A 72,089-nucleotide genomic window follows, 5' to 3' on the forward strand; every position below is an offset into this window, starting at 1 on the left:
CTGGCTTGGGTCTGAGGAATGATATGGTGATGGATTCCCTAGACGTCCCCCTTTCCTACCCTTACAGCTGGACTACATTTATTGCTGGAGGAACCAGCAACGCAGACATGGCTAGTGTCCACAGAAGGAAAAAAAAATCATGAAGTTAGACCCTTTCTAGTGAAAAGACCAAGAAAGGAAACCCTAGCAAGACAGAAGACTCAGCAAAGGCTGAGTGGGAAGACTAGATACCCACACTGTAAGATGGTCATGAAGCACCTCAGTGCTCCAACTGGGATGGTGTTAGAGAAGACTAAGAAGGGTGCTGAGACGCTCATCCATAATGGATGGTAATGAGATGGCTCCACCGTGGTGTCAATGTTGGCCTTATCTGGAGCCTAGACCTCCAACCCTACCTGGTGGTAAAGAGTACTCCTCCATATCCTTGCTGGGTAGCACCATTGGAGGACTAGCAGAAGGGTCAGGACCTTTATTACTACTCACTAGCAATAAGGCCATTCTCACAACAGCATTAATGGATGCTGTATGAGGTGCCAGAACTATCATACCTGCCAATGCAGACCAAGAGGAGAATCTGGACTTTCACCTATAACTGTATTGCTATTTATAATTGTTATTGCTCTAATCAGCAATAAGAAGCTGGTGTATACTTTATTCCTTCACCAGAGCTGAACCAGAGAGAGCCAGGCAAACAAAAGGCTTAAATGAGATCCATCCTCACACATAACGCAAATATGATCAGGTTTTAATTAAAAAATCACATAACATACTAACAACTGGGAAGTCAATAAATTCAAATTGAATAAAAAATCAACTAATATATGCCAATATCAAGATGACAGATAGGTTAAAATTATATCACCAAAGTGTTAAACATGCCAAAGGTGTTTTAATAAGCTAAGTACAAACCTGCTTGATATGAATGAAAATACAAGAAAATTTAACCAAATGCACAGAAAACCAAAATAAAGAAATAGAAGATATAAAGTAAAACCAAATGGAAACTTAAAATTAATAAAAATGTAATAACCAAAATAAAAATCTCAATGAATGGGTTCAACAGTATAGTGGAGGAGACAGAGTTAATGAACTTGAAGATATAACAATAAAGTACCCTGAATAACAGAAAGAAAGTAGTTTAAAAGGAAACAAAGGAAAGCTATAAATGGAGCCTCAGAGAGGTGTGGAACTTTATAACAAAAGATCTAAATCTCGTGTGTTTAGACTTTTGAAAAAGAAAGAGAAAATTACTCAACTGAAAAATGACTTTAATAAATAATGGCTGAAAACTTGGCAAGACATGTAAGCCTGCAAATTTGAGAAGCTTTGATTTTTTTGAGTTCATTGTCATATAGGATGAACCCAAAGAAATCTATGCCAAGACACATTGTAATTATAAAATCTTAAGAACTAAGTCATGGGATTTCTTTGTTGTTATTGTTTGTTTGTTTTTCTTTTTCTTTTTCTTTTTTTTTTTTTTTTTTTTTTTTTTTTTGAGTCAGGGTCTCACTGTGTTGCCAGGCTGAGCTGGAATTCCTGGGCTCAAGTGACCCACCAAACCAGCATCCCAAGTGCCAGAATAACAGGCAGGTGCCATGCTGCCCAGCTAAGTCAAAGAATCTAAAAATCTTGAGAACAGTCATAGAAAAATGAAAGTCTAGCTGTAAGAGAAAAACACTTTAGATCACAACAGATTTCTTCTCAGAAACTACATTGTTCACAAGGAAGTAGCACAGTGTTTTTCAAGTGATGAAACCAAAGAACTGTCTACCAACATCCTATTTTGAACAAAAATAACTTTCAGGAATGAATGGAAAAATCAACTAATTCTTAGATGAAGAAAAATTAAGAGAGTGTGTTAGTAGCATACCTATCCCCCAAAAATGTTGCCAAAGGAAGTTTTCTAAACAGAAATGAAATGACAGAAGAAGGAACCCCAAAACATCAGGAAGAAAGAAAGAAAAAAATGGTAAGCAAAAATATGAGCAAATATAATGTAATATATTTCCCTTCTAAAGTTTTCTAAATTATGTTTTATTAATGAAACATAAATTATAATATTGTTTGATGTGGTTTAAAGTTTAGAAATAGAAAAAATGTTTAAGACAATTATATCACCAATAAAGGAGGGTAAAGGGACATAAAATGAGTTAAGGTTTTCACAGTTTACTCAAAATGACAAGTAGATTGTGAAAAGTTATGCACACATCATGAAATATTTACAGAAACCTCTAGACAACCTAAATAAAGTGATATACTTAAAATGCCATAGATAAATGAAAATCAAATTCTCAAAACTGTTTATGTAACTTAAAGGAAAGTAGGAAAATGAAAACTGAGAAATTAAAAAACCAGAATCAACACAAAACAAAAACAAACTGGCAGATTTAAGCATTAGCATATTTAATTATATTAAATGTAAATGATCTAAATTCACAAATGGATAAAACAGAAATGGGTAGAATGAATTAGAAAAATTTGACCCAACCATCTGTTGTGTACAAGAAACTCTGATACTGTATGTAGGTTGAAAAGTAAATTGGCAAGAATAGATAAAACACACAAATATTAATCAAAAAAGGCAGAAGTGGATATACTAATATCAGATAGAGTAGACTGTAGGGCACAGAAAATCATCAGAGAGAAATATTATGTAATAACAATCCCAAGTACATATGCGCCAGCAAAAGAGCTGCAAAATATGATACAAACATGATAGAGGGATAAAAATTGATAAAACTAAAAGAAAAAAATGGATAAATCTACAGTTATAGCTGGAGACTATAAAACTTCTCTCAATAATTAATAGAACAGAAAATTATGATAATTATGATGTAGATGAATTCAACACTACCAACAACCAAGAGGATCTAATTAACTTTATAAAACAGCCAAGCCAACAACTGTAACTAAAAAGTTTTTTTATAAAACTTTCTATGGAACATATACCAAGATAGATAATATTCTAGCCATAAAACAAACCTAAAATAATTGTTTTTATACAGAGGATGTTCTTTGAACTAAATGTAATAAAAGTGGACATCAAAAGCAGAAAGGTAGCAGGAACATTTCTAAACACTAGGAGACTAAACAGCGTACTTCTAAATGATCCATGGGTCAAAGAAACCCTAAAGAGAAATAAAAGCAGACTTTGAACTGAATGAAGAGCAAAATACATCAAATTTTTGTAGGTCACATCTAAATTAGTGCAAAGGAAACTGAAAGTACTAACACCCTACATTAGAAGAAAGGGAAAGTACCAAATCAATTCTATAACTTTCCAACTGAAGAGGGTGGAAAGACAGGAAAATAGACCCTAAGTAAGAAGGAAGAAAAAATAATAAGGATGAGGAAACAACTAGCAAATTGAAATCAGAAAAACAATAGATAAAATCAGTAAAACAGTTCCTTTTAGTTTAAAAGAAATCCCCTCCCCTTCAAAGTGAGTTGACAAAGAGAAAAGACAATAACCAGTAGCAGTAAGGAAACAAAGAATCTCATTAAAGACCCTGTAGATATTAAAAGGGCAATAAGGAAATGATGCAAATAACAGTACATCTAAAAGTTTGACAGAACAAACTACTATAACTCACCCAAATATGAAATGGGTAATTTTAGTAGCTGTATAACTGTGAAGAAAATCAAGTTCATAATTTTAAAACTCCCAAATGCATGGGAAATCTCCAGGCTTATATTATTTCACTGGAGAATTCTTCCACACATTTAAAGAAAAATTAATATCTTTGTTATTAATTAACACCCTGTAACTCTTTGAAAGAATCGTATAATCTCCTTCAGAAAATAAAAGAGAAAGGAACATTTCAAATTCACTTCATGAATCTAGTATTAGCCTGATACAAAATAAGACCAATACAGCACCAAGAAACTACAGATTGTTATAGGTCATGAACACAGATTCAAAAATCTGTGACTATTCGAAAAAATAGTCAAAAATAAAATTAAGTCATAATTAAAAAGAATTGTATATTATAGATGAATGTTTGTATCCCTCCAAAATTTGCAAGTTGAAATGTAATCACCAGTATGATAGTGAGAGGTAGGGCTTATGACAGGTTATTAGCTCATGAGGGATATAGCCTCATAAATGGGAAGGAGCAATGAACAAGTTCCCAGAAAGCTGGCTTGTCTTTTTATCATGTGAGGATGCAATGAGGAAGGCACCATCTATGAACAAAGAAATAGACCTTTACCAATCCCAAACTTTCCAGTACCTTGATCTTGAAATTTCCAGGCTCCAAAACAGAGATAAACTTATATTGTTTATAAGTTACTTAGTTTATCGTATTTTATAGCAGTCTGAATACATAAGACACCATGGCTAGGTGTGATTTATTCCAGGGATGCAAGTTTGTTCGATATTTAAAAATTAATTGATACATTAATCATGTTCGTTGGTTTAAGAAGAAAAACAAATTACATGATAATTAGTTGATGTATGAAAAGTTGATAAAATTCAAGTTTCATTCATGATAAAATTCTCAGATAGGAATGGAGGGGAACTTCTTCAAATTTATAAGAGCATATACAAACAAAGGAAAACAAAACAAAAATATTATACTTACTCTTGAAAGATATTGCATTCTCTCTAAGATGAGAGCCAAGCACAGGGTTGGGGTTGTAGTTCAGTGATAGAGCACTTGCCTCACATTCAAGAGCCTGAATTCAATTCCCAGTACAAAAACAAAAAAACAAAACAAAAAAAAAAAAAAACAAAACAACAACAACAAAACAAAACAAACAGAAAAACAACAAGAAAAGGAAGAAAGCACAGATATTTTCTGTATATATTTTTATTTAATCTTGTCCTGGGCATCAAGCCAGTGAAATAAAACTAGAAAAGGAAATAAAAAGCATATGGATCAGAAAGAAAGAAATAAAACTTGTTCTATGTGCAGACAATATAATTGCCTATGTAGAAAGTTCCAAGGAATCTTAAAAACTCTCCTAAGACTATAAAAATTGATCAAAGATGGTATAAACAAATGGAGATAAACACTGTTTTCAAGCACTGGAAGACTCAACAGAGTGAAGATGTCAGCTCTCTTTGAATGGGCATACAGTTTTAATGAAATTCTTATCATAACTAGCAAGATTCGTTGTCAATATAGACAACAGTATTCTAAAATTTATATATAAAGGCAAAGGAACAATTCTGAAAAAAAAATAACTGATAAAAATAAACACATCGTTAAATATAAAAGCCAGTGTAATTGTCATTTTGTTTGTTGCCCCATCTTTTAAAAATTTCCTTCATGATTTGAAAGACAAATTCATAGAATAATTATGTATTTGTGTTTTGGAGTACCCATGTTTAAATTTGTAATTTGTGACATCAACATCATAAGAGAGAGATAGAGTTTTATAAGGGCAGAGTTGTCATAGGTTATGAGAGTAAAACTGCTATCAATTAAAAGTAAATAGAACTGTAAGATGCTATAGGTAAGTTCCACGGTAATCACAAATAGAATACATAGAATATGTACAAAATATATGCTATATGCAAAAATTAACTCAAAACAGATAAAAAATGTACAGATTGAAAACTGTAAAACAGAAGAAAGCACATTGTTATGACTTCATGATGTGGGATGTGGAGACTTATTGGATATGACACCACAGCATGGGCAACCAAAGAGAAGGACATGACTTAATCCTTTTTGCACTGAAGGACATTATTAGCAGGGTGAAAAGGCAAAAGAAATAGAACCTTGAGAACGTGATGATAAGTGAAATAAACAATGAGCAAAAGCACTAATATGTATGATTCTGGTTATTTGAGGTACCCAAGTAGCCAAATTCAAAGACAAAAAGTGTAATAGACACCAACAGCGGTGGGAGAATGGAATATATTTGAATAGGTACTGACTTTCTGTTTGGGATGATGAAAGAGTTCTGGAAATGGACATGGTGATAGCTGTAAAATAACACTGAATGTACTTAATGCCACTGAATTGTACACTCAGAATGGTTAAAATGATAAATACTATGTCATATAAATATTGTACAATAATAAAAAAAATCAAAAGATTGGTAACTCACATGGTTCTTTGTATGCTTTTGCACTCATTTTCTGTGATTGTATGGGTTATGCCCTCTTGCCACGCCCTTCAAGATCACCTTTTATGCCACCAGTAGAAATACTCTTTCTGAATATCCAGGGACTTAATCACCCATAATCATATTTTTTCTGGAACATTTTCTCTTATTTTTCATATTGTCTAGTGACACAAACAATTTCCTGTGGATAATGTACTCAGGAGCTAGGTCAGCTCAATACCAAAAGCAGGTATGTGTTTCCAAAACTCCCCACCCCCAAAACCAAAACCACCACCACCAAAACCCAGTTTCTAATGCCTTCTTTGTAACCTTTTTTTTTTTTTCCTATTTTGTACTTTACAGGGATATACAATGAAAACATAGCTAAGAATTTCAAAGAATTCTGTCCTGGGTCTTTGACGACAGGGAAAGAGACTTGAGAGGTGAAAATATTTGCCCTGTGAACACAGGTTGTAGCAGGGTGGGTAAGCTATTGGAAATGCTGCACCATCACCTCTGGTGCTGTTTGGGCTTGTTCCCAGCAGAGGGCGCTGTGTGTCTGTGTGAAGCTTCCTGGGTCCTCCCAGCATCCTTTGATCCTTGCAGTTTTGACTTCTTGTCATTACTTTTGAGATCCAGCTTTGGTGACCTTAGGAAGCATGGAGATCTGAGATTTGGGCAGTGGTTCAAGGTTTACTGGAAAAAATTGTATTCATCTTCTTAGGATAGAGGTAACTCTATCCAGTTTTAACCAAAGACCCTAGGACAGGGACCAAAACTAAAATTAACAAGAAAGCTTTCAAGGCAAACAGCTCCATCTATTCTCCCAGACCCAGCTTCCTGTTCTCTTTGAACACTTGGCTTTGAAATCAGACCTATTTTCTGCAGGTTGCAAATAAAATGTGGAAGCCTGCAAGCCCTGTTTAAGTATGACTTGTCCTGGAGAACTGTGCTTCTCAGACTAAATTAGCTGAGCATGTGAGGAGATGACAGCAGAGAAAGACAGGAGAGTAATATATTTTTCATTCTACAGAAAGCTAAGGGAGATTATTGTAGCTCACAGGAGAACCCTGGGAAATGCCGGGCAGTCATGAATGCTAAAGCCTTTGGGATTCCTGCCAAGGGGAGGTGACTTACATGCTCCAGGCCATAACAACTTCATAGCCAACACTGAAAGTGACAGGTTGGCTTACACTGGAGGTTTTACACTTTGTAAGCTTGAAGGCACTACTTAGCCACCATCTCTCCACTCTTGTAACCATCTCCAGCTCCACAAAGCTTTGAAGTGGTGATATTCAGTTACCTACGTGAGTGCAAACTGGGAGTTTGTGGAAAGAAGGTCTGTGGTTCCTATCATAGACAGCTGCTAGGGGGTATTAAATTTTGCATTTCTTGTTTAAAAAGGTCAAGTCTCTTATTAATAATAGATTGAATGGGAATCAGGCTTTATGGCTAAGAGCTAGGGGGTAAGAGAGAAAATGAATATTTGCTGACTCTGAATTGTGCCAGGTACTTTTCCTCCATTAGCAACTGTATTTGTCAGGGTTCTTTAGAGGAATAGAGCTAATAGAATATGTAGATATATATTCAATATATAATTCTTTTAAAATTATGAGAGTATTTATTAGATTGGTTTACTTGATCAGAGACCAGATAGTCCCACAATGTCTATCTGCAAGCTAGATAGCAAGAGAAACCAGTAGCTGCTCAGTCCAAAAAGCTGGAAGCCTCAGAACAAGAGGGATCAATGACCTAGCCCCAGTACAAGGCTGAAGGCCTAGGCATTCCATGGAGAGTCTTTGGTCAGAGTCTACATTGAAGCGTGGAGGGTACACTCTAATGTCTATCAGAAATGGCAGCAGCAAAAGTTGCACCCACTCAAGAAGAATCAAGTTCACATGTGCTGAGAGCCTTCCTCCTTCTCCTTCCACTTCTATTCCTGCTGGACCCACAGCCTATTGAATGGTGTGGCCCATGTTCAGAATGGGTCTTTCCCCCTTAGTTTGCTGTCCCACATGCCAGTCATCTCTGCAAACACTCTCACAGACACACCCAAAAGTATGCTTTACTACTTTCCTATGTGTCTCAATCCAGTCAAATTGACTATCAAGGTTAATCATTATAGCAAATGTATAGCTCTGTATCATAAGGACTATTATCTCACTTTTTACCATGTGGTCATCATTTTACTCAAGTCCCTAGGATGGAGAACAACTTAGGAACAATAAGAAATCTTTGGGTCGATAGAGCTAAATGTGTGGTATTCAGGAGTATCCAGCTGACCAGTTTTTTCAGCATGGATTCTGGAGACATGATTGTGATAATGGCAATGGTAATCACAGTGCCCTCTAAATGATGGACATACTCATGGAGGAGATTTGGATGTTGTCCACCAAGACCAGATGTTCTCCTGGAATGGAGTAAAGTGAGAACTAAAAAGTTGGACAGGTAAGATGCAGAAGGAAGAACCTGGGAGATAAGAGAACCACAGATGATAGGTGGGGCAGTGTGCCTCTGGGTAACAAGCTGCTTATTGTCCCTAAAGTCATTCACGGGGTAACAGCAGAACCCAGAACTCCTCAGTCATAGATTGGGTGCTTCTGTACAGGGAGAAAGTGAAAATGTTCCCTCACATAAGGTGCAGTTAAAGCCCCCTAACGGGACTGGCATCTTTTCAAGTCTGTCTTTCTTTGCTCAGCTATTCTCACCTCTTGGAACATTCTTCTCTGTTAAGGTTTGGATCTGGAATGTCCTCTAAAAACACTGACCTCATCAGTGGATTAGCCCATTGATAGGTGAATGGACTACTGGGAGTTTGTGGAAATGGCAAGCAAGTGGGGCATGGTTGGAGGAAGTAGGTCACAGGGTGTGTGCCCTTGAGAGTATTTCTTATCCCTGGTGTCTGTCTGTCTGTCTTTCTGATTCCCAGCTGCCATGAGCTGGGCAGCTTTTTTTTTTTACCGTGCCCTTCCACCATGATGTTCTGTCTTACTTCAGGCCTGAGGAGCCAGTTGACTATGGACTGAGAGCTGAAATAGAACTTTTCTCCTTTAAGTTGTTTGTGCAGGTATTTTGGTCACAGTGACACAGAGCTAACACATTCTATCTTCCATAGCTGGCCAAGTCCTCACGATATGCTTGTCACCGCCCCTCTCATTCTTCCTCCTCATTGTCAAACCCTAGCACTGAAATCACCTGTTGACAAGTTCAAGCTGAGTTTATTGCTACTGTGGAAAGGAAGAGAACTTTATTAGCTGCTATTGTCACTTGTTATGGTGACAGTTTTTGTACTGTTGTGGAAAGACTAGGGCAAAGTCAGCATACTTATGAGGTTGTGAAGTGGATTTTTAAATTCACAGATTGGATTAGGATTGGGTAAAGATCATAATTGGTAGACACAGGAAGATGAGGGCTTTGAAGAGGAGTTTAGAAGTGATTTGGAGCAGAAGCAATCAATTGAGGCTATCTATTGAAAAGTTGAGCAATTTTAGTGGATTTTTCAAGAATGTTCAGTTATTTGTAAATTTTGTCTTCCTGGGCAGGTTTCCTGAAATACTCAAGTTGTGTTAGTGAATATAGTAGATTAGCCAAACCATGTGGGTGAAAGCTGTGTGGGTGTAGATACTTTTAGTTCTCACCACTCATAGAGAAACTACTTCTCCCTCCATGGCAGACAAAGAAAGCTGTTTGTTTAAGTTCTATCACAGCACCATCCTAGGGGACTCTAATTATAAATCTCTCTGCCTGCCCCTGTGTGTGCATTCCTTGAGGGCTACAGCCGAGATTACGTATCTACAAACATATAGACATTGAAAATGTTCTAGAACAAATGAAAGAAAACTTTCTGAATGTGTTTGCTATACCTGTAATAGGTATGTTAACAATTACAGAGAAATCCTTCAATGCATATTCAATTATATTGCTCCCTCGTCTCCCTCCTTCTGCCTTCTGTCCTACCTCTTGCTCTCAAAAAAAGACAGGAGAAAAATGTGATCGATTTGGAGAGAAAGAGGAGAAACATATGGAATTATGACCCCTTGCATCTAGCCTCTAATCAGAAATGTGGTTATGTATTTCTGAGATGGGAAAAAGGTCAAAATCAGCATGTAAAAGAAAAAATTGATGTAACTTTTTATAAGTTAGATAACCTGGCATGAAATGCTGGCAGCATGGTTTTTTTCTTCTGAATCAGTGCATAAATTTAAAGTCAGGTTACTATTTGGCTACAATATCATGGTGGCTTCATTTTCTTGCTTCAGTCTTCCAGAATCCATTAGAATTCAGTGCTTGAGCTTTGCTACAGTAAATTGCCTGGGAGGAAGATCAGCCAAAATACTAACAGCATCTCATGGTTTTGCTTCTGGGTCCATGGCAGACACTAGAAAGGAAACATGGCTGCATTCTGCTTCATCTGCCATTTCTGTATTCAGACAACACAGTGCAAGCATCTGCCAGCTGTTTCGTACCTATCCAGGAATCTGTGTAGTAATCTGCAGTGTTTTTCCTAAAACAATCAGTGAAAGGAAAAGAGAAGGTGGGTGGGGGTGGGACCTGAGGCAGGACAGGATTGCTGCAGTTCCAGATAATAAGATTGTCAATAATGTACTCTGATAGATTCACACTTGCAAAACAGCCTTGTCAATAAAGCTCTTTCTATTCTCACTGAAAAAATTAAAAGGTGACAATAAATTCACTGTTCCCATCAGTACTTGTCTGGGTTGTCTCTTCTCTGCATATGGGATCCTGCTGACCAAACAGCAGGGGTATATTTCAGCATGCAGAGTCCTGAGAAAGGGGAGAGGGAAGTAAGCATGAGTTGCCTGCACTGATCCTTTGCTGGTGGGATGAGCAGTTCTAGATGGGAGGTGATGCCTACTGAATAAAGGGAGAGGTCATGGCTTAGGTTAGGCTGAGTGATACTTTGAAGAGGGCAGGAAGAGGTTGCTAGTATGGAGTTATAGCTGAAAAGAAGAGCTAACATTTACTTAAATAACCTGTTCCCTTGTCTCACAACAGAATATCACAGAGGTGCAAATGAGGGAATGTAGATCTACAAATAGGGATGAACCTACCTACCCAACACAGCTCGGAAAGGAATAAGCACATCACAGAAGACACATTGTCACATCATACCCTTTTTATAAAATTTTTAAAAAACCTAAAACTGAATAATAAATGATTAGGCACATATATTTTTATAAGAATAATATATATTTTATAAGAATAATCTGGAAGATGATTCATACATCATAGTATAGGGGTTATGTCTTTGGGAGAGGGAGGGAAATGAGATGGGTAGGAGCTTGAAGGTGGATGGGTATTGGATTTTTTATTATATTACAAAGAAGTACATAAAATAAAAAAGAGTGCTGCATAGACAAACGATGGAAGTGTGTCATGGACTAACAGTTATCATTAATTTCAATTCTATTTACCTGAGGCAAAAACAGACACATAGCATAGACAGATATAAAACAAACAGCTGAACAAAACAAATTTGATATTAAGCGCTTATCGTGGGTAGACACTAGGCTCAGCATTTTGCCTGTCTCATTTCATTTATCCTTATGACCACTTTATAAGGTAGGAAATGTCCTCAATCCCATTTTACGCATCAGGCGTTAAGGCACAGAGAGGTTAAATCACTTGCCTAAAGCTGTTCAGACATGAAGTGGTAGAGCCAGAATTTGAACTAAGTCCAGCAGCCAAGATCTATTGTTCAAAATTCCTAGCTCAGTGCCTTTCCGAACCTCGATCATAGTTGGAAGGGCACACTTCCGTCAGCACCCACTGCCCTAGAATCTCCTGTGCATATAGCATGGGTCAGTCTGCATAAACATGGCACCCAGTATCTCCTTTAGATACTGACTTCCGACTGCCCGTGGCCTTGCCCAGGTAGTAACAGGTAGTCCCTGACTAGATATGAACACCTGCCCACAGTAGTCTAGACACCGTCTGCTTGTTGCTGCCTGAAGTAGTCTATGGTGAAAAACTTGACCTAGGAGTGGATAGGGCTAAGTCCAAAATATCATTTGTTCTAGGAACATGTTAGAAAAATTAAGGAGGAGTAAATAAGGATGAGATACAATAAATTCATTTTTCTTTACAACGTGTGCCAAAAGTTGGTTGTAAACGCACTTGCTTTTTTGCAAATGAAAGACTTCCTTTTAGCCACCCTTTCTTGGGGCTGACTTAGAGGCCATAGACAAGAAGGGTCTCTGGAAAGCCCAAGGAAGAAAATAGGAGGAGGAATGAAATTAAGTTGAAAACCTCCTTTGACATTTAAGAAAAGTCAACAACCATCTAAGTGATGAGAGAGACCAGAAATATAACTGGCTGAATGTCAATTTTAAAACTAGAAAGATAGCTGCTACTTTATCTCGCTGAGCAGGTGTTTCTGAGCAGTAAATAACTCACGGTTGGTCTATTAAACTTTAATGCTTGTGATAACGGCAAAGAGCATGTTGACGCCCTCCTAAAAATACATATATATATAAAAACAAACAACAGTTTTCAACATTTATGCTTTGCACCATTTTCTTTTCACAGTTGTTTTACTGCATTATCTTTTGCTATTATCTTGGCCACAAGTCCCTGCTGTATGAAGCTGATTTGCAATCGTGGGCAGAACAACCTAATGTAATTAACTATCTGGCAAGTGTACAATGATCATTCCCACATAAAAAAGATTCTCTCCTTGAATGAACACCCTCCAAATAAGGCACTGATTTTACTGCTTGTAAAGCAGGGAATGAAATTTTAGCTTTTTTTTAGGGGGGTGAAGAGGGAGAAGGCATGCTTCCTCCCTGTTTTCTTCATTTAGTTAAAACTCATCATCTTTGTGAGATTTTTATTGGAATAGTAATTATGGCTCTTCAAAGTGACTTTAAAAAATATCCAGAAGAAAAAAAATGAAGCAACGTAATTGGAAAAAGGTTAGACACGAAGAGATGTGCAATTTGAATCAGCGAGATGAGAATTATTACCTAATAATGAGACTTTGCACTCCTATTACACTGGCTTTTGTATCTAAGCCTTTAAAAACCATGAGCTAATGAAGCTTTCTGCCTCCACTGTGACTGGGGTCGCTGTTGTCGCCCTCTGATGAATGGAGGAAATAAGACCAGGTGAACTTGCCTTGTCTTCAGTTCAAACCGTTTATTAATGCCATGGTTTGGGGGAAAAAAAAATTGGAAACTTCCCGTTCCCAGGTTCTGTTGTTTATTTACTTCCTTTCCCTAAAATTCCAAGATTCTTATTCCTTGCCTCATACAACGAGGACCCCAGGAATGGGAAGTGTGACACAGTGGTCATCAGATTGGGGAACTGGAATTAAGAGTCCATTCCCAATGAGGCTTAGTGGGCCTAGAGGTGGAGACTACATCCACATATGGGAATGAGAAGGAGGGAAGGAGAGGGGCCCAACCGTGTGTAAGAGCCAATTATTAAATATTCAGGAATTTGCTGGCCGGTTGTTAAACCTATGGTGGCTTGAAGTCAGTCATGGTGGAAGGGAATATTTACACCACAGATAACAGCAAACTCAGTGAATCAGGGCTCCCCCACTGCTAAGCTACTTCACCAGCACAGTGAGAGTGATATAGGAAACTGTGTTCTAAGGTGTCGCATGAGCCCTTGAAATCTGTTTTGTGTCCTGCATGGAAAGTAGTGTTTTACAGTCATATACCAGAAGGTGAAACGTAGAGAGAACTTCCCTGGGAGTATAGTAAGCTGAGATTCATTTCAGATTTGCCAATTAATGCTGAGTTAGTTGTGAGAAACTCAGTCATTGAAACAAAGAAGTGTCTTTCCTTTTGCTGAATATTTGAACTTTATTTTTATGCCCTTTCCCAGCTTCCTTCAATTCCAACTATCAATAGTCTATTCATTCTGCAAGGTAGTAATTCCTCCTCAAAGAAGTAATTATAATTAGGGATGCTGGGAAAAGAGGCCAAAATGATAAGCCAACATTCAATCTAACATGTCATGTAGACATTTTCCTATGCCCTTTATAATTATTATTTAATCCTCAAAAAACCCCATTAAGTGAATAGTGCTACCATCTCCGTTTTATAGATAAGGAAATCTAGGTTCAGCAAGTTTCATGAAATATGTGCCTGTTTTGGCAGTGCCTGATTAAGAGCTTGCTCAATTAGAATTTAGACAATAATCTTCACATAGGCATTAGGGCACTAGTGAAAGTCATTTAGAGATACCCCTTCAGATTCTACAGAGGAACAAACACAGAATTAGAATTCTGAAGATCTGCCATTCTACTATTCTTTCCCCACCTCCTGGAGACTATTTTCTTATGTAAATATCTGCTATGTTTTCTTTATATATTTTGGTGAGAACTGAAGAAACAAGGGATGGAAAAGCATTTTGTTCAGTGGTGAATTGTTTTACAACTGTAAAACCAATTCTATTTTCTTCCTACTTGAACCATGCCTTCATCTCCTTTTTTTTCTTACTGTCACCTTCTCTGTGTGGTCTCCATCAATCTCAGAGATGAATTTCTGTTCCAAAGAAGGTGATCTTTTAAGTCATTTCCTTAAAACTGGCTAAGATCCTTGAACTGACAAGCTGTATTTTGTGAAAATGCTGAGTTGTCATACCGATGTCCATATTTATGCCTAATTCCTGGGAGATGGGTATCAGATTCTTGGAGCAAGTACAGACTCCTTAATTCTGCAACTCTCCAGGCATACAGGCACATATTCCTATAGATGGAGTACATTCATTTAAACTGATACAGGAAAGCAGAGATAGTTGAGATCAGCCATATGGCAACTGACTCATGCAGCTCTGATGGCAAAACTGCAAGTCATCACCTCCTCTGCTTCTCTAGCTTACCGCAGAGAGCAAGGTCACCTCAGTACAGCATGATTCTGTGCCTTGTCTCCCTTACTTTCTTTTGCTCCACCTACACACCCCTATCTCTCTCTTCAGAGCATCCACAGTCCTTGCACCACACTTTTTCAAACCAGATTCTAAGTCTAATCATCCTCTCGTCCGAGGAGAAGAGCCACCTCCCCTCACCATGCTGCTCCTAATGCCACCTTGTCCATTAGCAGCTGCTCCAAAGGTAAAGTGTCTTCCCCAGAGGGCAGAGTGAGCAAGCAGGGGATAGATAGCTCGGGGTGGCAGGACCAGGCTCAGCAAGCACAATGGGTCACTGATGGTCTAAACTTGGCTCTTGGCTCTTGAGTTTTAGTCTTGACTTTGCCTCTAATTTGCTGAGTGATGTTGGTTTAAAGAACCCCGGCTCAGACTAGACATTTTTCCAAATCTGGCGAAGAGGAACATGTTAATTAGGTTAAGGTTTCCTGAGCATTCATCAAATGGCAGGCATTCTCTTAAATGTTTTAGAAACATGATCTTACTCAGTCTGCCCATCAATCCATGAAGTCATCATGGTTGTGATTCCCATTTTATAGTGGGAAAAACTGAAACTGAGGTTTAGAAACGTGCCCAAAGTCACAACCTTCATAAAATCGAAGAGCTGGGACTTGAATTCTGCATGTCTGACTGGAGTCCACATTCTTAAAAGTTCTTTTGCTTCCAAAAGTGATGCTGGATATTATTTTTGGTCCCAATTGTAATTATAGAACTATGGAAGGCCAAATTCCAAGATGGCCTCATGATGTCCTTCCCTGGTGTCATGCCCTATCTGCCTTAGTGTGGATAGGACCTGTGACTTACTTTTAGCCAATGCAGTATAACAATTCCATGATTCTGTTACATTATATAATAGATGTCTTTGCAGACTAGAAAGAGTGATCCTGCTGCTGACCTGGAGAAGCAATTAGCAGTGAACCATGTAGCACAGGACCATGTAGTAGGGGACTTCCATTGGATTCCACTAATCTTGGAATTTGATTCTTTCTCAGTCTTGCAGATAAGAACACATAGCTTGGTTGGCATCCTGAGCAGAGGATGTATTTAAGCAATGCTGATTTAAAGCCCATAGAAACTATAAGAAAGTACATATGAGTTGTTTTGGCCACTAGGTTTGTGGTAATTTATTGTGCAGCAACAGAAAACTAATAAGGGTTAGAGAGTTTGTCCAGGTTCACACCCTGATAAATTTAGAGCTGGGAATTAAACACAGGTATGTCTGACACAGGAGTCTGTCTTCTTAGGTACTTCTCTGTTCTACCTTGTGTTAGTCAACTTTTTGTTGCTGTGACAAATACCTGAGTAAAACAACTTGGAGGAGGAAAGATATAGTTTTTTGGTTTCAGATGTTTCAGGACATGGTCAGTTGCCTCCATTGCTTTGGGCTTGAAACAAGGCAGAATATCATGGTGGGAGGGTATGACAGAGGAAAACTGCTCAGTTCATGGTAGCTGGGAAGCAGGGGTGATGGGGGGAGAGAACAAGAGAGGGAGAGAGAGAGAGAAAGCAAGAGAGCAGGCATAGGACATGACCTTGTTGACCTATTTTCTTCAACCATGCCCCGTATCCTACAGTTTCTATCACCCCCAATAGTCCATCCAACTACTAATCAATTAATTTACTATTGAAGCCAGAGCCCTCATGATCCAACTATTTTCTCCAAAGCCCCAACTCTGGATATTGCTATGTTGAAGACTAACCTTTTAACACATGAGCCTTTGGGGAACATTACACATCCAAACCATAACATATCTCTTAAAAATGATTTTCTGTTCCAGTTTATAATTATCTCTTCTATTGTCTTTTTCTTGAACAACAGAAACCCATGTTATTCTCTACAGAATGGGTCTTGGAGGAGGCTTCTGATGTTCCTGAGAATTCATCTCCTCTTTGACTGTCTGTGTTGTTAATACTGCCAATTGCATACATCATAGTGCCTGGTAATGTTAGACCCACTAATGTTTTTATCACAATAGAATTTTCCAATTCCTGTATGTCTGTACAATATCCAGCATCCATACTTCACAAATCTTAAATTACTTAATTTTATAGCATGGGTAGGAAAATGAGATTTTAGGAGGAAGGCCATAAAGATTTTAGATATAACAAGGATGTTCAAAGCATTTAACTGGAGAAGAAGAATAAGCACATTAAAGAAAACTAACCAGTAGAAAGGATTCGGCCCTGGATTAGGATGCCAGATTCTTTGCAAAGACTGGATCTTATAACCCTTGCCCTTGAGTCCAGTATATACATTGCAGTTCTCCTAGCTTAAAAATGGAGGACTTCAAGGCAGTGACAGCAAAATATTAAGGACCTTCTGAGCGTGAGCTTGTGGATGACCACACTGGCTGCATACTGTGAAGCCAGCTCTGAGCACAGTCCACTTCTATTCTGGGGAGCTGGGGACCTTAGGATGCTTCTTGTTAGACATTTGTTATTATTACATGAACTCTTTTGCTCCCTCTCTTCTTACCTACCCACGTATTCAAATGAGCTTTCGAGCTAATGCCTAGAGAGTATTTTGTCTGCCATCCCATCCCTTCCGCCATTAGTCACACTGGAATATCTGAGCTGTGGGGTAGGGAGGTTTTAGAGATCAGGAAGTTAAGCAAACAGGGTAAATGCCTTGATCACAGTCACACAGGGAAGGAGTTCCCTTTTACTTGCATCTTGTTCTAATAGAGTCATAACGCTGGAGGAGGGCAGATCTCTTGCTCTTTCCTTAGTTTTATGCCCCCACACCAGCCCTGCCACTGCAGTGTTGTGCACAGTTGGTGGCTCAGGGCACACAAATTATGTTAAAGATGGGTTGGAAGAGACTTTTGTGGGGAAAGAAAGGAAACAGAGTCTTCAGTAAAATATGCTCTTTCTGGGAGGTGACTGATGTTAGAGGGGACCAAGATTTAGGACCTGACTGCCACCCCAGATTCTGGTCTTTTTCAAATGCATCCTTGGTTTCTGTCTTCTGTCTCAGGATCTAATGGGAAAGACTGCGTGTTTTCATCATAAGAGTTTATGTCCATAAATCTTGTGGCAGTTCCTTCTCTGAAAAATCTCCAGGGGAATTCGAGGATTTAAACTATGAGGTTGAGGGAGTCAGATTTTCACCATACCATCTGATCACCTATTGTCTAGGTACACCCTACCATACAACTGTCCAGGCAAATGTGAACTGGCCTTGAAAGAGCGAGCAATCCTTCTTAAGTGCGGGCTGCTTTTGTTTTTCTTTAGTCTTTCTAATTTCTCAACCCACTCTCAGCATGGTAATGTTTTTTCAACACTACTTGGGTATATATTTGATTTCTGTTCATATTTGCATGATTATGGTCACATGTGTGATAAAATCCAGTTATGAAGTTTTAGAGTTATGAGGAATATGGGACTAATTGAACTCAATATTCTCCCTTCCTTATGAGAAAGAGCAAGGTGGTGCAGTTTTTAGAATAATATCCAGAACCAGGCTTCTTATTTCCTAATTGTACATCCCCTGTTCTTTCCTGCAAACTAAGCAGCTCTTTTTCTCTGAGTCATCTGTTATGACTATGACCTCAGGAATCACCAAATGCTTTTTTTTTTTTTTCAAATTGTCCTTAGTCCTAGTATATAAATATCATTCCTTTATAGTTGTGCTAATGGACTCCAAACATCATTAGTACAATCTTCCATGTTGGGTTCTTTCTCTCTTTCTTCTTTCCTTATTAAACTCATTCTTTTCACAAGTGGGGATGGTTGACTCTGGTGGTATATGCTTACCACTTCCAATTCATTCATTCCTTCTCAATATATCATTTTCATTTACATTCAACCATTAATATTACCAACATTATTACTTGAACAGTTTCAAATACCAGTAACTCTAAAACAACCCAAATAAACTTTCTCTCCCCATATGCCCCCCCCCTCACCTCCTCTGTCCACTGATTTCAGGTGACCTTTTGATCTTGCTGGTTGAGCATCAGTAATGAATTCTATTGCCAGGTCTGCCTTGCTGTCCTCCGAGTTTACCTCAAAGTCATTCCCTTTTTTGGTAGAATTTCAAAAGTGTGAGACTCCCATTATCCACGTGTTAGAGACAACTATTGATATAAGTTAAAATTAAGTCTGCCAGCTCCTAGTGTATAAGTTTCTCCATTTTGTCCTCTGGTTTCGGTCAAAGTCAGGTCTTTGAGTGAGAAGGATGGAAGAAATTTGAAATTGGCACATCACATTTGATTTCCTGGAGTTCAGTGCACAGGGTACCACAGCCTGCAGACTGAGGGAGAGTCATATTTGGAAAGGAATATATTGAATGTCTCTTTTTTCTTCCTCCTAGCCCAGCTAGGACCCTTCTGGGTATTTAGCTCTGTAATTTTATTATCTCATAAGGTATAATAATATCCCAAGACAGACTTCCCTGGTCAAATGAGTAGCTGCCCTCAGCCAAGGCTGGTAATGTTTACCTATAAATATTGTGCATCAGCAATTAGAGAGGGAAGCAGAGATATCAGCACTGCCACCTAGCTGATGCCTGAAGGAGTAAGATTCTAGGGATCAAAAGAGTTGAAGTCAAGGCCCAATGACCAATGAAACAGCTTAGTAACTGCTAGAGATTTGTATGTCAAGGCATATACATGACAACTAAGTCCAATAACAAGGGACCATTTATTGGATGGTATATCAGGAAGCTGTTCAGAGATGGCTGATAGGCATTATGCAAACCTTAGTGTGTGATGTCTCCAAATGATATTGTCTTTAGATTCCCTATCTGTTGTGGTTTGGGCTTGAAATGGTCCCCGAAAGCTCATGTGTTGAAGGCTTGGTCCCAAGGCAGCAGTGTTCAAAAGTGTAGCAATTGGATCATGAGGGCTCTGAACTTCTCAGTGCATTAATGCATTGACAGATCCATAGCTAAATTAACAGGGAAATGGTGGAAACTTTAGTAGGTAGGGCCTAGTTGGAGGAAATAGGTCTCTGTGGGGGGTGGGGATGGGGGGTGGGGAGTGGTGTGTGTCCTTAAGAAGGATATGTTTCTTGATCCTCTCTCTCCTTTCCTTGCTTCCCAGTTGCCATGAGGTGAACAGATCTGCTCTACTGCACACTCCCCACCATGATGTCCTGCCTCACCACAGGTCCAAAAAACAATGGAGCCAAGTGATCATGGGATAAAACCTCTGAAACTCTTAACTAACATAAACCTTTCTTCCTTTAAGTTGATCAATCTCAGGTATTTTATCATAGTGAAGGAAAGTTGAATAATACACTATCATTTTGCATAATTAATCCAAGTTCCTAACTGATTCATCCATATTTTTATTTTCTACACTACTTCTTTTATTCCTTCTGTATGACTATTGGTCAATGAGTCAACTGAGTGTGTCTAGTCACCTTTGAAACTTGATTGGACTGAATATTGATGTGTCCATGGCTTTACTCTGTTTGAACCAAGTAGGCCAGAGCTTGATTCTATAGACCTGCATACACACACACACACACACACACACACACACACACATATGCTGCAGGATTGGCTGCAAACCTTTGATAACAAATAGAATAATACTGTTTATATTCACATGGGGAAAGACTTGACTATCAGAGCTGAGCTCTTCACAGCATAATTACAACTTGCTGAGTGCTGTGGCTCTGGTGAACAATGAAGATATAATCAGTGCACCTATTTGTCCTCCTGGATTCCAGCTGCTAAAGCAATTTCTTTTTCACAGAACCGACAATTTTGCGGCTCTTGTGAAAATCCACCGTTTCCCCCCTGAAATCCTGTGAAATGGAGCTCGCCGGTGGAAACACTGAGAAAGCAGCCTGGCTCTTGCATCATCTCCATGAAATTAGGCAGATCATATTTCCAGCACTGCTATCCTGATTGCATGTTTGTTTAAAATGACAGTTGATGTTGTGTATCTCTTTCATTAGGGAGGCTCAACGATCTTGACATTATTAACTAACTGCAGCACTTGCTGCATATAAACACTAATCCGCAGAGACAGCTCAGATAGTACTTGAAGAAAAATAAGGCTCTGTGAATGTGAGGAACCAACAGAAGGATCTCAGCCATAGGTGGAATTTGGCAGGTGTATTATCAGTCATTCATCAACAAGTCGTTTTCCATGAGGTTGCAACACTAAGATTCTGAGGGCAAACATTGATATCTAGTTTGAAGCACTTAGTAACTGTGCCCAGATCAGGTGGAGGGAAAACTGGGACCTACTGGTGGAAGAAGAAAGGCTGAGGAAGAATAATTGACTCTCTTTGCTCTTGTTCTTTGCTCCTGGGTTGCATTAGGCACCTAATGCCAGATAATGGATCAGATTAGGGAAGGAATTATCCCTTTGTTTTTGAGATGTTTTAATTGTATAGGTCTCGATTCTAAATGATCATCGATTGGTGGACTGGGAGACCTGGGTATGATTTTAGTGTTCTTTCATTATGCACCTATTGTTCCTTGAGGGTTTTCTGTCTTTAATGACCAGAAGTGATGGGTAGACCCCTCCTAGGATGCTTTCCATTGAAGGGCTTTCTGATGATGGAAGATTCTGTTGACATTTACTTCTCCTCAGTCAAACTCATCTGTGATTTTTTTGACCTGACCTCTTGCTTCGTCCCTCTTATTTGTTGATCCTCTAAAACCCTGCCTTGCTGCTGATGAGATTCCTGATTAGGTTCTGCTCTTGCTCAGCCCTACCTTGCCCTCTTCTGTCTCAGCTTCTTCCTAGATGAAGCCATTCAGTTCACACACTGCCCTGCCCCCCACCCCCAACTTCTAGCCATCTTTCTGACCTCTAGTGCTTCCCTGAGAAGCTCACAACCTTTCTGGGTCCTCAAAGAGTTGATCCAAAATGAACTCTTTGCCAACCCCACAGGGTCCATTGTGGTTCCATGCAGGTGTATGTCTGGCACATACCACAAATTCCCATTCCATTTCTTGTGTTGGTAATGAAACAACTGCAGGACAATAATGACTCTAGTGGCAAGAAAGGAATGGGGTACAGGAATAAAAATTACGTTTAGATCTACCAACAGGGGCAGTGATTATGGGATAGGAAGATCCTTGCTTTCACCTCCCATTCTTCATTTCCCTCTCTCCCACAGAGGTCATTAATTTCACATGGTTGATTCTTGTCCATAATGGGGAATGGGAGAATTTTCTTGCCCCCCAAAAAAGCTCTGGAAAAAGGTACATTGCTCGTGGGATGGTAAATTGGTAAAGCCACTCTGAAAAGCAGTATGGAGATTCCTCAAAAAACTAGGAATGGAAACACCATTGGGCCCCGCTATCTCACTCCTGGATATATATCCAAAGAACTTAAAATCAGTACACTATAGGGATGCAGCCACACCAATGTTTATAGCAGCTCAATTCACAAGAGCTAAGATACGGAGCCAACCTAGATGCTCTTCAATAGATGAATGGATAAAGAAAATGTGGTTTGTATACACAATGGAGTATTATTCAGTCACATAGAAGAATGAAATTATGGCATTTGCTGTTAAATGGATGGATATGGAAACTCTCATGTGAAATAAGCTAGTCTCAAAAAGTCAAAGGTTGAATGTTTTTGCTAATATGTTTTGAAGCTAACCTACAATGGGGGTGGAGAATAGATATTCACTAGATTAGACGAAGGGGAATGAAGAGAAGGAAGGGAGGATAGGAAAAGGAGACGGTGGAATGAATCTGAAATAATTTTCCTATGTACTTAAATAAATTACCATAGCGAATTCCACAGTTGTGGACATCCATAAAAATGGGGTCCTAATTAAAATAAAATACACTCCATGCTTGTATAATCATATCAGATACTATCTATTGTCATGTGTAACTAAAGGGAACTAATAAAATAAAAAAAGAAAATACCGTATACCACATGGGGGCAGCAGAGAGTTTACTATAGATGAAGGGACTAGAGATTGAAACACAATTACACTGACCACCTCTGAGGACTTGAAGGCACACTTTACTGAACTGCCTCAAATACTAATCCAAAGTCAGCATGGGACTAGGAGAACTCAATTGCAGAGAATTTGCACTATATTATCAGTTCATGCTGGAGATCGAAGTATCCATCTCCATAAAGGAGGGCTACAGTATTTTCTGGTTTGCACTGAGACATTGAAAGTCTCTCTTCACTTTCAAATGTATTCTGATTTGGGGGAGCTTTACCCACAGGTGCACCGGTGTCTTTAATTGTCTTAATTTCCTGATGAGCCCTGTTGTGGAGTGGACATGGATGAGCAACACTCAAGAGCTTGAGGAAAATAATTTTTGTGTCTAAATGAAAATGAATTTGGAAGGTGCATTTGGCCAGAAAACGGGCAAAAATCCCACATGCACCCCACTCCTGCAAAACAGCAGCAACAACCCCAAAAGTATGTAACTGAGGCAAAATAGTGCAGGTAGAGAAGTGAGACAAACCAGAATTTCTAGGAAAGGAAACTTGGAAAGATCTCCAGAGGAACCAGTAAGTGAGCAAAAGATATTTTTACAGGCTATTGGCCCTTGGATGGAAAGAGAGAGAGGGCACCGAGGAGGCGTTTGAACATTCAAGTATTCAGGAATCAGAAACCTTTGATCCTTCTTCCTAGAGCCTTGTGCCTTAGGCTGTCTTAGAGTCTTGAAGGTACAGAATCAACCAGGCTCCTTGCCAGAGGAGGTGAAAATACATTTTTTTCTTGTTTTCCAAAGTGCTCTTGTGGGAATTGTTAATTTCTGAAACCTAAGAGTTGAGCTGGTGTTCGGTCAGACAAGGGAAACCCGCCATCTGCCGGAGGCCCTTTGTCCTTCTAGAAAAATGACTGCACTGTGGTATATCAAAACTATACACAAACAAAAATCAATTGCTTGAGATTCCAGTTCTGACCACAGAGTCAATAAGAATGACAAGGATAAATTTGTTTTTCCCTTAAATGCTCTTGGAACATAAATGGAATGAAACTCAAACATGTAGATATGTGTAGAGGAACAGTTGAAGATGGAGGGATTAGGGGAAAAAAAGGAGGGCCCCAAACATGAAGGTATGGGCAGTGGAAGAAAAGACATAGGACTAACATAGATATAATGGAAATTACCAGAAAAAACTGCAAAATCCTCCTCTTCTCTGAAAATAGTATAAGCTCTTACTATTTTCTGTAACTTTTTGTGTATCCCAAAGGTAAAACAGGAAAGAGCAGTAACTGCTAATAACTCTGTGGTACTTGCCGGAGAGTGGAGAAAGGGGAGAGCATATCCTTATAGCAAATGGTGCAGTCAGCATGTCTAGGCAAAGTGACCACGATGGTAAAAATGTTAAAAAAAAAAAGAAATAATCCCTAATTTTTATTGAGCTCTTAAGAGATGACAAACATTTTCTAAAGTATAGTATGTTTATTTATTCATTTATTAACATGAAGTAGGTCCTATTCTTCTTTTGCCAATGAGAAAACTGAGGCCCAGAATGGCTAATTTAATTACCCAAGTCACATTCAGTGGCAGATTTTAGATTTCAGATAATTGACTATGAATGGAGATAAGAGAAAGTTCTTGGCTAGTCCTAAGTTCAAGTATTGAGTGAGGGATATTCCAGAAAATCTCCAGAAGTTGAATATAGAAACTAGGGCACCTTCATCTCAAAAGTTTGTTCAGGAAGGAAAATCAAATGCCCAGGATTGTGAGATAGATGGGAGTACAGATATCAGTCCTCCAAGTTGTGTTTGTGCTAATCCAATCTACTTTTTAAATGTTCATTACATATCAGTTTTAAAACTGAACTCATTATGTTATTATTCTGGATTTTTTAATGAGCATACTTGCCTAATATTTTAACATGGGAACTTGGGGCATGGGGGGCAGGTCAGACAGTAAATAATTTTTAGTGAAGCTAATATTTGGAGAAAGTTTGCAAAAGATGATATTGTGATGGGCTGACAGATCTGACTCCGTGAGAATGTTTTAGGCCAGACTCTAAGGGAAATAACTAAACAGACTCCATTTTGCTCTGAGACTCCATGTAGGAAATTATCTTCTCCCATGGGAACACCCCACCTCTGTGCCCATCATCAGTTACTTAGTGCAACATGTTTAACAATACAGAATGATAATTCCTATGTAAAGAAAAATTGCTCTCTTTTGATTCCTATTGCTCCTAAACAGTGTACCATGTGAACAGTGATTGTGTGGATGTTAGTAACCATTCTTTAGTTTGTACCTAGGTAAGGGTCATTTTGACCCACTTCCCCCTCTGTTGATGATCTCATGATGTTAATGTGTAATTTTGAATCATAGCAACAGACATTTATGATTAATGTAATTTGTGGTATAAGAACCCCTACAACCCTGTGGTCGGGGCTGTTCTCCCAATAACCATTTTTGGGGCATTGTGTGAGACAATCAGCCGGCTGGTTTAATAAAGACTCTAAAATTTGGACTTCTCAGTAGTGATCGGTCTGTTCTGAAGTTACACCCCATAACAATATGAATGATGGGGACCTATAAGGAGAAGAATCTGAATCTTACCCGAATGGGAGAAATTTATCTAAGTTTTGGCAGCAAAACTACAGATTGAAACTAGGGCAGATAATTACAGGGAAATTTGCTGAAGTTACACTCATCACTCTTATCCTGATTTTTTTTTTTCTGCCTTTGTTCATCATGTATAAAGCAACTCTCCTTAAGTGTCTCTTCCATCAAGGAGTTTATAATTTAACTGGGAAGCCTGGACTACATAAAAATGTGTATGCTAATATTTAATCCAGTCAGATTGCAAAGTCAAGAACTGTATCATTTTAAGTAAAAGGAAATACAGCTAAAAACAGTTTGACCAGTAAGACATTTATTGTCTCATAGAACAAGGAGTTCCAAGACAGGGTATGACCATGTTGATTAGTTGCTCCTGACTTTTCCCTCATGGTTGCAAGAAGGCTGCTGCAGTTCCAGGAATCACAGATGTTGTCAATGTCTAGAGCCACAAAGGAAGTATCTGTGTCTTTGTTTCTTTTTCATGTGAGACCTTCCAAGTAGTCTCTCAACATATCAATTATAGGACAAAGTCGCCTAATGAGCACAGGGCAGGACTAAACAAATAGCTTGCTAAAGCAATGGCAAATATAATTGCCAACTTCTTAGCATGAATCAAGGCAGTGGCACCCAGCTGTACTAGTGCTCACTATATTGTTCACTGCCACATGCCCACAGGGAAAAAGTGCCAGTTTCAGTTAGAAATGTCCTTGATAAAGCAATAAAAGTTACTAATTTGATTGTCTTGGCACTCAAGGACGTGTCTTTTTAGTATTCTCTGTGACACCTTGAGAAGTACACACGAAGCAGCAAATGACGATTGTCTGGTTGTCTTGAAGCAAAGTACTTGTGTGATTGTGAGTTGTAAGCTGAGGAATTCACTGTTTTCATAGTACACCATTTTTCCTGGAAAGAACAACAGACAAATGATGGTTATTCAGACTTGGGTATTTGGCAGGCATTTTCTCAAAAATGAATAGAGTGAGTCACTTCAAGGAAAACAGCTAACATTTGTTGCCAATGATAAAATTTGAGCTTTCAAATGAAAATTAGAATTTTGGAAAAAGTGTATCTGTGTCAGTTTGACATTTCTTAATACCTAAAAGATTGTTTTTTTCCTGAAGAAATTAGTGGTGATGTTCACCAGTGTGGTTTTTTGATATCGTATAGTGAAATAACTCAACATTTGGGAGATCTGCATAATTCAGCAAGCCAATATTTTCTAAATGACCAAGGCATGCTGTTACAAAATCATATAGGAGTAAATGATCCATTCAAAGAACAAGATAAATCAACATAAGTTCCAGATATGGAAAGTTCATTGACTTAGCTTAAGATTCTATACATCACCTAGGCTAAACTACCACTAGTCAAGTTTTGTTATATCAAATAAGAAAATCCATAATCACCTGCCTCAGAAATGCTCTTCTCTCTCTCTCTTCAGAATTACGTACCTGTGTAATTAAAGGCTCAGTTTTCTTTATATACTTCAACCAAAACAAATATCACAACAGATTGACTAGAGAAGCAATGAGGGGGATCCAGCTGTCTTCTATTAAGCCATACGTTAAAGAGATTTACAAAAGTGCAAACCAATGCCACTTATCTCACCAAATTGTTTTGGAACAATGTAGTTCTTTTTTTCATTAAAAATATGTTGTTTATGTTAATATACACTGAGTTTATCATTGTTCTCATAAAATGAATATACAAATATTTTTTAAATTTCTCAATTTTCAGTTCTAAAATGGTAAATATCATTAGGTGTGACTCACATAAACATCTTCTTGAGGTCCTCAGTTATTGTGAAGAGTGTTCAGAGAACCTGAGAACAAAAGTTTGGGAACTGCTGCTTATAGGAACAAGAGCCAGTACTGAGCCTGGGCGAGACCCAGTCTGCCTTGAAACAGATGGGCTACCTGAATCCTGGCGTGGGTAGGAATTCTGTTAGGAAGGAACAGGTGGAGGTTGGGTGGCCACACAGTGTTTGCTATGGAGACCATTATGTGGGGAATGAAAATGGGAGTATCAAGTACTCTTCAAGGAGAGAAGACCACAGCCCAATTGAGGAAACAAGGCCCATAGATGGGACTCCTTCTCCTCTTCCCTCATCTTATTTTAGAAAAGAGTAACTCAAAAATGCTCCATTGGAAAACACATGGAGCCAGCAAGGTTTTATCCATTGTAAGAAGGGCTATAGCAAAGATGTAAATTAAAAGATATGAGAGAAAGGAGATCATTAATTCTTCCTGGGAAACCCAGGAAAACTTTACAGAACATGAAACCTTGGAGCTGGATCTTGATGGATAGGTGTAATGGAACACAGCTTGGCAGTCAGGGTCCACAGGAGACTGAAGACCGTGTATTAGGCAAGGAGAGCAAGTGTCAGAACACTGTACAGCCATCCCTCAATATCCATCAGGGACTGGTTCCAGGATGTCCCACTGATACCAAAAATCTGGATGCACAAGTCCCTGAGACAAAATGTTGTGGTATTTGCATACAACCTATGCACATCCTTTCTTAGACTTCAAATCAACTCTAACTTACTTATAATGCTTAAAACAATACAAATGCTAAGTAAATAGCTGTTATACTGTATTGTTTAAGGAATAGTGACAAGAAAAATATCGGCACACATTCAGTGTGGATGCAATTTGTTTTAAAGTATCACCTCTGATACTGGTTGAATCCGGGAGGAGACTGACTATACAAAGGACAGAAACACTTGGAAAGATCATTAAAACCAGTTAGTCTCAAACTGTATTTCTTTTAACATTGAATATCTTTCCAGTTTTCCTTAATACATACTTAGACGCACTCACAGGCATATAAGAATTTTGAAATACATTCACCATACATTTCTAAAAGTTGCTTTCTAGTGAGGACAGAAGCATGCATCCTTTGGCTAAAACATACCATACACGGTCCACATAAATACATGCAGAAAACCTTTCAGGAAAAGGGTTATGTTTTAATATTTTGATTTTAGTTTTTCTTTTGGGGGTTGCTGAGAAGAGGAAGTGGAAAAAAAGTAAGATTAAATTGTGTTCTAAGTTATTAAGACAGATAAAGACAAGATTAATGATATTACAATTTTTTAAAAAGACATGAGTCTCCTGACTTGACCACCATAGGTCTCTTTATGGAACTAAAGGGATAGGATTTGGCTTAAGCAGGTACAAATCTCCACCCTAACAGCAATAAATAAGCAAGATGAGAATTTGAATTCCATAAAGCCACCTGCAGATTCTTGAGGCCGCCTTCCTATACTGTATACTCTAGATCATTTTCTTGACCTACCATAACCTCCACACTAAAAATAAATGGTTTTGCTTCTCTGTTTCTGGCCTAGATCCTAAGCAAGTAGTGATTCTTGTTAATTCTTTTTCTGTTTTCTTGAATTTTGCAGACTCAGGTGCACTGACTGCGTGGTATATATTGAGGACTTAGTAAATATTTGTTCCACAAACCTGCGTTTCTCAGGGCAGTCGTGACCTCAGCTATTTTGTGCTACTGGAGTAAGAGAGGTACACCCTGGTGTAATGGAACACAGCTTGGCAGTCAGGGTCCACAGGAGACTGAAGACCGGCTTTGTAAAGTCTCACCTAGCTGTCACTCAGGGTTCTTCAGCCACCTGTAAACATTTTGTTCCTGCCCTTGTTCTAACTCCTTGATATCCTCTGCTTTGCCTTTTGTTGCTGTTTCTCTCCATCTAAATGGGATTTTCTTTATTTTCTCTGGGCCTCTGGCTATGCCAGTCTAATTTCTCATCTTGCTTCTAGTTCTACCTAATGCACTCTTGTTATTGAATATTGTGTTCTCTCAATGGAACATCCTCTTCTGGTTTCCATCTGGCAAACACCTATCCATCAAGATCCAGTTCCAAGGTTTCATGTTCTGTGAAGTTTTCCTGGGTTTCCCAGGAAGAATTAATGATCTCCTTTCTCTCATATCTTTTAATTTGCATCTTTGCTATAGCCCTTCTTACAATGGATAAAACCTTGCTGGCTCCATGTGTTTTCCAAGCCATGCTGGGAGCTCCTGGGGCAGATGTTTTGCCCTACTTACCAATGGATATGCAGTACTTAGAGAAGGAATTGCCTATGGTATAAGTTTTACAAATACTATGGATTCTGTTAAAGAGTGCAGGCGGTCACTGAGGTCTAATCTCTGCACCACTTGTCTAACCAGACCTTCCCTTCTACACAGTCTACCCCACCTACTCATTCTCATTTCTTTTCTTACTCTTCTTTGCCTTCAACCAGAAGCTTGAGCTTTTCATCTGGTGTTCAGGGAGCCCACATCTCACCCAGGGCCCAGCTGCTGAATAATCAATACCAATTAGAATACACAGCTATTGTCATTTAACCTAAATTTTCACAAGGCAATCTTCTTTCCACACTAAATAGTTAACCATGTGAGTACACAGACTGTTTTCCAAATAGCACATATTAACTAGTATGCAATGTGCTTTAGCACTAGCAACATGGGGCGGGGTGTCTGTTAGCTAGATTTTTATGAAATTGCCTCTAATTTCCTATCAGATTTGTTGCCTAATGAAATTCTTTCTGAACTCAAGGAGCTTTTTGTATAGCTGCCATTGCTTCATGGCCATGCATTGAAAAAGCAGAGACCAGAAAAGGATGACTATAACCACCAGAGGATTTAGGAAGGAGAAATAATTGTGGCTAAGGTTGTTAGAAGGTTGGGGAGCAAGTACTGAAAGTATGCTGGAGACCCAAATGCTGGAAGGCAAAGTAAGCTGTATATTTGGAATAGACAGGCAAGGGAAGAATGGAGAACTTGCGCTGGGTCTGCAGTGAAAGGCCCAATAGAGGGATAGGGCCAAATCCTATGGGGAATGGAGGCATAGGGACAGATCCTGAGGGCACAGAGGGATAGGGCCATATCATGTAGGGTGTAGAGGCATAGGGACAAAGCATATAGGGCATAGAGGGACAGGGCCAGATCACATAAGGCGAAGATAGATAGGGACAGATGTTGTAGGGTCTAGAAAAAAAGAGCTAGGATCCTGCTGAGGCAACTCAGAATAAGCCTTGGAATAGTTTCTTGATTTGACTGTTGTAGGTTTAGGACAGGCTGGCAATTCCACAAAGTTGTGTTATGTAAGGATTAGACAAATGATGTTCTAGACACAAGTGGAAATCTCCTTTGCTCAGTAAGTTACCTTTTTAAGACTTTTTTTTTTTTTAAATCCAAGGATACTAATTAGCAATGAGGATATGTTAGATTTGCTAATTTCCTCTAAAGGATATTTCTTCTAAAGATTGTCAGACTTCATATTAAAAAGGAGTTGAGAATAAGTTCCTCACTGTGCTTAAAATTTTCATGGTATCTTCTGAAGCATCTTCCAGCTCTGCCCTTAGCACTCTCCTCTCAGGTGAGATGACTTGATGCTGGTCTTCAAAAGGTGAGAGGTCTCTGGAGTATGCTATTTCCCAGTTATAAGTCTGATCTGGAGGCTTGTCACAGCTCAGAAGTGCATCTCAGAAGTCTATATGCCTAACATCTCTAGAGATACAAGGAAGACTTTTACCTAAACACATATGCACACACCACAAACACACACACACACACACACACACACACACGCACACACAAACACACACACAGGCATGCACACAAGGATTTTACATTCTGCTCATTGACTGAAGCATCCATGGCCCTAGCAATTATCTGTAGTGGGTTATATGAGACCGTTGGGAGAAACTTTGAGTCTCTAAAACAAATAATGAACAAAGCATAAACAACACTGTTGCCTCATAGCAGAAGGTGACACTCTGTTGAAAATCCTTAGATAAACTCAGACCATGTTCTAAAGGGAAACATTGACTGCATGGTGCACCACAAACTTGCAATCAAACCACCACTTAGGTCATTGTTTTTACATGAAAACCCACGGTGAATTTCAAATCACTCAAGTTTTCTCTTGAGCAACTTTGGGAAAGGTATAAAGGAACTGTTCACCTTTTCACATTGAGGAAAAATCCTTAGGAGTGGGGCGTGGTGGGTAGTGTGATCAGGAGCAGTTGAGGTTTATGGCTGCTGTCCTTGTGTACCTATGCCTATAGCCTCCTATAATTCTCAGAAATGCCCAGTTGGACAATACCATGAAATACATGGTATATATAGTCACCTGAATGACCCTGCTCGGGAGTCCTTGGGAACCATAGCAGGGAAGCAAGGGCAGACAGGAGGGGAGAGAATCTGGGGATCCTAGGTGTCTTCCCTGGCTGGCAGGGGTGTGTGATCTGTGAATGCAAACCCCATAGCTGTCCTGAGACAACAGCAACTGGAAAATGTTTCTTAGGAAGGTCTCTGCCCACGAGAGATTATTTCTGCTTTAGGAAAAGTTTCCGAAGACAAAAAGAGGAAGAAAACAAATGGGGGAACCCTGAGAAGCTCAGGAGGAATGAAGATTAATCTGTGCCTATCTGGCCGCCAACTCTTCTCCCTCCTGGTCTGAGAGAACAGGCAGTAGGTTTTATTCACGGAAGATTCTGATGACCACGGAAGGGATCAAATGCAGCCAGGTTCACGGAGCTGTGTTTGGCAGGTGGCTGCCTTCTCATTCTGGGCTCAGGCTGTTTCCTGCTGAACAAAAAAATGGTTGTGAAATGTCAGCTTGGGAAGGGGTTGCTAGTTCTGGTCGGCCGGAGCTCCTCCTCCTGGGGGTCTAGCTCCTGGCAGAACAATCCTATCCGTTCTGCCAGTGATTCCTCCTGCTGTCAATAGGGGCTATCATATAAATAAACCCACAAATAATTGCCTCTACCAACTACTCCATTTCCCAGAGAGGCTAATCCCTAAGGAGGGAGGGAGGCAGTGAGAAAGAGAGGGAGGGAGAAGGAGAGGGAGAGACACTAATGAACCACATCAGAAGGGGAAGCACAAGAAAAACCTCTCCTAGGAAGGTGAGAGGCAGGGAATGTCTCTCCATGAGATGATAAGGCAACAGGGTATGTGAGTTGGAAAGAATCTTTAGCTGCAAACTAGACTGAGGAAGTGGGGGGGGGGGTGTGGAAAAGAAGGGAAGAACAGAATCGGCTTTTTACCCTGTGCGCCTCATAAAATGAATGATCAAAAGTAAATTACAGACTTGCAAATGGGTGGTTAACGACTGAGACAATATGAGTGCAGAGAGAAGCTCATCAAAACACACTGGGCAAGAGCGAGCGGAGGGAAGGGCTGAATACAAATGACATTCTATAAAGCAGGAGCATCAAAGCAAACGGCCCCCAGCGGAGGGAAGGGGTCATTCCCCACACCTGTCAGGGGCGAGGGCCGAACGTGCATGCAGAGGCTTCTTTCAAAGGAGGAGGAGATGAAGAGACTGTGCATGGAGGGAAAGAATGGTGGAGAGGAAGAACAACAATGGCACTGGAGCCCCCAGAACCCGGGAAGCTGATGAGAGCAACCCTCTCCTCCCTAGACGCTGGGCTGGGACGTCAGTAGACTGTGGGCCCTGATGTGTGTGAAGCTATTCTTAGCTGAGGCTGGGGGAGGGTAAGAAAGACTGAGGGGGAAGGTTTATTCTTTGTAGCAATTCACAGCCTCTGGGCCCACAAGCCCTATGAACTGTGGTGTCAGGGAGCCCCAGATTTACTTAGGATCCATTCAAAACCCTCTCAGCTACTGCTCACTCCCTAGGAACTGAAAAAAAGTGGAACACTCAAGTTTGGGGGGTCTTTAGTTGGAAGGAGGGTGCTGAGGCAGAACCATGTTTCCGCGGTGGTGCAGAGATCACTCATGTTTCCAGGAGGAGCATCGAACAGCAGCATCTCCTTGGGTTTGGGGCCGAATGCGGGATCTCAGCTAACTGATCTATGGAAGATGCTGCTGCACACTGCAAAACCATACGCCTTTGTTGGATCATGGTTAAATACAAAACGAATGAGTTTTAACCCCTGGGGAAGTACAAGGCACTGTACTACATGCTGGAAGGGCCCACACAGGGTTAAAATTGGTTCCTGCATTTAAGAAGTACAGTAGGGAAGATAAATAAATATTTGCAAGAATAATTACATTATAGTAGAAGAAACACAAATACAGTTCTCAGAGGAAAAGAGAAAAACTAATCCCTACTGAGCATCATGGTAGGTCCCACAGAAGAGTTGACATAAGATTTGGGTCTTAAAGTGCCATGCAGAGGACACAGGATGTACAAAGGTATAGAGGTAGGAAAATACAGTGTATTTAGAAAATGACAAGCAATGAAGTGTGGCCTGAAAGTAGGAGATGTGTGTGGGAGTTGAATCTGGAAAATTAGGCAGAAGATAGATTGGGGAGGGTCTTTATATCATGCTAAAGAGATTGGGTTTTATCCTCTAGGGCAGCCACCTGAGGTTCCTAAGTAGAAGAAGGGCATGATGCAATTTGCATTTGGAAAGCCCTCCCTGGCAGCTGTGTGGAGGACGAACTCACAGAGAGATGCCTGGGGACATCTGTACTATGGCCATTGGGTACATCTGCTGTGCCAGGTGCCTACCTGCACACGGACAGGGACAAAGCCCAGCAGGTCAGAGCAGGGGAGGAGCAGAATTGGCAGGGGTTAGCAAAGGGTATCAGGCTTCTGCGTCCCCCACAGGGGGAGAGCCACCTGCTCTGTGCAAATTCAAGCCAAGTCACACAGTAGGCTGCTTTGCTGCATGCCCTTCAGACTTAGGTGGTAAATGCCCAGTGCAAAGGACATACAAGTGCAGAGCCCAAGAGGGCTACAGACAACTCAAAGCACAGAATTGGCATCTGCCCAGAAATTGCTTTAAATGGTTGGGATATCACAAAGCTTTCCAATAGGTTTGAATTTCTGATAAATTAGCAAAGACAACCAAGATGGTCTCTTTGCTCCCCTTATCACTTAAGCATGGCATTTGCCCTGATTTAATTTTCATGTGTTGACATTTGCAAAGGATGCTGGGAGTGGAATCGTCTTGCTCTTCTTCTGCCCTGTTATTTAATTGAATCCCATCGATCCTGTAGGTCAAGGCTTGGTGTCTCTTCTTCAGAAGAATCTTTCTCAGCTCTGTAGAATGACTTTGGCTCTCTTGTTTTGTGTCTGTCCTATCTCCTTTGCAAGAGAGATTTCCACTTCAAAATATATCTGCCTCACGATATATACTCACAAGTTTGAGGACCCGTTTAAAGAACCCACAAACACACACATTAAAAATAAAACATTAGAAGTGAGTATGGCCAGGGGTATTGCATAAACTAAAGGGGATGGTTCAGTTTTTGAATTAGTTCTGGAATGGATAGCCTTTATCTTTCAATAGAAAGGACAACTTGATAGAAAGAGAAAAAATGTAGATATTTTTGACCTGGAAGAACTTCTTCATCATCTCTCAAACTTTGTCCTATTATTATTTAACTCTCTGGAGCCCCTCTTATCTCTGATACTTCTATTACTTCAAAAGCATTGGTTGGAACATGTGTCTCCATCCCAATGAATAGAGATTATGGGTTGCTGGGCAGCTCCATTCTCCTCTTCTTGCTTGCAAACTTGAGTGAGTTAGGAGCATGAATATATTCAACTACAAAGAGTTTATCTTCTGGTCTCCTTTGTACTTCTAGGTACAAAAGACCAGACAGATGACACTGTTATGGCCAATAAGGTGTCAGTGGGGAATTTATTGGGTGACATTTTCGAACTGTTTAACAAAACTGTTTAACAGGTCCACACTCCCCTGACGTGCGCTTTTTGTGCTTTCCTCATCCTGGAATCAAGATGTGGTGACTAGAGGTGAAGCAGCAGTCTTAGAACCATGAAGCAAAGACTGAGCGAATTCCACAGACTCTTGCTTTGACATCCTTTAGGAAGTGAACCAATGATAGGCAGCTGTCCACATCTGGATTTCTCATTAATGAAAAAAATAAACACTGATCTTGTTTAGGCTGCCATATTGAGGAGTGTTTTGTTCCATGCAGTAAAATTCCCTCCTGAACTGACAGGAGGAACACCCATGTGAATGAATCGGTGATTGTTAAGTGCCTGCTGTGTATGATTCTGTTTGGCACTAGGAGACATCTCTGCCCTCAAGACATATGAATGCCAATAAATAAGGGCATTTACCTCACTTGGTTCAGTAAAATCAAGTTTTTGCCTGCCTTTCTGATACTATACCATCAGAAAGTATACTATAATTTATACAATCTCTCTTTCTATACAAGGAACTCCAGTCCCACCAGTCAAATTTATGGAACACACCTTGCCTGGGGTAGGATCTTTTCATTATTATTATTCTTTGTGCTTGGATGCATCCAAAGAGGACTAGTTCACCCTAATTACTGTATTCATGGGTTTGCATTGGTGGATTAAAATTTATTTGTAACTCCCCAGTTGATATCCATAGTGCTTTTATAAGCTATTCATGAACATGGGCTGAGCTACAAAAATTTTTAGGGACTCAATGTGCACATTTCCAGCTGAGTGGAACAAAGTGATGTTCTGCCCATTTCATTTCTCATATTTAAATAAGAGTTCTTTGTGCAGTCTGTTTAGGACCATGTTTTTTCATATTTGTGTGCTTTTCTTGGTATCTTTCTGTTTAAAATGGTCCCCAGAATAATGCTGAAGTGTTCTCCTATACGCAAGAAGGTTTGATGTGCCTTATGGTCAAATACCTGTGTGAGAAAAGCTTCTTTCAGACATATGTTACAGCATTCTTGAGCAAGAGTTCCAGGTTAATGAATCAATGATATATATTAAGTAAAGTATATCTAATCAGAAGCATATGTGAAACAAGTAGCCAAAGCCTTGCCTGATCCTCTACTTCTCCCTCAACACAAGGTTTCTGTATTTGCTAGTTCAGTATTTGTGATGACTTCACAGAACAGCATTTATTGCAAAGAACAAGAATCAATCATATTTGTTGAATAGTACTGTTGTGCAGGGTATCACACGGACACACAGGAGAGAGTGGGGATCCTCAGCATCCCAGTCAATGCACAGAGAGTCTGAGTTAACTTCTCTGTTGGGTTGACAGTTTTTGGGTTGTTTATTGTGGGTAGAAGAAAGTGTCTCTAATTCTCTTGGCACCATCCTGCAGGACTGCAGTGAGATGCCTGGGAATCCACAAGGTGCCCTGAGGTGGTGATGTTTCTGGAAAGGGAATTAAGAACCAGCACCTCTCTGCGCCTGCCTGTGTCAGACGATTAAGGAGAAGAAGAATGACAAGAGAAAATGAAAAGGAAATGGGCTGACAGCCTGCAGAGTGGTTTTTCAACTCCAACACAAAACATTCAGTAGTAATTATAGAATAACCTTCATTTAAATGCAAATAAGCCTGTAATTAAGATAAGGGACCTATCATTTGCCAGCATTTTTGTTGTTTCTTTTTATTTTTTAAATTTTTGGGGGTGACAATCATGGTTTCTCAGACATTCCTCTGTTTTATTGATGAGTAGTCATTATGTTTATGGATTGTGTTGTGAGTGCAATATTTGGATAACTGCAGAATAGAAATTAGTGTCACTTACTTTTAGCTGCCCCCAGCAAAAGAAAAAAAAATGTGTGCAGCGCATAATGTTGACATAAGCAAAACTTCCTAAGTGGCATGGCCCTGGACGGCATCAGATAATGTGCTGTCCCAGATCACCAGGAGCCTGAGACAAATGCATTGAGTCCAGAATTATAGGAGGAAACGAACAGCTTTCTTGATGACTTCCAGCAGAGCTGCTGAGTCCTTACAAAGCATCTACACTAGCATCAAGTGCTTCTCATTGCTAGGAAATGAACAAAATCAAGGATACAATTTTTAGATGTCTTCTAATTTTTAGATGTCTCAAGAGAGGGAAGATGTTGACCTGGCCCTGGTCTGAACATTAGTTTGTGACACAGGGCCAGTCTCTTGACCTCTTTTGCTGGGTTAATATTGATAACCTCACGGTTACCTGCTATTGATTCTAGTTGACTTATACTTGGGATAAGGAAAAGTCAGACCCTCAAGGGAGACTAAAAACAAAAGGGTTGTTGGCTAGATAAGTGCTCATTCATTCAAAAAATATAATTACTTATGCATATAGGTATATGCTTCTCTCTCTCCATGTATATATCTGAGCATGTCCTAGGGCCAGAACTGTTTTACATTCTTGGAGATACAGCAGTGGGCAAATAAGTATCAACCTAAAACAAAGCATCCATCCAAGCATGCTGAAACAACCTGGCTGCTACTTCAGAATCCCCACCGTAGGGCCTGGTCCAGTCACCCCTACCGATCCTTCTGACACTTTAACTCTTTGACACAGCTTACGATGGAAACCTTTCAGTCATAAAGCATTTGAAACAGGGATTCAAATGAGCTGAAATATCCAGCAAGTTCAATTTAATCTTTTCATTAGTAAGGGACTTTTCTTAATAGCTGTCTCTTAATTAAAGAACCTCCTCCCAAATATGCAGAATTCAGAGAACTTCCCAATCCTTACTCTTTTCCAGTGTTTTTTTTTTTGTTTTGTTTTGTTTTGTTTTTAATAGCAGTCTGGGCACCATCTAATGTCCTTCAGGAAGTAATCAGCAACTGCCTTTTTTGGTTTTTCTGTTTCTTTAGTTACATTTTTTTTTTTTTTTAAATTTTAGAACCCAATGTATGTTTAGGCTCCTTTGCTGAATTGGAGTTTGGGATAATTAACTAGGTAAGGTGAGGAAAGATGTTCAGATCACAATCTAACGAGTTCTCACCCTACTTCTCTGCACCTTTCTTCCCAATACCTAGAGGATTCCCCACCCCCTCTCCCCAAAAATCTTGTGCTTTAAATGAACACACCTTGCCTGAAAGGTGATTCCATGGCTTTCCTTGGATTCTCTTTATCTCTATTAAGTGTTATCAGTTTGTCTTGTTATAGATGTTTCCTAGGGAACCTCAGATGCCCTTGATAGAGTTTACACACTGCTACCTAAGACTGAAATGTGTTTGATGGATTAACTGGGGAACTTACAAAACTTTAATGTCCTTTTTTTTTTTTTTAAGTGTGTAACTTTGTATCCTCTGGGGTGATTGTTAACTTCAAAAGCCATTTCAAGGTTCAATAAAACTAATGGAGGTGAGATGGGCCTAACAGGGCATTCTGATTCCTGTTCTTACCATTCTTTATAACCCACAGGAAGAGTTGACTAGCAGCTTTGTGGTTTCCAGAGAAAATGTAAACTCATCCCTCATTTTAGCTCAAATGACACCCCTTCCAAGGAGCCTTCTCTAATCTCCCTTAAGAATACTAACTACTTAGGAGTATCTTCTTTCATGTGCTCTATAAGGGAGATCTCCCCTCCCTCAGATGCTATTAGATTGCTCTATATTTCTCGAGGTAGAAAATGAATCTTAAAATTGTTGAAACTCAACATTTGGGGAATCATGTGCAGCTTCTACATTGTAAGGTAGAAGCTTGGGCTTGTTCTGTGAAGCTTCCTTGTACTGGAAGTGATCATCTTTTAAAGCATTATATTAATTCAACTTTGAAGATGATACCCCCCGATTTTCTTAAGAACTCTTTAACTGCAAGAAATTAACCTTATTTAGATACCTCAGATTTAGTTGTTGGATATTCCAATTAACAAATAAGCCTGTCTTCATAAATATCTTTGGAGAGAATATCATGAAGTGAGTGAGTTTTGATTCCTTTGATTGAAGCCAGAGTCAGGATGGGGTCATCTGAACTTGAGGGAGGATGGACACACTGAAGAGGTTCCTGTCCTGAGTGGTTAGTGAGCACTGAGCACATGGCAGAAAGGTTGAGCAAAGAGACCATTTGAGGCTCTAATGGCTCTCCAGTGGGTTCTGGGATACTTATTTATCATAATCTAATTTTAATTTGACCTTTTAGTTCTTTCAGTCTCTTTTTTCCTAAACTTTAGTCATGTATAAAAAATATTACACATCTGTGTTAGGCACGCCTAGAGCCATGAATGGAGGTATTTATGCCCACACTTTGGAAGAAAGGATGCAGAGGGGAGTGACAGCAGAATTGAGAAGTAGAAATCTGAAGTAATGGGCAGAGAAACTTGAAGTAATGACTTGTAGAAAAAGATGATGAATGACAGTGAAGATGGATTTGTGCAAGGTAGCCGTACTCCTACTTGGGGAAGGGACTAGATTTCTTATAGTTTTGCAGATGAGAGCTCAGTACCATAATTGGGCTCTATAGTTTGATATCCAGCATCCTAGGAGGTTTGGGGAATGAATTTGCCCATTCTTCCCTGTTCTCTGGATTTTAACCAGTTGAAGATTAATTTAAGGATCTTCAGGAAGGTAAAAATGCAGCATTTATTTTATTACTGGTAAAGCTAGATTGGAAAATATGGGAGAATTCTGTTATTTTAAACCCTGAGAGCTGCTCAATCCTAGCATGAACCAACAGTTTGCAGCAGGATGAAGTACAGAGGAACATAAAGGCCATTTTCAGATATACACAATGGATAATATTTCTGTAGTTTGTTGTTTGCATTTAAATTATTGGGAAGTTCTCAATTTCAACTAGAGAATGTGGTGTTTGTGTGTGTGTGTGCACGTGTGCATATGCGTGGGTGTATACCTGCAATCTGAGATACTGGCCTCCCCTGAATTTCACCCTTGGACTCCGTAAGGGCTGGTCAACTCCCAGATTCAGAAGTCCTTTATCAGGAAGAAACTTAATGAATGAGAAAAATAGCAACAAGCATTGTTTTAGCTACTGAGGAGAGTTGTGAAGCCCGTATGCCTGGACTACGTAGATCCCTGGGAGATTACAGTTTACCAGAGAGAAGGAAAGTGTCTCCCTGGCCCATGTGCTCTGCTCCTGGTATCCTGACTTGCGATCTTTCACTTCCTTCACTAGCTCAACCTGGGCTCTGTGGCCTTCTACAGCTCGCCATGTTCTGAATTTCACATTTTCCTAAGACAGAAAAGCTCATTGAGTTTCCCCTCACTCTCCTGAAGGCAAAGCAAAACAAACACAGGAGAAATGACGGATATCTTTAGAGACGCAGACAAATTCATCTCTTTCCAGGACATTTTATTTTCACTTTTGACAGCAGTCATAACACTTGGTCAGCACTCCCCCAAGGATGGTTCATTAGGGATGGGCAAAGGGACATTTGTGACAGTCACCCTCCTAACTGTCTGCTTCTGTGAAAGCCACAGGACAAGGAATGCAGCCAGAAAAGCACATAATTGTTAGCATGAACTTTTCATTGACCTTCTTGACAAATACACTAGGAATAAGGACACCCTCTGTGACTTTGTTGTTGTTTTTGTCAAATTAACTGTATCTGGACAGGTCAGAGACTGTGAGTGATATCATGAATCATTTAGCTGAGCACCTACTACACGCAGGGCACTATACAGGATGCTGTGTTGACTGCAAAGAAGAATTCAATGATAACAGCAAACAGCAGCCTGTAGAAACATCAGGGGATGAAGAAGTATAATGTGATGTTTACATGATGACTTGGGTAATGGTGCCCAGGTATGTGGTCAAACATTACTCTGGATGTTTCTGTGAGGGTGATTTTGGATGAGATTAACATTTAAATTGGGAGATATTAAAGTGGACTGCCCTCCATAATGTGGTTGGGTCTTATCCAGTTAGTTGAAGGCCTGAAGGGATCAAAAAAAACTGCCTTTTCTTGAGTAAGAAGGAATCTAGTCAGCAAATGTCTTTGGTCTTGAACTGTAGCATCAGCTCCTCCCTGGTTCTCCGGGCTTCTGGCCCACACAGCAGATTTTGGATTTTTCCAGCCTCCATATTACGTGAGCCAAATCCTTAAAATAAATCTTTCTCTATTTATAGGTACACATCCTAGTGGTTTGGTTTCTCTGGAGATCCCTGACTAATACAGACATCTTACATCTTCTCTTCCATCTGTTTTGCTGCTTTTAGGGCACTTTTCTCCTTAGGGAAGCTGTCATGACCAGGTTCTCCCATAACAACATTGTTCCTGTTTCCTTAGGGACTTGGTGGAGAAATTCATGTATATGTCTAACAACCGCCATGGGTTTCTGCAAAGAGAGTCCAAACTTGCAGTGCAGTTTTTAACTTAGCCAAATGAAAACGATTATAGAATATGGTAGTTTCCCCTTCTCCACAGTTTTTCTTCCAAAAATATTAAATGGAGAAACGTAGAAATAAATAATTTCTAAGTTTTAAATTGTGGATTTTTGTGAGTGCCACGATGAGTTCTCACACGCTCTTGTTTTAAACTGCCTGGGAAGTAACTCATCCCTTGATCTAGAACATCCACACTGTCTATGCTGCTTGTCCTTTAGTCACTTAGTTGCCACCTTGGTTATCAACTTGATGGGCACAGTGTGGGGTACTTGTGATCAAATTATCCTTTTTTTAACTTAACAACAGCCCTGAAGCAAAAGAGTAGTGATAAGATAATCTGGATATGCCAAGAGAATCCATAATGTGAAAAGGTGAAAGTTCTTGACTTAGGGAAGAAAAAACAATTCTATGCTGAGGTCTCCAAGATTTATGGTGAGAACTAATAAGAAAAATCATAGTCTATGTAGGGTTTTGTACTATCTGCAGTTTCAGGCATCCCCTGGAGGTCTTCGAATGGCTCCCCCACAGATGGGGAAGGAACTACTATAATCAAAGATTTTTTCTCCACACACATTTGCGGTAAAGAGTGATTTTCTCATATGACTGCAATTGTTAAAGTTCCTGGCTACAGAGAAGGGGCCAAATCCCTCATATTTTGTTTAGGGTTTGAAAGAAATGGGGAACAACTAGTAAGCAAGCTTTCACTCTGTTGGTTTCCTTTATTTCTACTGCATCCACTTCCCTCAGGGGTGTCATTCTGATATGTGGTTTCAATAACCAATGGAGTGAGGATGATTCTCCTGGGCCCACCAACTCTGAACCCCAGACCCATATATCCAGTGTCTCTTTGTATCTTCTCTTGGGTGTCTCACGGGCTCTTAAACTTAACATGTTCAAATCTAAGTATATCATCTGTGCTTTTCAAATCCTATTCTTTTCTGCTGCTCTTTTTCTCAGTAAATAGACCTCTGCTTTCCTCATCGTCTAAGCCAGGAACCTGGTCTCACTGACCTGGCTCAAATTTCCCCCTTCCATTTTTCCTTCCTTTCCCATTGTTTTAGTGCGGTTCCTTGCCTCTTCAGGACTAGATTATTTCAGTTTCCCTTTCTTTTCTTTACTTTACCCTCTACGCTGCTAATCCAATGACCTTTCCAGTGTGCAAATTGTTGTCTACCCATTTAAATCCCATAATGGCTTTCTATCAATTTCAGGATAATGTTCAAACTTCTCAGCATGGACTATTAGCCATCTACTGCTGCATAACAAATAACTTAACATTTAGCAGTTAAGGCACAAACATGGTTTCTGAGCATCAGGACTCTGGTAGTGGCTTGACTGGCTCAGAATTTCTCATGAAGTTATAATGAAGCTCTTGGCATGGGTGGCAGTCCCTGGGGGCTCGACTGGGGCTATGGGATGTATTTGTGAGCTCACTCACATGACTATTGGCAGGAGTATTAAATGTCTTACTCTGTATTAGATTATGCTTCTTCCAGAGTCAGTGATCCAAAAGAATGAGAAAGTGAAGCCTCAGACCTCCATGATCTAATCATGGACATGGCATGCCATCACTTCTGCCTTGTACTATTGGCATACAGACCAACCTTGGTAGAAAGGAGGAGAGGACTACACAAATGTCTGAATACCCAAACATAAGGTTCACTGTGGGGCCATCTTGGAGACTGACTGCAGATAGTACAAAACCCTGCATAGACTATGATTTTTCTTATTAGTTCTCACCATAAATCTTGGAGACCTCAGCATAGAATTGTTTTTTCTTCCCTAAGTCAAGAACTTTCACCTTTTCACATTATGGATTCTTTTGGCATATCCAGATTACCATATCATTACTCTTTTGCTTTTGTGACACATAGGTGATGTTTAGTAACTCTTAAAAATCTTACTCTTGCTTATCCAACTTTCATTTCAGTGCATAAACCTCCATTATCACTGTTAACTACTTCCTTCTACTCTGGACTTCAGTCTTATGAAACTTCAAATGCACTGTGTCTTTTAAAACTCTGTCATTGCATGCTATTCCCTTCTGAAAATCTTTATATCTTCTTTATTTTGGCCTAGTCAACTCTGTCTTGTTTTATGTGGCTCCTCACCATCAAAGGACCTCCCTGACATCCCTTTTCCCCAACTTTAGATTTTTCTCTGTGCTTTCACAGAACTAAAAATTCACCTGAATCTAATAGAAGAAAAAGTAGGCCCAAATCCTCACCACATTGGCCTAGGACCAATGGTACAGAGCAGAGGACACAGAGGCAAATCCACATACATACAGTTATCTCATACTAGACAAAGGTGCCAAAAACATACAATGGAGAAAAGATAGTTCTTCAACAAATGCTGCTGGGAAAACTGGAAATCCATATACAGCAGAATGAAATTAACCCCTACCTCTCACCCTATACAAACTCAACTCAAAATGGATCAAGGACCTAGGAATGAGACCAGAGACCCTGTACCAAATAGAAGAAAAATAGGCCCAAATCTTCATCATGTCAGCTAAGGAACATATTTCCTTAACAAGATTTCCAAAGTGCAAGAAATAAAAGCAGGAATCAATAAATGGGATAGAGTAAAACTAAAAAGCTTTTTCTCAGCAAAGGAAACAATCAACGATGTGAAGAAAGAGCCTGCAGAATGGGAGAAAATCTTTACCACATGCACTTCAGATAGAGCACTACTTTCTAGAATTATAAAGAACTCAAAAAACTTTATACCAAGAGTATAAATAACCCAATCAATAAATGGGCTAAGGAACTGAGCAGACACTTAACAGAAGATTTACAAGCGATCAACAGATATATGAAAAAATGTTCAACATCTCTAGTAATAAGAGAAATACAAATCAAAACTACCCTAAGATTTCATCTCACCCCAATTAGAATGACTATTATCGAGAATACAAGCAACAATAGGTGTTGGCAAGGATGTGGGGAAAAAGGTACACTCATACATTGCTGGTGGGATTGCAAATTGGTTCAGTCACTCCAGAAAACAGTATGGAGATTCCTTAGAAAACTTGGAATGGAATCACCATTTGACCCAGCTATCCCACTCCTTGGCCTATACCCAAAGAACTTAAAATGAACGTACTACAGGGATGCAGCCACATCAATGTTTATAGCAGCTCAGTTCACAACAGCTAGATTGTGGAACCAACCTAGATGCCCTTCAATAGATGAATGGATAAAGAAACTGTGGTATATATACACAATGGAATATTATTCAGTTATAAAGAAGAACAAAATTATGGCATTTGCAGGTCAGTAGAATGGAGCTGGAGAATATCATGCTAAGTGAAATAAGTCAATTGCCAAAAACCAAAGACCAAATGTTTTCTCTGATATAGGGATGCTAAGTCACATTTAGGGGGAGGCCTAGGGAAAAGTAGAGTTACTTTGGATTGGGTAGAGGGGAAAGAAGGGAGGGGAGGGTATGGGGATAGGAAGGATAGTAGAATGAATCTAACATTATTACCCTATGAACATATTTGACCACATGACCAGTGTGATTCTACATCATGTACAACCAGAAGAATGAGAAATTATACTCTATTTATGTATGATGTGTCAAAATGCATTCTATTGTCATGTGTAACTACTTAGAACAAATTAAAAAATCACCTGTATTATGTTACTTTGAATTTTATTATAATTATTGGCTTATGAATCTCCTACACTCTACTATGATCTTGCTGAGTTCAGAGATAAAGGATTATTTATCACCTATTTAATTTCCAATGTCAAAGTTCTAGAACACAATAGGGGTTTAATAAATGTGTGATGAATGAGTGAATAAATGAATCCAGAGTTTACTGCAGAATATACTTTAGAAATGTAGGAACACAAGCTCTTCTGTCAAGTCTTTTATTTCACAATTTTGTGGGTCAGAGACATGGGAAGGAATATGCCAATTCCTCCCAACAAATCTTTTGCTCTTTGTGGCATTGAGTGGGGTTACTCAATGGATTCAGCTTGTGAATAAGCTTGTCTGCAAAATTAAAGATGGCTGCACTTGTGATAGGCACCTTGTTAGCCATGACTGGAAGATGGGGCTCAACTGGGAGTGCCTATATTGGTACTCACCAGAAGAGCAGCTAAAGGGAGCCAGAACTGCTTATGGGTTTATGGTTCTCAGGGAGAGTGTTTCAAGAAAGCAAGACAGAGATTTAAGGTTTCTTCTGACCTCAACTTGGAAGCATCATTTAAATGGCATTTTATTGTTTTAAAGAAGTCACAGAGTCAGCTTTCATATACAATATCATGAATAAGAGGTAGCATGATTTGTTGGGGAACTAGCTCTGGAGATTAGCTCCACAATTGTTATCAACTATTATCATATTTGGACTATGCTACTTTCTCTAACATTTTGAATATGTGGTATTAATGCATTTTATTTTACTTTGTGAATTAAGGAGAAATGTGCATCTACTATTGCACATGTAAGTTATGTTCACTAAATAGATGTAAATCTTAAAGGAAGTCTATACTGGCATAATAGAGGGCTCTGTTCTTTTTACCGCAATGTGCCAGAGGTAATTTTATCGGAATTCTCAACTGCAGTGGACTGTCTTCCCTAAGGGTCTTTTGGAGGTGTATAGCTATTTTTATGGTCACAATGGCAATCATATGTTGTCACTAATATTAATTGTATACTGCAATATGTGAGAGAGTTCTATACAACAAAGAATTTTTTTTCTCCAAAGTTTTATGAGCAGTCCTGTTGAGAAACATTGAGTATATAAAGATTTGCTTTTCATATTTGCAAATGTCACTACCTAATATGATTATGATAGAAGAAAACTGGCTCAATAGCAGATTATGTGGAAAAATAGATATTTTAACTTGATGCAAGCCTAACAAAAGCCAACATCATGATGTGTCTGCCAAAAAATACAGTTATCTTAAGTTACATTAATAAGAAATTTCAGTCCAGATCACAGAAAACTTTATTTGTAGAAATTTCAGTCTCTTAAAATACTGGTCAGAATACTCTTGAAATTTCATGGTCACTCCTGGGCATTTGGTTTTAAAAATGGCAGAGAATAGCTACCAGGAGGACAAGGAGTCTATAAATCATGTCTTTTGGGTGAGAAACATGAAGACTACCTTCAAATGTTTGAAATATTTCATGGAAAAAGGATTAGGCATAGTCTTTGAAATTCTAGAGAGTGGAATTAGGATAAATGAGGGAAGACTTTTCTAACAATTAAAATAGTAACTGGAGTGTTCTGCCTTGTGTGATAATTAACCTTGCTTAGGAGAATCCCTATAGAGGGTGAATGGACATGGGCCAGCGGTGATTTTAAATGAGTTGAATATTATGGAGGGGCTCCTATCTGGAGTGGTACCTCTCAGTTACCTTCTGTTATTATTATTATTTTATGAGTCATGGACTCATAATCATGAGATACTTTTGAACACCACCTCTATTATAATGTCTTAGCTCTTAATAACTTCCACTAGCTTTGTCATCCAGCAAAGTCCCTTAAGCTAAGATTTTATTCCTTTAATCATAAAACAAGAAATCACAATGTTTGGCATAGACCTAACAGGTTATCTATGATAATCGAATTATGTAATAGTTTTAAACTGTGAAGTTCATGGAAATATGAGAAATTCTTTATCTTGTTTTCCTCAAAAGCTGTGGACAGTCAATATGCATTCCAATAACTGTCTTGTGTCTGAGAGAAATGTTTTACAATTCTTTTTAAAGGCCATTATAATGACTTGTAATTGTTTTCTGGCTTTTTGACAAGGGGTGAAGGTCTGTAATGGCTGTCAACAAAGTGTCATGTGGAGTGATTTAATTAGCACTTGCTGTTCTCTTATTGGTTAGCCAAAACAGAGTCCAACTTTTGAAGCAAGGAAGGAGATGAGAAAAGGTGAAGGAGATATGTGTTAGATCAGCTTTTACTTAAATGATGTTTATTTGGGGGGAAATGTCATCATCATTATCTTCAAAACACGGATTATTAAGTGTGCATTGGCTTTTCCTCTTTACTTTGAGGTGGCTCCAGTTTTTGAAGCAACCCAAACTTCTCTGCTTATTATAAAAATTTAGCGAAGAGAGAAGTAACACATCAACTTAAGCTGACTTTTGTTGTTGTTTATAAAAGATCCAAGGCAGGCAAATCATCCTCAATGAGCCCTTCTAAATTCAAAGAGGGGAAACTACATTACTGTTTGTTTAATGTTTAATTAAATTTATTATAGCCAGTACACTGATTTTAGGGTGAATTTATGGTACACTAATGTTAGAGTTTATGTAATCTATGTACACTTTATAGCACATTGGGGTTGCTTGTATAATCAACATGTACAATACACTAATGCCCATTTTATGTAAGTTGGAGCACAATTTTACTATTTTAAATGATTGTAGAAGTTTATAGTTATACCTTTCTTCTTATATCATGTTGTTAGTGATGTCTATGATTTAGTTGATGCCAAGCTCTTGATGTGGAATACAATTCCCAATTTCACAGTCTTTCTTTGGGGAAAAATGGTATTTGGTTCATAGCAATCCACTATTGCATGAGATCTCCAGGAATTTTCAAATTAAGGCAAGTGTGTACATTTTCAGTGGAGGTAAATGATGGGCCTTCACAATGTAACTATAAAAAAGACCCGTGAAAGCAAGAGTAGTTATTGATTTCCCAGTGGACCTGTGTTGGTCTTCAGTGGCAGTGTGTAGATTCACTTCTTCCCACCTCCAATAATAATAGAACAGAAAGGAATTTTGAGAGGCTCTTGCCCCAGTTCAACCTTCCATGTACAAAGAAGAACACTAGGATCAGAATGCTCCCTAGAGAGACTTCTTCTGGGCCATAGAACTTGGAAAGGTGGGGGTTGGACTTGAACTCACATCTGAATTTGAACCCAGAACTATTTTTGCTATTCACTTCCCCCCTTAATATTGTTATAAAATTGTTGCTGAAGCAAGTAGGAGGCACCAATATTTATCTGATACCAAGGGCCTGCTACAGAAATGCCTTATCCCTGTTGCTCCTTTCCAGGTATTCTGTTCATAATCGACAGTCTCCCAGTCATATCGAGTAAGGCCTGGGAAGTTCTAAACCTCTGTTGAGGAAAGAAACCTGCCATCCAAAGTGCCAGAGGAAAATAAATGTGACTCATTCCCTTACCTCTAAGATATGCCCCTGGTGATGATTATCCCTTATTCTCTCTGACCCTTCCGGGTCCAAGGCCTCCCATACCTAGATTAACTGGTTGCTGTATACTTATTTATGTTCCATCAGCCAATATCCTTCAGCAATAGTAGCAGCAACCTTGATTTGTTTTCCCCTTTTACAGCTATGTTGCTGGAAGAGGTAGATGGAACATTTAATTTGGCATTAAATTCTATTCTGGGGCATCATCCCCTGTGGCAAAGGTGATGTGGATGGTTTGCATTTATGATTTTGCTCAGTTCAACTCATTTTTATGCCCAGGGAAAGTTTCTGCTCAGGCTTTTCTTGCTTCTCTTGCAGTTTTATTTCTGATTTCATATAGAGGATTTCATAGAGTGAAACAGTCTGCTTTCCCTTTGTATTCAGACTCCCATTTTCCATTAGAAGTGTTGGCAACAACCTTGTTTCTGCATATATGTGCAAAAGAGGAGAGAGAGAGAGAGAGAGAGAGAGAGAGAGAGAGAGAGAGATAGAGAGCATTTGAATTTTGAGTGGAGTTCTATTCTTGAGGGATGTGGTCTGTGTCAGAGGCAGACATGATGGGGATACTCTGTGAATCTTTGCAGTCCAACGTGTCTGCCAGGGAGAGAGACTCATCTCAGCTCTTCCCTTCCTTTTTACATTTTTACCTCTGATTTCGTAGTGGATGTTGCAGTGGAGGATCTCCCTTTGCCCCTTCTTTGTCCTTGAATCACCTTTGGCAGGTTTAACAACCAACTTGCTCTGAGCATTAGTTTATCAGAGGCAGAATGCAATGGAAATTGTGATCGTCTCCTACAGGGAAGTCTTGCAAAGCTTTAAGGCTTTGCTGAAGTGTTGCCCGTCCCCATCTTCTCAAGACCCAGCAATTTGGAATATCATCTGCAAACAATAAAAAAGTTCACCTGTAATTTCTTTCCTCTGCCCAAGCACTGGTCACATTAGCCCTGGTCACATTTTTCTCTTGGCTTCTGTCTTGTCTCTTATTTCACAGTGTGTCCTTGCCAGGAGCAGCATGTGTGTGTGTGTGTGTGTGTGTGTGTGTGTGTGTGTGTGTATAAACAAACTGAAAGGAAAAAAAACAAAGACAAGGGATCCTGGAGAGAATGCAGAGGCAAGGGGACTTCTGCAAAGATCTGGGCCTCACTGCCTTCCTCTTGCTCCTTCCAGTGCTTCTTGATCACTGATTTTATTTTTTACAGGTTGATACTTGCAAACGAGGTACCTTATGCAATCCAGAACCCTTTGTTTCAGAAGAAGCCTTTTAAAATCAAGTTCCGGAGAGAAAATGGAATTAAAAAGGAGAGAAAAACCACAATTAAACTGCTAACCCCACAAAGAGCCTGAGGCTATGGAAGACAAAAGGGATGGTGCAAATTAAATTGCAAAAGAGAAGCAAGGGAAAAAAAAAAAAAAAAAAAACCCTGCAATTGTTCTCTGTGTCTGGTCTAATTCTACAATTCCACTGTTAATGAATATTCGATTTTTTTCCCACCAATAGCTCAAGACATGATTAAGCAGGAATCATCTCTCCACACAACTTTCCATGTTAGAACACCCTGGTTTTGTGCCACAGAGATAGAAGCCTTAAGATCCACAGGATGAGGCACTACGCGTGCTCCTGGCATCCACCACTAGATGGAGCCCGTGCTATGCACAAATCCAGCCCCTAGGGCCCTGGGGTAGCCAGTAAAGCCTTGAGTTGGAGGGCAGCATTTTTAAAGAGTGGGTACTTGGTTAAGAAAATCCATTTCTCCTCCAGTTAGGCCAGAAGCCCAGCTGCTATTGCAGGTGCTCAAAAATTCTCACTATGTGGATTCCTAGTATCCTTATACGTTATCCCTTTCTCTCTCTCCTTATCAACTATTTATCAGCGGTCTGGTTGTGTCCCATTGGCAGCCTTGGTTCCTTCAGGCATCTCTGCAATCGCTGGAAGCCCTACATTTTGGGGTGAGACTCTGGCTTCATGCACAAGCAGCTTCAGTATAATTAGCTGTCTAATTGCTCGCCCACACTGAGCCCATGTGTGTGTTACTAATTATGATTTATTTAAAAACCCTCTGTTTGCCATTCTTTGTTCTCCATTTTCTCTCTTTTGAAGGGCCAAGGGAGAAATTTGATTCCGAAACTGTTGTGAATGGTAGGTTTTATTTTTCTCAGAGTTATCTGGACTTCTCCTTTTAGTTTTAAAACCTAGGTAGCTTCTATATCTAATTCTCAGCATGCTCACCTGCTATTTTGCTACGTCTCCCACCTATGGCAAAAAGTATAAGGACAGGTGTAGCAGCAGCATCTGGAAGAACTCACACATTGAGTATCATGTCAACATATCTACTAACCCCCTAATTTTGTATTTCAGACACCAGTGTTACACAGTTTTAAACCCATAGTTCGATCCCCAGTACCGCAAAAAAAAAAAAAAAAAAAAAAAGCTTATGTGTTGAAAACATGGTCCACAAGGTACCCAGGTTCAAAGGTGGGACTGTTAGACAATGATTGGATCAGGGAGACTGTAACCTCATTGGTGGTTTAATTCATTTTATGCATCAAGAATTTGAAAGGATTACTGGAGGTGATCACAGCCAGGTGGGCATGGCTCAAGAAAGTAGGTCACTGGGAGCATGCTTGGGGAATATTTCTTGGCCCTATCTCCTCTCTCTCTCTTCCTCCTTCCCTGCAGCCATGAGAGGGGCAGCTATCCTCTGCCATGCTTTTCTGCCATGATTTTCCTGCCTTGAAGCTAGCAGACCATGGACTGAGACTTCTGAAACCCTGAGCCAGAATAAAACTTTTCTCCTCTAGTTGTTCTTGTTAGGTATTTTGGTCATAGTGGTGAAAAGCTGGCTAGCACACCATATATACAATTGCTTACTGAATATCTCTACCTAATTGTACATAGGCATTTCCAATTCAATATGTGCAAAGCTGAACCCCAAAACCTAGTTCTCCCTTTGTACCTCAGCTTGCTCAGGTCAGAAATCTGAGAATTCTCAAGTGCTCATTCTCCCTCATTGCCAATTTCTACCTTCAAGTTTGAACAACTTCACTTCCTCCTAACTCTCTTCCTATCATGCCCTTTCTGTTCCTGTCACTGCTGTTTAATCCAAACGCTGCCACTCTTACCTAATGTGTGGGAAAGGCTTCCTCTGTCCAGTGTGGAGACTCATACTCCATCAACTCTACGTGCTCATCTCCCTCACCTGTTTAAAAGTCTGCAAAGACCCCTAGCACACCTGATCAGACCTTTCCCCAGGTGTGTTCTTCCTCCTGCTCCCACCAGGATCATCTCCTGAAGCTTCGCCCACCCCTCTCAGTTGTGCAGCTCCTTCAGGCCATGCTGCCATGTGGTCCTTGCCTGATTGGACCCCACTTTTTTGCTCCTCAACTGAAGTCTTGCCTGATTCTCACAGGAGCATAACAACTGCCCTTACCATAGTACCTGGTAAGAGAGTCCTTATCACATGTCTTTGCAATTGCCTTTCCTTATATGTTTCCCCCTAGAAAGTACAAGCTCCATGGTACCAGGACTGGGCATTTAACCCTTCAGGTAACCCCAAGGGCTTGGTTGCACCTACTAGCAGCTGCCTAAATAATGAATGAGGGAAGCCACAGTAGTGTTAGCATTGTAGCACTTGATTGTGCCAATCAAGTGCCAGCTGGAGAGACTGGTGTGTGTGTGTGTGTGTGTGTGTGTGAGAGAGAGAGAGAGAGAGAGAGAGAGAGAGAGAGAGAGAGAGAGCGCTTGACTAACTCTGGGGCTCACAGCAGGTCTTCATTCTCTCCCTTTTAGTTGATTATTATCTAGATGGAGACCCGCGGGGCACATGGCATTTTGCTTTCAGCCTGGGGGAGGCTACCTACAAAGTGAAATATTCATAAAGTATACAGATGTCGTACACAAAAAATACATGCCCCTGAAGGTGAGAAGAACATTTGATAAGGAGGGACTGGAGCTAGCGCAGGACTGTTCATCAGAGAGTAGTAATCAGGAGTCCCGAATTCTAGATGTAACCTAACTATTCGCCATCCTGTGAGTTCCTGTCAGTGATGGATGAGGAGAGGGAAAAGGGGGGAGGGAGAAAATGGAGATGCTATGGTGGGCGACTTTCAGCTCTGAGACTGTCCACACAAGATTGGAATGTGGATACTGTGCTTTCCAAATATGGTGGACGTGGGAAAGCGCTGCCCAGGTCCCTAGACCTGGCTGTGCTGCTGGGGCGTGTGCCCTTGGCCTTCAGTTCCTGTGTTCTTGTCTGCAGAGCACTGCCTCACCATTGTCTCACTCTTCCTAGGATAGGTCACATTCGGCGACCAAGCCAAGAAGAGGTACTTAGGTCCAGCTACCCCAGCCTGAACAGTTACTCCAGAGCTCCTCCCAGGTTGGTGTGGCTTTATCAGGTGTACATCACAGTTCCTCTTCTCCTTTTCTTTCTGTCTTCTCAGTTATTGATCTCTGACTATATATTTTACCCCAGAACCCATGCATCTGCTTTAGAAAGCCCATCCTCTGATGATATTAACCTGTGATGGTACTGAGATGTGGTCTGAGATGATGTTTTAGACCTGGATCACTCATTTCCTGGCTGGCAAGAGGACCCCTTCATTGGAAGTGGGTGGACTGCAGAAAGCATCTGACACAAAGTAGGGGGTCCAGGGGTTAACGTTAACTGGTGGTGTACTGGCAGAAGGAAAGGCATTAAGGGCGCTGTATATCAGGCATTTGAAAGGTACAGAGAAAAAATTGACTGTAAGGATAACAGATTGGATGGCTGCTGTTAAGGGTTATTGACGCTCTACAGGATGAAAATAAACAGCTGAGAATTACAGGCCATGGAAAGCCAGGTGTGAAAGCCAGAGGGCATCTTTGGTTGGAAAATACAGAAACTCAAGTAGTTGGGCAAAGAAAGCTGAGGACTAAGCTCACAATGTACCAGGTGGAATAGGGAAGCTTTCATTACTCAGTTAACTACCAAAAGAGCAGATTTGTGTGCCAAAAATAGGAACTTGATTAGGAATTTCTGGGATCCTAGCTGACTGGTCAGGGATCTGAAAAGACAAAGATTGAGAGAGCAGGTCTCAGAGTTCTAGGGTAGGGGTATGTTAATGGACAGATAGAAGGAGCCATGAGTGAAAATGTTTTTTTGGGGTGGATATTGGTGATTGAACTCAGGGGCACTCAACCACTGAGCCACATCCCCAGCTCTATTTTGTATTTTATTTAAAGAGAGGGTCTCATTGAGTTGCTTAGTTAACTCACTGTTGCTGAATCTGGCTTTGAACTCGAGATTCTCCTGCCTCGGCCTCCCAAGATGCTGAGATTACAGTCACGGGCCATGGCACCCAACTGTGAATATCTTTATGTTGCATGTTGTTATGGTTTGGATGTGAGGTGTCCCCCAAAATCTCACGTGTGAGACAATGCTAGAGGGTTCAGAAGGGAAATGATTGTGTTGTGAGAATCTTAACCCAATCAGCAGTGAATTAATCATCTGATGGGATTAATTGAGTGATAATTAAAGGCAGGTGAGGTATGACTGGAGGAGGTAGGGCATTGGGGATGTGGCTTTGGAGTATATATTTGTACCTGGCAAGTGGAGTCTCTCTTTCTCTCTGCTTTCTGATCATCATGTGAGCTACTTCCCTCTGCCACACTCTTCTGCCATGAAGTTCTACCTCACCTGGAGCCCTGAGGAATGGAATAGACTGTCTATGGACTGAGACCTCTGAAACTGTGAGCCCCTCAATAAACATTTCCTCCTTTACAATTGCTCTCACATCAAGTCCTTTAGTCACAGCAGAAAGAAAAAAGCTGACTAAAACACATGTTAATGATCTCTGAAGACTATCTCCCAGGAAGAGGCATCTAAACAACCAGAAAGACAAAATGTCCTAGCAAGCTGACATTAGCCATGGTCATGGATGAAGTGACTATGGTGGCAAAGATCATGCCTGGATCCTACAACATGGACTCCTCATGGAGGCTGATTTCTGCTGCTGCTATTTTGAACCTGCCAGCAACAGGGATCAGTGCTGAGACTCGGAAATGGCGTGATTTCTCAAGGAGTCCAACTGGACAACTGATGGCAAGTTGACTACCCTGAAAAGGTCTGGGTTTCATTTTCTGAGGAATGGACACATATTTTAGGCATGAATTTGCCTTTCTAGCAAATAGAGGGTTTGATCTATTGACTTGGAATTCCACATTTCATTGTACCAGACCAGGGAAGCCAGTTCACAATAAGAGATATGGAAGAGATCCCATCCTCAAAGAGGCAGTATTCTCACTGAATTGAAAACCTTTATATACCAGTGTTTAGTCAATAAAAAGCAAACACATGAATCTGGTAAGCAAGGGGTGGAAGCAAGATTGACCCCACTAGGACACTCCTAATGATCCATTGGAGTGGTCTGTGCAACTCCCAGCTCTGTAGCGTTAGAGATCCTTTTATTGGGAACACAGCAAGATTCCCTTTGAATTTTGAACTATGGTTGTGACCTTGATATCTCAGACATATTCTGTGCATGGGTGTAACAGACAAGATGAGGAGTCACCTGCTTGGTGGAGAAGTAACTGATCCTGATAATCAGTAGTGGATAAACTGTCTAACACAATGGAGTCATGGAGCAATATACATAAGTATTTCTTGGTATTGCCACCTTGTCCAACTGAAATTGGGCAGGTCCAGCAACCTCGCCCTGAGGATTACATAGTAACAAGAGGGTCAGAATCCTCTTGAATTGGAGTCATGCCACTTGTTAAGCCACTGTGGCTGGCAGAAGAGGTGCCAGCTAATGATGACAAAAATCTGAACTTAGTTGTGGAGGATGGACACTTTGAGTATCAGTTATCACCCAAGACTAATGGCACCATGGGCTGTCCCATCAGTTTCCCTGTCCTATTTCCCCTCAGGAAGACAAACCCACTGACATTTTAGAGGAACTACTCCATGGATGTTGATAAAGTAATGGATCCAGGTGACAAAGGGTTAGGCATTGGAGGATATGGAGATGTTCCCCAGATCCCCTTCAGGGAGGGAACTTCTTCTCAGATGTGGGGCAGGCATCTTCCTATTCTCAGCTTCATGGACTATCATAGTTGTTGATTCCTAATAGACATCTTGTACTCACACTCTATCTCACAGTCTGCTTCCAGAGAACCTAGACTGTGGCACTGTCCCTTGGTATAAGCCTTTTTGCCTTTGGCATGGATGTTTCCATGTTCTTACATAGAACTTTGACTGGTCAGTGTTGAAACTGGATTTGAAGGTAGCCTGAATTCTCCTTTGTGGACCTCTTCTCAAACTCTAATTCAGTTCTGAAACAGTGTATAGAAAGCCAAAGCAGGGTAGATCTATCTTTAGTTTCAAAGTGAAAATTTCCCATTAATCTTGACCACACATCTGGCTCCTGGCCACAATCTATTTCTTCTCATAGATTCACTGTGGTCCTTTCAGGGAATTGAAATTCAATTCAGTGAAGAAAGCTTTAGTGTTCCTATGATTGGAGCAGAAAATAGGAGAGAAACTTCTGTTTAAGACCAGGTGGATAATCTAGAAGCTCGGTTGGCAATAAAGGCTGAATCAGGATCAATGTACATGTTTGAAAAGAACAGTTTGGGAGAATTAAAATAATAACTGTAGCCAACCAAATTTATATCAGATCCATTGGGCCATGTCTGCCATCCCCTCCTCCAGGGTCTTAGACATTTTCCCAATGAAACTTCTGGGCTTGTGTCAGGCTGAAGAGATATACAGTGACTCTGGAGTCTCCAAAGTGACACGGAGGAATCTGATTACACAATTTGGGACAGAGAAGTAATGCTCTATGAGGTGAACTATAACTGGGAAAAGATGGGAGATGCAAAGGAGGCAGGAGACAAATTGTTCAGGCCTTTTTTTCTTAATGGGTTGTTCTTAGATGAAGTGGTTCTGTGTGAACTCTCTGGAGATGACCACTGTGAGGAATAGTCAGCAGAGTTTGCTTGTGAAGTCCTTGCATCTTGTTAACAAAAGACTTTGGACCTTTCCCTTCTTTGCTATTTCCCTTCTCCCACTCATTCCTGTTTCCTGGGATTTTACCTTTTCCCTCTCCCTAGCAAGTGTCATCACATGAGCACTGCTCTGGTTTTCCAGGGCACCCAGGATAAGAACTATTAACAGAGTTCTTACTGAGTGCCAGACGTTGTTCCTAGTGCTATGTAGATATTAAGCCATTTCTTCTCCATGATTACACTATGAACTAGGTAATGTTATTATCTCTATAGATGAAGAAAATGAAACACAGCCAAGATCATCCTGCTAGTAAGTCTGAGAGCCAAAAGTTAGACCAGATATTCTGGTTTCCGAATTTGTGCTCCTGTTTCCTAAAAGTGGCCACTATCAGAGCACTGGCTAAGATGTCCATGTTTCAAATACCACATTGGTTGGCACCTTCAGAAAGTCTTTGCTGATGAATGTGGGAGAGGTGCTGCTTCTTTCTGAAATGCAACTCTTATAACATCATCTGCGTTGAAAGACCACCATTTGTTGAGTGTCCATTATTGTTGCAGACTGGAGTCTGAACATGGATCTTTTCATAAGTTTATTTATTTCTGTCCTTACAGTTTGATTTTTGGCTGTCAACTCTGCCTGTCCATGAAGGCTCTTAGAAAGCAAGGACCCTTTTCTTTCCTGCCTTCTATATACAACCTTGCAGCAGGTATTGATAAGCTCTACTGTCCACTGATGTTCTAACACAAAACATCAAAATGAAGCTCATGGTGGGGTGTGTGACTTTGTGTGAGATCTAGGAAAAAGGTAAGCCTGGTGAGAAGAAGCAGTCTGCTAGAAGATGCAGTGCTTCTTAATATGGCTCTGTGAACCCTAACATCCTCTTCCCACAGGGATCCCCAGACACACTTGATGTTCATGAATAGCCTGAAATCTATGAAAACTTTGTAAGTCAGTGCCTGTCTTTTTTTGCAGGGGTTGGGGTGGGGAGGTGGAAAAGGTGTCAGGGGAAGACATATACATTATATTGGATTCTCAAAACCTTTGCTAATATGAAAACACAATTTTAAGCCTCACTATTTTTTCTAATATGTTTAGGTTTGTTTAAATCATTTAATAATTGGAGTCTCAATTGCTTCTGTGGAAATGGGACACAAATATTTCCTCTTGGGAAAGGTTGTTGTGAATATTAGAGGAAATGTCTGCAGAGGAATGTCCTAGTCACTAAAGCCTCTTATCAATGTGGGATGGATGATCATTGTCATTCCTCATCTTCTGAATCTGAGACCGCAGGGTACCCAAGGGGAGGGACTCTAACAAAGACTAAGTTTGTATGTCTTAGACTTGGTTTATCTGGCAGTTGACCCTGCGTAAAGGAGTTTAGTGTACGTGGTTCATTCAGAGCGTGATGTCAGGATGGACTGGCAGAGGACTATTGGAGTGAGACAGGGAAGAAGGGATGGAAGGTTTTCCATGTGCAAGAATGAACAGACTGCTTTGTGAACAACTCGGACTCAGTGCCCCTATGTAGGAAGCACTTCCTAGTTTTCTTATCTAAGGGACATGCAGCCATGCTTCTGTAGTCAGAGGAAGTGCTCAGGCAGAGTCACAGGTGTGTGCACTAGGAGGCTACCTGCATGTACTAGAGTGGAAAATGACAATAAGAACTTTGTGTGGGGCATCTGCAGCCAACAGTGTCTGCTATAGCAAATTGTGAACTAGACACAGCCATATGCATTATCTGTATTAACTTCTAAGTCATTTTAATGGTTTCTAAACATAGCTTCTCTCTAGAATTACCTGGGAAGATAAAAGAGAAAATCAGATTTCTGGAACCCATATTTAGGAAATTTTAATTCAGTATGTCTAGGGTAAGGTCTTGGAATTGACATTTTTCAAAGTTCTACAAGTAATTCTGATGATCAATCATTTTAGGAAACAGAGCATTTAAAACCCATTTAATGTAGGTACTGCAATGAAACTAAGACTTGAGGTGTTCCATGTTTTATACCGTATTACATCTAGATTGTGGTGGAGGCAGAACTTCAATGTAGTGTTCATCTGTCTTTACCTCAATGTCAAACTGTCTCTTCAAGGACCTGTTTCTCTTGCAGAGTCAGGGACCATACCTCTTGAACCTCAAGGGAGGCAGTAGAACACAGATCCAATGGGTGCAGAGTTCTAAGCCTGCTCCTGCTGAAGGCATCTGTGCTATCCACAAAGAGAACAGAGTTTCTGAGTGGTCTCTCAAGTATGTTCCTTTTCATCTCTTCCTTTGCTGTGGCTAGATTGTTTCCATCCCATGCCTGCATGGTTGAGTTGTCCTCCTAGCTTATCTCATGGTCTCAATCTCCACCTCTCATCCTGTTGCTGATGGCCAACACAACCGTTGTCACTCCACTCTTTCTAGAAATCTGCAGGATCTCCCCTTTCCCTGTTTATAAAATAGAGCCAAACACTCTTTTTTTGAGAGAGACAGAGAGAGAGTGAGAGAGAAAGAGAGAGACAGAGAGTTATTAAGAAATATCTCTGCTGTCCCAGGAGCATGGGAGAAAGGACAGAGAAGAGCAGGGCAGTGGGAAGTGTCCCAGGGAAAACAATCTCACTTGATATCTCTTGCAGGTGAGGGCAGAGGAGACTCCTGATGTCCAGATAGATCCATATGTGCTCCTGGCTGGAATCCACATGGAGAAGCCTGAGCCACTGTGCATATTCAGTCCTGCAGTTGTTTAAGTCCATGTCACAAATGCCCATATAGTGCTGACAGTATCCACAAAGCAAGGGGTGCTCTGGCTGCCTATTCCTTGGTTTGGTCCATCTCAGTTCTGCATTTATATAGGAACCACCCTGCTTCTAAACCTAGCATGTTTCTGCTCTCCTTGCATGGGATCCATGTTTTCACTAATACATGGTATGTAACAGTACAGTTATGGAATGCAGGTGGTGATCCTCCACCTCACTCACTTCCAGCCCTTGCTGTGGTCATGAGGATACACAATGGTAGCATCTTGGAAGAAACTGCTGTCTGCTGATGCAGTGCAGAATTGGGGAATGTTGGACACAGAGTCATGCTGGGAAGTTAAGCTGGGAATGGGGGTCTTCTCATGCAGGAAGTGGAATCTAATGGCAGGCACGTTGGCCCTTCTGATGCCCTCCTGCCCTGACTGTTTGGCCTCCTCAGGTAGCTGATGTTCACAGGGCAAGGGAAAGGTGTGAAGGGCAGTCTCACCTGTACTCCTCTTTGGGAGGACGAGGAATTTGAAGGATTCATGGGGCATGGGCAAGTCTCTGTTGCACAGGTTTCACCTGTAACATGCAGGCTGCCCCTGGCTTATCTGGTCCTGGACTATCAGATATGTATCACATCATTGAACTTTTTCTTGGACAGAGATACCCAGGTATTGCATGGGTCATAACCAATGTCAAAGAGGATTGTCAATAATGTGGGGTCCGAGAGGTTTGGGAGGGGCACATTATGATGGGATAAACATTCCTCACCCCGATTCAGTCATGGGTCCTCAAAGATTTCCTCTACTGAGGGTCTTGCTGTGGTGTCCACTATCAGTATTTCCTTGATGAGTCTTTGTGCTTCGAAGGACACATGCTGGGGAAATTCCAGCTTTAGGAACAAGACTTGTCTCCTCAACTCTTTATTGCTGGCTGCCCTACGTGGGCAGTTCCCTCTCAACATAAAATATAGAGTGATGCCCAGGCTCCAGCTGTCACTGGGGGGCCCTTGAGTACTTGCTTTCAGATGACTTCTGGGGCAAGGTCCTCTAGAATGCCCTAGAACTTGTTGAACTTCTGCCCAGGCTTGAACCTGGTGCTTAAGCCAAAGTTGATGAGTCTTATGTTGCTTCTGGCATCCAGCACAGTGTTGTGTTCTTACCCTTCTGGTCTTGGTGCAAGATGCACATCAAGTGGCAGTAGCACATAGCACATGTGATCTGCCTGAACAGTCTCTGGGCCTTCTCCTCCTGCATGTCCCCAGGCAGGGATGAGGTAAAATAGTGATCTCCTACCTGTATGCTTCATCATGATGAAGACATTTTTGTGGGTTTCAATAACCAGAAAGAACTGGATCACATTTGGGTAGTTCAGGGTCATCATTGCCAGTATTTCAGAGTGGGCCAAACTGTTCCACATTTCCTTTGGCTAGACTTTCACGATCACCTCGTCCCCAGTGCGGATATGGGGTTAGTTTTACATGACCAAACCCCCCCATGCCCAATGTCCTTCAAGACCTTGTAATGATCTGTGAAGGTCTTCTCATGGCAGGAGCAGGGACCCTGCAGCACTAAGCTAGTCTGACTACTCTTTTTGTGTGTGTGTGTGCAATATTTATTAGTTTTTCTAGTTTCCACAGCACCTGTCTATAGACTATATGGTTGTTTAATGCATATATTTTAAAATATTTTTATTTGTTCTTATTAGTTACACATGATAGTAGAATGTATTATGACATTATACATACATGGAGTATAACTTCTCATTCTTCTGGTTGTACATGATGTAGAATTACATTAGTTGGGTAATATATGTACATAGGATAGTAATGTCTGATTCATGCCCATTTTCCTCTCCCTTCCCTTCATTCCCCATTGTCTAATCCAAAGTACTTCTATTTTTCCCTACCCATCCCCCATTGTGAGTTAGCATCCACGTATTAAAAAAAAACATTTAACCTTTGTGTTTTGGGATTGACTTTTTTCACTTAGTATGATATTCTCTAGTTCCATCTATTTATAGGCAAATGGTATAATTTCATTCTTCTTTAAGGCTGAGTAATATTCCATTGTGTATATATATATACCACATTTTCTTTATCTATTCTTACTATGCTTCTTAAGCAGGAATACCAACTAAAGATGCTAGCTAGATAAAAATAACAATAATAAACCAAAATGACAAGCCAAAATAGAATTAAAAAAACAAGAAAAAAACCCAAAAAACCCAAATCAAAGAACCAATATCCAAAAACCACAACCACCAACCACTAACCCCCAAATGCGCTAACTATCTGAGAGTTTGACAGGTCACCACCAAGAACTTCCTGTACTTATGGACAAAAACCCGGCTGCAGCCACCCTCTTATATACCCCATGTTTGAAATTCCCTCACAAAGACTCCTTGTGAGGTCAAAGAAAGAAATGGTCCTGTCATGCTGGGTATCACCCCCAGTGGCCATCTCCCTTTGGGCCTACAGGATCTTTTCCACCTTCAGATAAGAAAGGAATCCAGAAGCTTTTTGCTTCAATGGGTTATGAAAACTGATATTTAGATATTAAAAATTAAATTTGTATAGTACTTCAATGGACTTTTCATTTCAAGGCTAAAAGTATATAATAACTTTGGCTTTAAAAGACCTTACTTCCTTATGAGGTGAGGGATGAGAGGTTGGTACTGTAGCACTTTTGTCTTTATAAGGAGAGCAGAGTGGGCTACTGGTTCAATACCACTTGTGTCCTTCTAAGGAGAGCAGGATGGGCTTCTGGTTCACTGGAACTTGTGCCTTTATAAGAAGAATAGGGTAAGCTCTTGATTCATTGTGACTTTCATCCTTCTCTGATTATCTTCTCTCTTATCTAGTTGATTTTTGTAGTGAAGCATTTGAATTTTCATCACTTTGATTTTGGGTATGTTCTCCAGGTATTTCTTTGTGGTTCCCATGAAGGTCCCTTTAACATGAGAAAAAGAAACCTGTCCGATGTAAACATATAGCAACATAACTTCAGTAACATGGAGAATGCTGCTTCTGAACATCTGTACCCCATATCCCTTCATTCCTGATGTCAGAAATGTAACAAGTGTATGCATTGTGTGGGGGATCAAGGTTGAAGTTACATCTGAAGGGCCTGTGTACCTTAGTATGATGACACAACATTTTAGACATTTTATGGATCAGTAGAGGATCCAATGATCTCTATTCAAAGGAATAGTCTCTTCTGTACCTTGGAGCTGCCTTACTGGGTATGGTCTTGGAAACTCCTGATATACCCTCATGGCATGGTCCCTATTATGTTTGTGCAAAGAACCTAGCATCTCTTTAGGGTCTTTAATCTTTTCAACAATCACATCTTCCTTAGCCTCAGCTTCTCATGTACTTTTCTGTTTAAGCTGCAGTTTTAAAAATCCTCAAGTTATGTTTACTGCTCCCAATTCTCACAGTAAATTGGGCTAAAATCTGCCAGCAATATCTATGCCAATGACTGCTGGACTGTCTTGAAAATTTCTCCACCAGATTAATTAGTCCATTACTTCAAACAGCCTAAAACAGAGTCTCAGGAAATGGGTAAACTGTAACCAAGTTCTTTGACAGAAAATAACACAAGTAGCCTCTAGTCCAATTTCATAGAATCTTCATTTCCTTCTGAAACCTCATTCTCATGGTCTGCATTCCTGTTGGTATTCTGGTATTCTGAGTTTCCTCCAGAGTTGCTCATTAAGATCTGCTTACTATATTTCAAAACTTTTCAGACTTGCATCTCTAAACTGTTAAAAATTCTTACTGCAAACCAGCTCCAGTTTCTGATCCATGTGGTCCAGTTAGTCATAGCAATGACCCCACTTCTCAGTACTAATTTCTGTTTGTTAGCTTTATTTGGCACTGTAACCACATCACCTAACAAGAAAAACTTAGGGATGAAAACTCTATATGGAGCTCATGATTTCAGAGGTCTCAGTATATAGATGGTTGAAAATATTGCTTTGGACCCAATGTGAGGCAGCACATTATGGGACAAGAATCAAGCAAAGGAAAGCTGTACTCCTTATGGAAATGTGGAAGCAGAAAGAGGAGAAATAGACAAAGGGAAGAAGCACCCTTTCAGTGCATACTTGCAATGACTCACCTCATCCAGTCACATTCCACCTGCCTACAGTTAACACCCAGTTAGTCTGTTGAAACTAGAAAGGTCTGAATAGGTACAGATCTCATAATCCAGTCATTTTACCTTTGAATATTCCTAAATTAACACAGCACCTTTTGGGGAACACCTCATTTTTTAAACCACAATAGGCTGTAAACCTATCTGCTTGGGACACTGAGGCAGGGGTATCACATGTTCAAGCCCAGCCTGAGCAACTGACAGAGACCTTGTCTCACAATAAAAAACCTGGGGATGTACCTCAGTGACCAAGCACTTGCTCAAATTGTTCGAGACTTTGGGTTGATGGGTTGAGTTGCCTATGTAAGGAAAAGAGAGAGAGAGAGAGAGAGAGAGAGAGAGAGAGAGAGAGAGAGAGAGAGAGAAAGGTGGACGGGTTCTTGAGGGAGTGAGCTCCACCCTTCTGACCTTCCATCATGTGAGGACACAGCACCAAAGTGCTTTGACATAGAACTTGCTAGTCTACAGAACTGGGACTAATTTGTTAATAAATTATCTAGTTTAAGGTATTTGGTTACAGCAGCATGAAGGGACCTAGTCATCTGAGAATGCCTCCATTTCTTCCCCCTCGGGGAAGGATACTTTTACTGGTTCTAGAATTCTTGGCTTCCAGGGTTTGTCCTTTATCATTTTGAATATTTCAACCCACTGTGTTTTGTGCTCCAGTGTTTCTAAGGAGAGATCTGATGAGGACCTTATGGGGAAATTATGATGAACCCTTCTTCCCTCTCCACCCTGTAGGTGTGCATACCATGCTTTACAGTGTCTTAGGAAGCACAGCATTTTGTTATAGTATAACCATGTGAGTGAGGTGCTGCCATCCTTTGGACACCCATTATTTAGTGTTGGAAGAAAAGCTACACCTTGAATGTAATTATGAGTCAAACACTCTTGAGTGTGTATAAATCCCTCTACAATTCTATCCCCATTTCTCCAGACTTAATCTTTAGAAAGGAAGACAGAACATGCTCAAAGTACTTGAACAGAGAAAATTTTCAACTGGGAATTGATTAAACAGGCATTGGAGGACTGAACACACAAAAAGGGAACTACATTTCGCAAAGGTTATAACCACAGGTAGCTTCCTAAATCATAAATCAGGAGGTCTAAAAGAAAGAGATTGGGATTATTAGAATTTAGGAGGTCAGAAAGAGCTCTGTGGAGATAAGCACAGAACTCTGAGGAGGGAGAGAGACTCTGGAGCCCAGAGGATGGGTGTTTCAGGGGGAGGAACCCATTCCTTTGAAGAGAAGAAGCTTCCTTAGCTTCTGCTACACTTCAAGAGTTTGGAGAAAGGCTCTCAGGGAACCAGGCTTAGATATCTGATGAGGGGGAACTGTACTGCTGGGGATTGTAGTTCTGAGGGGGGCACACTAATGCTAGAATCAAAGAATCCTAGATACTGGAGTCAACTGAGACTGCCGAGAGAGAGAGCCATTACTGGGGCAATACTGACAGGAAGAACAAACCAATGGAAAGTAACCAATCCTATGCTTTCTCCTCCTTTCCAATCTCTCTAGTGCCCTCTACTTTGTGGAACCTACCAGGGAGCCAGCTGACAAAGGGAATGGACCTGATCTGCAAACCCCAGTCCCCCATGCCACAGAGATGGTGAATAGAATGATGATTTGGACTTGAGAGACAATAGCTTAGTAACTGAAAGGATGCCTGAATCACCAAGTTTGCTTGGCTCTTATACATCTTAGCAATGCCTTCCTATCTCTTTGGAATTATCTTCCTACTCACTGATTATTTGGTCCACATGAGCACTCAAATGTTTCCTCTTTGTGAAACCTTCCAGATCTCCTATTACCCAAACTTCAAGTCACAAAATAAATAAGCCTTATCTTACCTGTTTTCTCCTAGCATTTCTGTCCCTGTAAAGCAATGATCACATTATTTTATGATTATTTGCTTGAAGTCTTTTGTATCATCTGACCATGAACTCTTCGAGGCAAAGATGTTTCTTTGTCTTTATCTCTAATAATTCAATAAGGGTGTGTTGAATGGTAAAGACCAGAAGTATGAAAGAAGAAAGGAATGGCGAACACAGGTGCAGATTGCCTATCTTAGGAACACAGACCCAGAGGAGTCCACAGATGAGGGAGAAGTTGGTGAATCTTGACCTCCCACTCCATCAATCATCTTAGCTCTTGCACACCATGGAAACAAGGACATAGAACATTCGTTTTAGGATTGTTTTAGAATTTAGGAATACCATTAGATTTCTAGCCCCATATCTCTTTGGCCCAAAGAAAATCAAGAATCACACAGATGTTTGGTGCCCTTCAGCACAATTTGCTTCCCTATTTCTCTCTCCATTATCTCCCTTCCCTCATTTCTGCAGAACTTGGACTGTTTCTCCCCCTCCAGCAATTAATTCCAGCTGAGCTATTCAGTAATATTGGTTTGAGGTTCTGGAGAGTCTTTATTTTAATGAAAACTTCCAAAGATTGACAATCCTCTGAAATCTAAGGACTGTAATGCTACTGGTGGAATTTAAAATATTTTTACAAGAGGCTATGAGTGAAGGTATATTTGGAAACCTTCATATTCATACTTGTGTTCCTAAAAATTCATTTAAATTCAGATCCCACACATGCTTATCCAGCATTAGTATATTCTAAGCATTCTATTAGGTACTTTTGCATTCATTGTATCATCCCATTTAATCTTTATAGCAACTCTGTGGTAGATATTATTATCTCATATTTATACCTCAGGAAGCTAGGGATCAGAGGGATCAAATGACTTGCTTGTGACAGGATTAGAATTTGCGTCCAGGTCTATTGGACTGCTTGCTCACTGCTCTTTTCCCGTGAATTCTGCTTACAGGCAGACTCAACTGCAAACTGGATTTGGTTACCAATGTCCTCTGAGATTTGAAGGTATCAGGATGAAAGGGAATTGTATGTCAGTGTCCACAAATGGACCCTGATGCAGAAGGAAAGGCTAGGTCGCTATGGTGAAGTCCCTTCCTTTTCAGAGAGGGCAAGGATATTGGGGTACATATTCCTCTTAAATATCAGCTCCAGGTGATGCTTGAGTCTCTTGCTTTGGTGAGAAATTAATTGGAGATGTGTGGACCAGCAGTGAGTTCCTGACTAGGAACTCAGAGGCTTTTTCCCTGGGTCACTGGATTCCTTTGATCTTGGGTTTTCAAGTTGTAAATTGTGTGAAATGACCTCCAAGTCTCCTTTGACTATAATGTAGCATGAATACTCCATTTGGGGATATGTATCTCTTTGACCTTCAAGGTCCAAGTCTCTATTGAGTCTTTTAAGTCCTCTCAGAAGATGATGAAAAGTCAAAATATTGAATCTCTAATTTAAAAGTCAGCTTTTCTTAGGTAGGAGCCTCAATTTTCAGTCTATGACTTCTGTGGGAGTTGATTTAGCAGGTCACAGGTCCCACCTTGAACAAGTGTCCCCAATATCACCTTTCATGTTCTAGGCCATATACTTACGACAGATCTGTACAATTAACCCAACCATCGCTTGCTGAATATTTGGAACCCATCTTGAGCTGCTGTGGTTAAATGCTAAATAATTCATTACACTCTCTTTTCCTGCTATTGTTGCCTCGAACAGCTCTTGACTCTGCCCTTTGCTGCTGCTCCCTGGAGCTCATGTGAATTATGGTTTGGAGAAGAAGACATATGAGGCTCAGAGGATACGGGTCCCTGGGGAATGCAGACAACCATATCGTGGTTTCTATGGCACCCCCAAGACCCCAAATTGCCGTATCTCCCACATCTCTTATTGTAACATTAAAAGCTGCCTTGTAGTTCATCCGAGGACATGTTCCAGGGAAATCATAGAATATTTATTAGCGTTATTACATTTTCCCCAGCACCTTTTATCCCAGAGGATCCCAAAATGCTTTGCTAACAAAATATCCAGAGAGAGATTTTACTCATTCCTGAACGCAAGCAGCTGTTCTTCACTTTTTCTCTCTCCACACCCCTTCTATCTCCTTCCACCAATCCATTCCTCACCTGCATTGTTATGACTCTTCATGGCTTAACAAACAACACTCCAAGTGCCTTAACTGGATTGTATTAGTTTTCTATGGTGGATATGGCAAATTACTACAAACTTGCTGGCTTAAAATAACACAGACTTATTTTCCTTCTGAAGTCAGAAATCATAAATGAGTTCCACTCCACCAAAGCCCAGGCGTTAGCAGTGTCATGCTCCCTGCAGGTATTTTGGGGGAAATCCATTTCCATGCCTTTTCCTACTTCTAGGCCTGTGTTTCCTACAATCCTTGGCTCATCCCCCTTCTACCATCTTCAAGGCCAGCAGATGAACACCTTTAATTCTTTCTGTCTACTCATGTCTTCTCCACTGCCAGGCCTCTCCCACCTCATTCTTATAAGGTTATTCATGATTACATTTAGGATCATTTGCATATGGGTAATCTTCTTGACTTATCTGTAAAGTCACATGTGCCACATAGGATAACATTGCCAGGTTTCAGGGATTAGGATGTGGATATCTTTGGGACCATTACTCAGCCTATAGTACCTGGCAATGAAAGTGTCCTCACCTGATGAAGGTCAACCTCTTATTTCCTACTAATGCACGGCAGTTGTTATGCCACAGACAACCTGGGATGCTCAGTTCTGTTAAAAAATTTTGCATGTTCCTGCCTTCTGTATGTTTGCTTGTGAGTTTCTTTTCTTTTTCTTGGACTAGAAATGCTTCCTTTCCTCTATGGGATTCTGCTTCATCTCAGCTGGTACAAATCCCTCTGATGTGTGTCCTTCCTGCAGTGTCTCTTCCCCATGGTAAGGAAGGTGCTGACTGGCTTCCCAGATTAGTGGCCCACTCCTGACCTGCCAGGACTCTATCTCACACAGGGTTCACTTCAGAGTCTTTGCATGAAGAGTCTTTAGGAAATGTCACATGAATTATTTCCATGGCATGACAGCATGGAGGTGGGGTAGTTTTTAGGTTGATTCCACAACCTATGCTTTTGACAAATATTTATGCATTTAAAAATATGTATTAAGTTCTTCCTTTGATTTCAATCCAACTCACAGTGATGAGGACGTATGCCTTGGCCTGTAAGGAATCGAAAGCCCAGAGGGCACTTTGGATTTCAAACAAGCAGTTGCCAGTATGACCTCTGCTCAATGAAAAGGAAGCTACGGATGATGTAAGATCACACAGCAGGGGGCTGATCTGTACTCATGGTGAGAATTGATGGAAATTAATTCAGCAATTAGAGATTCCGCCAAAAGGACAATCATAATATTATCATTCATAACAAAGATCTACTTTCCATTTGCATACTGCTTTTATGAGGTGTGACCATAATGTAATAGAGTGATTTTTTTTTTAAACCAACATAACAAATTATATTACTTGGAATGTTGGTGTTGGAAAGCACCAGAAAAGTCATATTGTTCAACTCTCTTCTTAATAGAGTGTTCCTTTTTATAATGTGCCAATGAGTACTTGCCTGAATTCTACTTGAAAATCTCCAGGGAGTGTTGTTTTCCAGAAAAAGTCAACTTAGTCTGTATATACATTAGAATACATAGAGGAAAGAGGATGCTTTATACCTGCCATCTATATACATACATATCAATGTATGAAGTTTGTATATGTATGTATATTATGTATGTAGGTATGTATGTGTATGTGTGTGTGTGTGTGTGTGTGTGTGTGTGTGTAAAGAAATATTGCTGCAATTCTCAGGAGTTCCAGATATATTTTGGAAAAGAGCTTTATTGTTGGAACCCATTGGGGTATATGTATGCTCTCTCAAAGTGACTAACTCAATCAGAGACATACAAAGACATGACAAGGTCTGGAGATATTTAAAGCTTATGTTCTTTATGATTATTTTAAGATGACTTCATGGGGATAACATCCACATGACATAGGCATAGGTTCTTGAGGATGACTTCGTTGAAAAACTACAAATCTCAGATGGACAGAAGAGCAAATCATAGCTCTCCTACGTAGAGGCTGTATAACTTTAAATCATTTAACATCTCTGAGTCTCGAGTTCATCTGTAAAATTAGTCTAATAACAATTTCCTTAAAGGATAGTTTAAAAAAGTAAATATGCTTATATAGCAGAAACTCAGTTTCTTTCTCTTCCTTGATGAAGAAATTGAGAGTCTTATGCCTACTTTTGTGGTTAATAAAATAAAGAATAGGAATGTGAGATATTTTTTCTAAATACAAAACTACGTATTTTTCTAAATACAAAAACTGGGTTGATACATTATACATTTTCTGTCCCAAAATGTGTGCATTGCTTTCCTTTTTTTTTTTTTAATGGAGAAATACCTCCATGTGCCTTTGTTACCTCCCCACACTTCCAACTTTTTATTATATATATTGGCCTCCTCAAAGGCCTGAGGTGGGATATAGCAGGACCCTCTTTATTGAAATCACGTTTTTAAAAAAAAGATGACTTCAGAGAGAAGTTTATTTTAAAACAAGGTACATCTTAGGATTTTTAGGATGCTCTGATTCCATGTGAAAGCTCAACCAAATGCCATCTCCTTGACTTCTGTCCCTACAGTAGTTTGTTATACTGCAGGACCATATCCCACTCCTCCACATGCTTGCAATTCACTGAACCTACATAACCTTTACTTCAGCATAAGAGATGAAAGAGTCACTGTTCTAAGTCAGGATTCAGTCAGGGAATCAGAGTCACTGAAAATGTGGGATAAGAGACTTATGATGGCAATTAGAACTTACACAATTGGAAAGGTCTAGGGCAACTTGAGAGAATATTCCTTACTGTCTCACTTCTGCCTTTCAAATCTTGTTCATATTCTTCTTTTGGCCAATTCTAGTATGGAAATACATGGAAAAGAAATTCTGGGATAAGTTGTTTTAGTTTAATCAGGTCAACACTGAATAATACACCAGCATTGCTTACTAAAGAAGACAGAAAGAAAAGGGGGTCTGTGGAGTGTGTGATTATCTGTTTTTATACTCACCTGAAAATCCCTTTACCTTCTTGTAATGTAGTATACTAGTGGGAAATTGCAATCCAGTATATATATATATTTTGTTGTAGAACTTACCCCAGCTAAGAGTCCAAATCTCAAGAGCAATGCAATGTGTTTTGAAAAACATATACATCATATAATCAGCACCCTGGTGAAATCTTGTAATCCTTGAAATCAGGTAATGTAAGCTTTCCAAATTTGTTCTTTTTAAGATGGTTTAGGTTATTCTAGGTATTTGTGTTGATATATAAATCAACTTGTTAATTTCGATAAAATGCTTGGTTAGAGTTACTGAGATTGCATTGACTCTTGAGAAAGTTTGGGGAGAGTTGACACTTTAAAAATATTGAGTCTATTATCTGTGAACATCTTAAATCTCCTCATTTATGTATATTTTCTTGAATCTCTTGGTAATATTTTTTAGTTTCAATTTGGAGTTCTGGCACATTTTTTGTTAATTTTATTCCTAAATATTACTTGTCTCATGATACTGTTGTAAATGGTATTAAATTTTCATTATACAAAATTTACCTACTAGTATTTATATAGTGACTTTGTATTCTGTGACTTATTTTATTCCCTTCTAACTTCTAATTTATTTTGTAAATTCCTTAGGATTTTCTACATAAATCATCATAATATCTATGAGTAAACACGATTTTTTTTTCCTTTTTAAACTGTAGGCCTTTTATTTTTCAAGAATTATTTTGCTAGCTAATACCTCTCTTCAAATGTCAAATATAAGTCGTTAAGAAGAATACTTTCACTGTTTTCCTGAAATAAAAGGGAATGAATTTAATATTTCACCATTAAGTGTGTCAACCATAGGGCTTTGTGTAGATGACCTTTATCAGATTAAGAAGTTCTCATGTATTCCTACTTTGCTTAGAATTTTAATCACAAATGGGTATTGTATTATGCCAAATGATCTCTCAATTAAATTGATCATATATTGCTATCATACATAGTTTCTCTCCCATAATTTGTAAATATTGATTTTTGAATGTTAAAACAAATTTGTATTCCTAATACAAACCATACTTGGTTATAATTTGAAATTCTTATATATATAATTTCTATAGAATTTGGAATATTTCCTGGGTTTAATTTGCTAATATTTTTTGAAGAAAGTTTCTGTTCATGTTCAGATATCTGAACCTGATTTTCTTTAACGAAAATGTCTTTGTCAAGTTTTGATATGAGGATTTTTCTGGCTACAGAAGATAAGATGTGCAATAGTCAAAGGAACATATCATTCTCTCTCTTGGGAAATGGTCTCCATTCTGTGAATGAGTACTTCCTTAAGTATGCCATAGAAAAACTATATGAATTTTATTTGTGCTTATGAACTTCACTTTTTAAAAAATCACTAAACATAGGCTAATTTCATTTTCTGTATTTTTCTGTGAGTTTTATAAAATTATGTGTTCAAGGATATTGTTGACTTTAAGTTGTTAAACTGGCATAACACTGGTTTAATATTTCCATTGTGCTTCTTCTGTCTGTAGGATCTGTAATAATATCCTCTTATTTATTTCTGATGCTAATTAGTATATTTTCTCAT

Source organism: Sciurus carolinensis, chromosome 11, assembly GCF_902686445.1.
Source record: "Sciurus carolinensis chromosome 11, mSciCar1.2, whole genome shotgun sequence".
Taxonomy (NCBI): domain Eukaryota; kingdom Metazoa; phylum Chordata; class Mammalia; order Rodentia; family Sciuridae; genus Sciurus; species Sciurus carolinensis.